This window comes from Pleurodeles waltl, chromosome 11 (assembly GCF_031143425.1).
Source record: "Pleurodeles waltl isolate 20211129_DDA chromosome 11, aPleWal1.hap1.20221129, whole genome shotgun sequence".
Classification (NCBI taxonomy): Eukaryota; Metazoa; Chordata; class Amphibia; order Caudata; family Salamandridae; genus Pleurodeles; species Pleurodeles waltl.
Genome location: NC_090450.1, coordinates 370,323,500 through 370,395,588, shown reverse-complemented (window position 1 = coordinate 370,395,588; position 72,089 = coordinate 370,323,500).

Sequence of the window (72,089 nt, the reverse complement as noted above, 5' to 3'; positions counted from 1 at the left end):
TCTTCACAGCACAAGAAACAGAACCTCTCTTCTCAGGAAGATGTTCTATTCCCTGAGGGAACTGAGTCCATGGAGCTGGCGCCTTATCAGGTAGAGCTCGTGGGCCCAGGGGGACCCTCAAGGGAACAGCTGTGTCAGGGACAAAAGACTTGTCCCACTCTTGAAGGCCTAAGACAGCAAGCGGCTGAGCATGAAAAAGGTAATGTCAGAGAAATCCACAGGGTCTATTGGGAAGATGGACTCCTTTACACTGAGGCAAGAGATCCCAAACCTGGTGCCACTAGGAGAGTGGTAGTGCCTCAGGAGTTTAGGAAGTTAATTCTGACCTTAGCTCATGATATTCCACTTGCTGGGCATTTGGGACAAACCAAGACTTGGGAAAGGTTAGTTAACCATTTCTATTGGCCCAACATGTCCCAGAAGGTAAAGGAGTTTTGTGTCTCCTGTGCCACCTGTCAAGCCAGTGGTAAGACAGGTGGACAGCCAAAGGCCCCTCTCATTCCACTTCCAGTGGTGGGGGTCCCCTTTGAAAGAGTGGGTGTGGACATAGTGGGTCCACTTGAACCTTCCACAGCCTCAGGGAAGCAATACATACTAGTAGTAGTGGATCATGCTACTAGATACCTTGAAGCAATTCCCCTTAGGTCCACTACTGCCCCTGCAGTTGCTAAAGCACTCATTGGTATCTTTACAAGAGTGGGATTTCCTAAGGAGGTGGTGTCTGACAGGGGTACCAACTTCATGTCAGCATACCTGAAGCACATGTGGAATGAGTGTGGGGTGACTTACAAATTCACGACACCATACCATCCACAAACCAATGGTCTTGTTGAGAGATTCAACAAAACATTGGAAGGCATGATCATGGGGCTCCCTGAAAAGCTCAAAAGGAGATGGGATGTCCTCTTGCCATGTCTGCTTTTCGCCTACTGAGAGGTGCCACAGAAGGGAGTAGGGTTTTCCCCCTTTGAGCTTATGTTTGGCCATCCTGTAAGGGGACTACTGGCACTTGTAAAAGAAGGCTGGAAGAGACCTCTCCATGAGCCTATGCAAGATGTAGTGGACTATGTACTAGGCCTCCACTCCAGGATGGCAGAGTACATGGAAAAGGCAAGCAAAAACCTTGAGGCCAGCCAACAACTCCAGAAGCTGTGATATGACCAAAAGTCTGCAATGGTTCAGTTTCAGCCAGGGCAGAAAGTCTGGCTTCTGGAGCATGTGGCTCCCAGGGCACTTCAAGACAGATGGAGTGGCCCTTACCCAGTGCTAGAAAAGAAGAGTCAGGTCACTTACTTGGTGGACCTGGGCACTAGCAGGACACCCAAGAGGGCGATCCATGTTAACCGCCTTAAACTCTATAATGATAGGGCAGACTTAGCCATGCTGATGGTTACTGATGAGGATCAGGAAGCAGAGAGTGAACCTCTCCCTGGCCTCCTCTCAACCTACCCTAAAGATGGCTCAGTAGATGGAGTTGCCTACTCAGACACCATCTCTGGCCAACAGCAAGCTGACTGCAGGCCCGTCCTCTAGCAGTTTGCTGAGCTCTTTTCTTTGACCCCTGGTCAGATACACCTGTGTACCCATGATGTGGACATAGGAGAAAGTTTACCTGTCAACAATAAAATATTCAGATAGTCTGACCAAGTCAAGGAAAGCATCAAAGTGGAAGTCCACAAGATGTTGGAATTGGGAGTAATAGAGCAGTCTGACAGTCCCTGGGCTAGCCCAGTGGTCTTGGTCCCCAAACCTCACACCAAGGATGGAAAGAGAGAGATGAGGTTTTGTGTGGACTACAGAGGGCTCAACTCTGTCACCAAGACAGATGCTCACCCCATACCAATGGCAGATGAGTTGAATGATAAATTAGGTGCTGCCAAATTCTGAAGTACCTTTGACTTGACAGCAGGGTACTGGCAAATAAAAATAGCACCTGGAGCAAAAGAAAAGACAGCATTCTCTACACCTGATGGGCATTATCAGTTTACTGTTATGCCCTTTGACTTGAAGAATGCCCCTGCCACCTTCCAAATGTTGGCAAATCAAGTCCTTCATGGCTTGGAGTCCTTTAGTACAGCATATCTTGAGGATATTACTGTCTTTAGCTCCAACTGGCAGGTTCCCCTGGTCCACCTGAAGAAGGTTTTGCAGGCCCTGCAAGCAGCAGGCCTCTCTATCAAGGGATCCAAATGTCAGATAGGGCAGGGCACAGAGGTATACTTGGGACACCTTGTAGGTGGAGGCCAGGTTCAGCCATTACAACCCAAGATCCAGACTATTCTGGACTGGGAAGCTCCAAACCCCTAGACTCAAGTCAGGGAATTCCTTGACTTGACTGGCTACTATAGGAGGATTGTGAAGGGACATCGCTCACAGAAGTTACCTCCAAGAAAATGGCCAGAAAGGTTAACTGGACCTTGGATTGTGAAAAGGACTTTGACACCCAGAAAGAAGCTATGTGCTCAGCACCAGTTTTGAAAGGTCCAGATTATTCTAAGCAGTTCATTGTGCAGACTGATGCCTCTGAGCATGGGATAGGAGCAGTTCTATCCCAAACCAATGATGATGGCCTTGATCAGCCTGTTGCTTTTATTAGCAGGAGGTTACTCCCCACAGGGAGCAATGTTGAAGTGCCATTGAGAGGGAAGCCTTTGCTGTGGTTTGGTCCCTGAAGAAGTTGAGACCATACCTGCTTGGTACTCATTTCACAGTTCAAACTGACCACAGACCTCTCAGATGGATTATGCAAATGAAAGGAGAGAACCCTAAACTGTTGAGGTGGTCCATATCCCTACAGGGAATTGACTTTTTGGTGGAACACAGACCTGAGACTGCCCATGCCAATGCAGTTGGCCTTTCCAGGTTCTTCCACTTAGAAAATGAAGACTCCCTTTGTCTCCACAATTGGCACAGCCCTGGCAAACAGATATATCCCTTGTAAATGGTACCCCTGGTACCAAGGGCCCTGTGGCCAGGGAAGGTCTCTAAGGGCTGAAGCATGTATTATGCCACCCTGGGGACCCCTCACTCAACACATGCACACTGCCTCACATCTTGTGTGTGCTGGTGGGGAGAAAAAGACTAAGTCGGCATGGCACTCCTCTCAGAGTGCCATGCCGACAACCCACTGCCTGTGGCAAAAGTAAGTCACCTCTCTAGCAGGCCTTACAGCCCTAAGGCAGGGTGCTCTATACCACAGGTGAGGACAGTGTCTAAGCCAATTCTTAGACATTGTAAGTGCAGGGTAGCCATAAAGAGTATATGGTCTGGGAGTTTGTCAAACATGAACTCCACAGTTCCATAATGGCTACACTGAATACTTGGAAGTTTGGTATCAAACTTCTCAGCACAATAAATCCACACTGATGCCAGTGTGGAATTTATTGAGAAATGCATACAGAGGGCATCTTAGATATACCCCCTGTATACTAGTCCATCTACTATTGCTAGGCTGACCAGTTTATGCCAGCCTGCCACATCCAGACGGGTTTCTGGCCACATGGGGTGAGTGCCTTTGTCACTCTGTGGCCAGGAACAAAGCCTGTACTGGGTGGCAGTGCTTAACACCTCCACCTGCAGGAACTGTAACACCTGGCAGTGAGCATCAAAGGCTCAAGCCTGGTGTTACAGCGCCCCAGGGCACTCCAGCTAGTGGAGGTGCCCGCCCCCAGACACAGCCCCCACTTTTGGCGGCAAGTCCGGAGGAGTTATGAGAAAAACAAGGAGTCACCCTCCAGCCAGGACGGCCCCTAAGGTGTCCTGAGCTGAGGTGACCTCTGCCTTAGGAAATCCTTCATCTTGCTTTGGGGGATTCCCCCAATAGGATTAGGGATGTGCCCCCCTGCCCACAGGGAGGAGGCACAAAAGGGTGTTGCCACCCTCAAGGACAGTAGCCTTTAGCTGCTGTCCCCCAGATCTAAACACACCCCTAAATTGAGTATTTAGGGGCGACCCTGAACCCAGGAAATCAGATTCCTGACGACCTGCCACAAGAAGAAGGACTGCTGACCTGAAAGCCCCCAGAGACGAGGGACACGACAGCTGACTTGGCCCCAGCCCTACCGGCCTCTCTCCAGACTCAAAGAACCTGCACAGCCCCGCATGCAGTAGGACCAGCGACCTCTAAGGACTCAGAGGACTGCCCTGCAACCAAAGGACCAAGAAACTCCCATGGACAGCGGCTCTGTTCAAACAACTGCAAAGAAACCGTCTTTAAAGGGACTCCAGCCTCACTGCGGAAGCGTGAGTCGCAGACACTCTGCACCCGACACTCCCAGCTCGTGTCCAGAAGAACCAACACTGCAGAGAGGACCCCCCAGGCAACTCCCACAACGTGGACACCCTGAGACGACCTCCCTGCATCACCACAGCAACGCCTGCAGAGATAATCCAGAGGATTCCCCTGACCGCGACTGCCCGGTAACAAAGATCCCGACACCTGAAAGAAGCACTGCACCCGCAGCCCCCAGGCCCAAGAGAAACCAAATACCGGTGCAGGAGTGACCAACAGGCAGCCCTCATACTTGCCCAGTCGGTGGCTGGCCTGAGAAGCCCCCCTGTGCTCTGCCTGCATCGCCAGAATGACCCCCTGGTCTTCTCCATTGATTTCTACCTAGAACCCGACACCTACTTCACACACTGCACCCAGCCGCCCCTGTGCCATTGAGGATGTATTTTGTGTGCCTATTTGTGATACCCCAGTGCTCTACAAAACTTCCCTGGTCTGCTCCCTGAGGACGCAGGTACTTACCTGCTAGCAGACTGGAACCGGAGCACCCTTAATCTTTTGCCTCTGCACCTGATCGGCCATGTGTTGCAGGTGCTGGGTGTTTGGGGTTGACTTGAACCTCCAATGGTGGGCTGCCTAAGCTCTGGAGACTGAACTTGTAGGTGCTTTACTTACCTGAAAAACTAACCACTACTTTCCTCCCCCAGGAACTGTTGATTTTTGCAGTGTCCGCTTTAAAATAGCTTATTGACGTTTTTGCCAAAACTGTGTACATTACTGTTTTAATTCATTGTTCCATATTTACCTATGCCAAGTACCTTACAATTTATGAATCTTGTATTTTTAAAATAAATTAAGAAAATCATATTTTTCTATATAAAAACCTATTGTCCTGGATTTAAGTCTTTGAGTGTGTGTTCTCATTTATTGCCTGTGTGTGTGTGTACAACAAATGCTTAACACTACTCTCTGATAAGCCTACTGCTCGACCACACTACCACAAAATAGAGCATTAGTATTATCTAATTTTGCCACGATCAACCTCTAAGGGGAACCCTTGGACTCTGTGCACACTATCTCAACTTCCTACAGTTACTTGATATAGTGCATCAATTCATTAAAACATTTAGTTGATGCTTTATTTTTCCTTTTTTATTTTAAATGTATTTACTGTTTCCAGATAGTAATAATATTTTTATTTCAATCGATTAATTGATTTATTTCTGCTATACATTTGAGATTGTTAATTTATAAATTATATATTTGGATTAGTTAAATGAATAGTATCATCGTTTTTTTCTAATTCTAAAGTTATTTTGTTGTTATTTAATGTAATTATCCATAGATTAAACATATTATGGTTATGGATGTGGGTGGTGTTAATATTATTTCAACTCTGCAATAAATTGTTTATTTTGTTGTTGTTTAATAATTGTGTTTAACATTTGTATCTAATTTAAATAATATGAAAATGTTGAATTGTTTCAAGTTATGAAATTGATTATTTTAACATTTTTATATACTTATTGTCTTATCTTTGTTATGGTTTGAATGGTAAAAGTTTACATGTCTTTAAAGTCCAACACTTGCCCAAATGTGGCTAGGTTTTGAGCAGAAATAACAAATGTGCCTCCACTGCCCTGCCCTTTTTGTTTTTTTATACATTGCGGAATTTAAACATCAATATTTTACTTTCAAATAGATGTTAACCTCTTAGCTGCTGGGCTGTTCCCCCCCCCACCACCCACCCCACCCCAGTGCTGAGCCCTTTTTTTTTTTTTTAGCTATTTGGGGTAGTTTGCACTTAGGCCTTCATAACTTTTTGTCCACGTAAGCTATCCATGCCAGATTTGCATCCTTTTTTTTCCAACATCCTAGGGATTCTAAAGGTACCCGGAGTTTGTGGTTTCCCCTGGAGGAGACCAAGAAATTAGCCAAAATAGAGCAAACATTTAGTTTTTTTTAAAAACAATTGAAAAAAAGGGCTGCCGAAGAAGACTTGTGGTTTGTTCCCTGAAAATGGCATCTCACCTCGACTCGTCTCACCTCGACTCGTCTCACCTCTACTCAACAGGTAAGAATCTCAAATCAACTTATCTTGACTCTATTAGACCGATCTCATCTCTACTATTCAACAGGTAAGAATCTCATCTCAACTCGACTCAGCTCATCTTGACTCAGCTCAACTCTACTCAACAGGTAAGAATCTCATCTCAACTTAACTCGAATCAAATCGACAGGTGGGAATTGCAACTCATCTTGATTCTACTGGACAGGTTGGAATCTAATTTCAGCTCAACTCTACTCAACAGGTGAGAATCTCATCTCAACTTATCTTGACTCTACTCGACTGATCTCATCTCTACTATTCGACAGGTAGGAATCTCATCTCGACTCGACTCGACTCATCTCACCTCGACTCATCTCGACTCTACTCAACAGGTAAGAATCTCAACTCAACTTATCTTGACTCTACTCGACTGATCTCATCTCTACTATTCGACAGGTAGGAATCTCGACTCATCTCACCTCGACTCATCTCACCTTGACTCGTCTCGACTCTACTCATCTCACCTCGACTCGTCTCGACTCTACTCAACAGGTAAGAATCATCTCATCTCACCTCGACTCTACTCAACAGGTAGAATCTCATCTCATCTCAACTCATCTCACCTCGACTCGTCTCGACTCTACTCAACAGGTAAGAATCTCAACTCAACTTATCTTGACTCTACTCGACTGATCTCATCTCTACTATTCGACAAGTAGGAATCTCGACTCGACTCATCTCATCTCACCTCGACTCGACTCTACTCAACAGGTAAGAATCTCATCTCATCTCGACTCATCTCACCTCGACTCGTCTCGACTCTACTCAACAGGTAAGAATCTCAACTCAACTCATCTTGACTCTACTCGACTGATCTCATCTCTACTATTCGACAGGTAGGAATCTCGACTCGACTCATCTCACCTCGACTCATCTCACCTCGACTCATCTCACCTCGACTCATCTCACCTCGACTCTACTCAACAGGTAAGAATCTCATCTCGACTCATCTCATCTCATCTCGACTCATCTCATCTTGACTCATCTCACCTCTCCCCGACAGGTAGGAATCTCAACTCCTCTTGACTACTCAACAGGTCGGAATCTCGACTCATCTCATTTCGACTCATCTCGACTCATCTCGACTCTACTCAACAGGTAGGAATTTCATCTCATCTCAACTCATCTCAACTCATCTCATCTCATCTCGACTCTACTGGACAGATAGGAACCTCATCTCGACTCATCTCAACTTGACAGGTAGGAATCTCATCTCATCTCGACTCATCTCATCTCGACTCTACTCAACAAGTAAGAATCTCATCTCATCTAGACTCATCTCATCTCGACCCATCTCATCTCGACTCTACTCAACAGGTAAGAATCTCATCTCATCTAGACTCCTCATCTAGACTCATCTCATCTCGACTCTACTGGACAGGTAGGAATCTCATCTCAACGCTACTCGACAGGAAGGAATCTCATCTCGACTCATCTCGACTCGACTCATCTCACCTCGACTCGACTCTACTCAACAGGTAAGAATCTCAACTCAACTTATCTTGACTCTACTCGACTGATCTCATCTCTACTATTCGACAGGTAGGAATCTCGACTTGACTCGACTCATCTCCTCACCTCGACTCTACTCAACAGGTAAGAATCTCATCTTGACTCATCTCATCTTGACTCATCTCAACTCTACTTGACAGGTAGGAATCTAAACTCCTCTTGACTACTCAACAGGTCGGAATCTCGACTCATCTCATTTCGACTCATCTCAACTCATCTCGACAGGTAGGAATTTCTTCTCATCTCGACTCATCTCAACTACTCAACAGGTAATAATCTCATTTCGACTCATCTTGACTCTACTCGACAGGTAAGAATCTCATCTCAACTCGACTCAGCTCATCTTGACTCAGCTGAACTCTACTCAACAGGTAAGAATCTCATCTCAACTTAACTCGAATCTACTCGACAGGTGGGAATTGCAACTCATCTTGATTCTACTGGACAGGTTGGAATCTCATTTCATCTCAACTCTACTCAACAGGTGAGAACCTCATCTCAACTTATCTTGACTCTACTCGACTGATCTCATCTCTACTATTCGACAGGTAGGAATCTCATCTCGACTCGACTCGACTCATCTCACCTCGACTCATCTCACCTCGACTCGTCTCGACTCTACTCAACAGGTAAGAATCTCAACTCAACTTATCTTGACTCTATTAGACCGATCTCATCTCTACTATTCGACAGGTAAGAATCTCATCTCAACTCGACTCAGCTCATCTTGACTCAGCTCAACTCTACTCAACAGGTAAGAATCTCATCTCAACTTAACTCAAATCTACTCGACAGGTGGGAATTGCAACTCATCTTGATTCTACTGGACAGGTTGGAATCTAATTTCAGCTCAACTCTACTCAACAGGTGAGAATCTCATCTCAACTTATCTTGACTCTACTCGACTGATCTCATCTCTACTATTCGATAGGTAGGAATCTCATCTCGACTCGACTCGACTCATCTCACCTCGACTCGTCTCGACTCTACTCAACAGGTAAGAATCTCAACTCAACTTATCTTGACTCTACTCGACTGATCTCATCTCTACTATTCGACAGGTAGGAATCTCACCTCGACTCATCTCACCTCGACTCATTTCACCTCGACTCTTCTCACCTCGACTCATCTCATCTCGACTCATCTCATCTCACCTCTACTCAACAGGTAAGAATCTCATCTCAACTTATCTTGACTCTAAACGACTGATCTCATCTCTACTATTCGACAGGTAGGAATCTCACCTCGACTCATCTCACCTCGACTCATCTCACCTCGACTCATCTCACCTCGACTCATCTCACCTCGACTCATCTCATCTCACCTCAACTCAACAGGTAAGAATCTCAACTCAACTTATCTTGACTCTACTCGACTGATCTCATCTCTACTATTCGACAGGTAGGAATCTCGACTCAACTCATCTCACCCCGACTCATCTCACCTCGACTCGACTCTACTCAACAGGTAAGAATCTCATCTCGACTCATCTCATCTCGACTCAACTCGACTCAACAGGTAAGAATCTCACCTCGACTCATCTTGACTCTACTCGACTGATCTCATCTCTACTATTCGACGGGTAGGAATCTCGACTCGACTCATCTCATCTCGACTCATCTCATCTCGACTCATCTCATCTTGACTCATCCCAACTCTACCCGACAGGTAGGAATCTCAACTCCTCTTGACTACTCAACAGGTCGGAATCTCGACTCATCTCATTTCGACTCATCTCGACTCTACTCGACAGGTAGGAATTTCATCTCATCTCAACTCATCTCGACTCATCTCATCTCATCTCGACTCTACTGGACAGATAGGAACCTCATCTCGACTCATCTCAACTTGACAGGTAGGAATCTCATCTCATCTCGACTCATCTCATCTCGACTCTACTCAACAAGTAAGAATCTCATCTCATCTAGACTCATCTCATCTCGACTCATCTCATCTCGACTCTACTCAACAGGTAAGAATCTCATCTCATCTAGACTCCTCATCTAGACTCATCTCATCTCGACTCTACTGGACAGGTAGGAATCTCATCTCAACGCTACTCGACAGGAAGGAATCTCATCTTGACTCATCTCGACTCGACTCATCTCACCTCGACTCGACTCTACTCAACAGGTAAGAATCTCAACTCAACTTATCTTGACTCTACTCGACTGATCTCATCTCTACTATTCGACAGGTAGGAATCTCGACTTGACTCGACTCATCTCACCTCACCTCGACTCGTCTCGACTCTACTCAACAGGTAAGAATCTCATCTTGACTCATCTCATCTTGACTCATCTCAACTCTACTTGACAGGTAGGAATCTAAACTCCTCTTGACTACTCAACAGGTCGGAATCTCGACTCATCTCATTTCGACTCATCTCAACTCATCTCGACTCTACTCGACAGGTAGGAATTTCTTCTCATCTCGACTCATCTCAACTACTCAACAGGTAATAATCTCATTTCGACTCATCTTGACTCTACTCGACAGGTAAGAATCTCATCTCAACTCGACTCAGCTCATCTTGACTCAGCTGAACTCTACTCAACAGGTAAGAATCTCATCTCAACTTAACTCGAATCTACTCGACAGGTGGGAATTTCAACTCATCTTGATTCTACTGGACAGGTTGGAATCTCATTTCATCTCAACTCTACTCAACAGGTGAGAATCTCATCTCAACTTATCCTGACTCTACTCGACTGACCTCATCTCTACTATTCGACAGGCAGGAATCTCATCTCGACTCGACTCATCTCACCTCGACTCATCTCACCTCGACTCATCTCACCTCGACTCCTCTCGACTCTACTCAACAGGTAAGAATCTCAACTCAACTTATCTTGACTCTATTAGACCGATCTCATCTCTACTATTCGACAGGTAAGAATCTCATCTCAACTCGACTCAACTCATCTTGACTCAGCTCAACTCTACTCAACAGGTAAGAATCTCATCTCAACTTAACTCGAATCTACTCGACAGGTGGGAATTGCAACTCATCTTGATTCTACTGGACAGGTTGGAATCTAATTTCAGCTCAACTCTACTCAACAGGTGAGAATCTCATCTCAACTTATCTTGACTCTACTCGACTGATCTCATCTCTACTATTCGACAGGTAGGAATCTCATCTCGACTCGACTCATCTCACCTCGACTCGTCTCGACTCTACTCAACAGGTAAGAATCTCAACTCAACTTATCTTGACTCTACTCGACTGATCTCATCTCTACTATTCGACAGGTAGGAATCTCGACTCATCTCACCTCGACTCATCTCACCTTGACTCGTCTCGACTCTACTCATCTCACCTCGACTCGTCTCGACGCTACTCAACAGGTAAGAATCATCTCAACTCATCTCACCTCGACTCATCTCGACTCTACTCAACAGGTAAGAATCTCATCTCATCTCAACTCATCTCACCTCGACTCGTCTCAACAGGTAAGAATCTCAACTCAACTTATCTTGACTCTACTCGACTGATCTCATCTCTACTATTCGACAGGTAGGAATCTCGACTCGACTCATCTCACCTCGACTCGACTCTACTCAACAGGTAAGAATCTCATCTCATCTCGACTCATCTCACCTCGACTCACCTCGACTCTACTCAACAGGTAAGAATCTCAACTCAACTCATCTTGACTCTACTCGACTGATCTCATCTCTACTATTCGACAGGTAGGAATCTCGACTCGACTCATCTCACCTCGACTCATCTCACCTCGACTCTACTCAACAGGTAAGAATCTCATCTCGACTCATCTCATCTCATCTCGACTCATCTCATCTTGACTCATCTCACCTCTCCCCGACAGGTAGGAATCTCAACTCCTCTTGACTACTCAACAGGTCGGAATCTCGACTCATCTCATTTCGACTCATCTCGACTCATCTCGACTCTACTCAACAGGTAGGAATTTCATCTCATCTCAACTCATCTCAACTCATCTCATCTCATCTCGACTCTACTGGACAGATAGGAACCTCATCTCGACTCATCTCAACTTGACAGGTAGGAATCTCATCTCATCTCGACTCATCTCATCTCGACTCTACTCAACAAGTAAGAATCTCATCTCATCTAGACTCATCTCATCTCGACCCATCTCATCTCGACTCTACTCAACAGGTAAGAATCTCATCTCATCTAGACTCCTCATCTAGACTCATCTCATCTCGACTCTACTGGACAGGTAGGAATCTCATCTCAACGCTACTCGACAGGAAGGAATCTCATCTCGACTCATCTCGACTCGACTCATCTCACCTCGACTCGACTCTACTCAACAGGTAAGAATCTCAACTCAACTTATCTTGACTCTACTCGACTGATCTCATCTCTACTATTCGACAGGTAGGAATCTCGACTTGACTCGACTCATCTCCTCACCTCGACTCTACTCAACAGGTAAGAATCTCATCTTGACTCATCTCATCTTGACTCATCTCAACTCTACTTGACAGGTAGGAATCTAAACTCCTCTTGACTACTCAACAGGTCGGAATCTCGACTCATCTCATTTCGACTCATCTCAACTCATCTCGACAGGTAGGAATTTCTTCTCATCTCGACTCATCTCAACTACTCAACAGGTAATAATCTCATTTCGACTCATCTTGACTCTACTCGACAGGTAAGAATCTCATCTCAACTCGACTCAGCTCATCTTGACTCAGCTGAACTCTACTCAACAGGTAAGAATCTCATCTCAACTTAACTCGAATCTACTCGACAGGTGGGAATTGCAACTCATCTTGATTCTACTGGACAGGTTGGAATCTCATTTCATCTCAACTCTACTCAACAGGTGAGAACCTCATCTCAACTTATCTTGACTCTACTCGACTGATCTCATCTCTACTATTCGACAGGTAGGAATCTCATCTCGACTCGACTCGACTCATCTCACCTCGACTCATCTCACCTCGACTCGTCTCGACTCTACTCAACAGGTAAGAATCTCAACTCAACTTATCTTGACTCTATTAGACCGATCTCATCTCTACTATTCGACAGGTAAGAATCTCATCTCAACTCGACTCAGCTCATCTTGACTCAGCTCAACTCTACTCAACAGGTAAGAATCTCATCTCAACTTAACTCAAATCTACTCGACAGGTGGGAATTGCAACTCATCTTGATTCTACTGGACAGGTTGGAATCTAATTTCAGCTCAACTCTACTCAACAGGTGAGAATCTCATCTCAACTTATCTTGACTCTACTCGACTGATCTCATCTCTACTATTCGATAGGTAGGAATCTCATCTCGACTCGACTCGACTCATCTCACCTCGACTCGTCTCGACTCTACTCAACAGGTAAGAATCTCAACTCAACTTATCTTGACTCTACTCGACTGATCTCATCTCTACTATTCGACAGGTAGGAATCTCACCTCGACTCATCTCACCTCGACTCATTTCACCTCGACTCTTCTCACCTCGACTCATCTCATCTCGACTCATCTCATCTCACCTCTACTCAACAGGTAAGAATCTCATCTCAACTTATCTTGACTCTAAACGACTGATCTCATCTCTACTATTCGACAGGTAGGAATCTCACCTCGACTCATCTCACCTCGACTCATCTCACCTCGACTCATCTCACCTCGACTCATCTCACCTCGACTCATCTCATCTCACCTCAACTCAACAGGTAAGAATCTCAACTCAACTTATCTTGACTCTACTCGACTGATCTCATCTCTACTATTCGACAGGTAGGAATCTCGACTCAACTCATCTCACCCCGACTCATCTCACCTCGACTCGACTCTACTCAACAGGTAAGAATCTCATCTCGACTCATCTCATCTCGACTCAACTCGACTCAACAGGTAAGAATCTCACCTCGACTCATCTTGACTCTACTCGACTGATCTCATCTCTACTATTCGACGGGTAGGAATCTCGACTCGACTCATCTCATCTCGACTCATCTCATCTCGACTCATCTCATCTTGACTCATCCCAACTCTACCCGACAGGTAGGAATCTCAACTCCTCTTGACTACTCAACAGGTCGGAATCTCGACTCATCTCATTTCGACTCATCTCGACTCTACTCGACAGGTAGGAATTTCATCTCATCTCAACTCATCTCGACTCATCTCATCTCATCTCGACTCTACTGGACAGATAGGAACCTCATCTCGACTCATCTCAACTTGACAGGTAGGAATCTCATCTCATCTCGACTCATCTCATCTCGACTCTACTCAACAAGTAAGAATCTCATCTCATCTAGACTCATCTCATCTCGACTCATCTCATCTCGACTCTACTCAACAGGTAAGAATCTCATCTCATCTAGACTCCTCATCTAGACTCATCTCATCTCGACTCTACTGGACAGGTAGGAATCTCATCTCAACGCTACTCGACAGGAAGGAATCTCATCTTGACTCATCTCGACTCGACTCATCTCACCTCGACTCGACTCTACTCAACAGGTAAGAATCTCAACTCAACTTATCTTGACTCTACTCGACTGATCTCATCTCTACTATTCGACAGGTAGGAATCTCGACTTGACTCGACTCATCTCACCTCACCTCGACTCGTCTCGACTCTACTCAACAGGTAAGAATCTCATCTTGACTCATCTCATCTTGACTCATCTCAACTCTACTTGACAGGTAGGAATCTAAACTCCTCTTGACTACTCAACAGGTCGGAATCTCGACTCATCTCATTTCGACTCATCTCAACTCATCTCGACTCTACTCGACAGGTAGGAATTTCTTCTCATCTCGACTCATCTCAACTACTCAACAGGTAATAATCTCATTTCGACTCATCTTGACTCTACTCGACAGGTAAGAATCTCATCTCAACTCGACTCAGCTCATCTTGACTCAGCTGAACTCTACTCAACAGGTAAGAATCTCATCTCAACTTAACTCGAATCTACTCGACAGGTGGGAATTTCAACTCATCTTGATTCTACTGGACAGGTTGGAATCTCATTTCATCTCAACTCTACTCAACAGGTGAGAATCTCATCTCAACTTATCCTGACTCTACTCGACTGACCTCATCTCTACTATTCGACAGGCAGGAATCTCATCTCGACTCGACTCATCTCACCTCGACTCATCTCACCTCGACTCATCTCACCTCGACTCCTCTCGACTCTACTCAACAGGTAAGAATCTCAACTCAACTTATCTTGACTCTATTAGACCGATCTCATCTCTACTATTCGACAGGTAAGAATCTCATCTCAACTCGACTCAACTCATCTTGACTCAGCTCAACTCTACTCAACAGGTAAGAATCTCATCTCAACTTAACTCGAATCTACTCGACAGGTGGGAATTGCAACTCATCTTGATTCTACTGGACAGGTTGGAATCTAATTTCAGCTCAACTCTACTCAACAGGTGAGAATCTCATCTCAACTTATCTTGACTCTACTCGACTGATCTCATCTCTACTATTCGACAGGTAGGAATCTCATCTCGACTCGACTCATCTCACCTCGACTCGTCTCGACTCTACTCAACAGGTAAGAATCTCAACTCAACTTATCTTGACTCTACTCGACTGATCTCATCTCTACTATTCGACAGGTAGGAATCTCGACTCATCTCACCTCGACTCATCTCACCTTGACTCGTCTCGACTCTACTCATCTCACCTCGACTCGTCTCGACGCTACTCAACAGGTAAGAATCATCTCAACTCATCTCACCTCGACTCATCTCGACTCTACTCAACAGGTAAGAATCTCATCTCATCTCAACTCATCTCACCTCGACTCGTCTCAACAGGTAAGAATCTCAACTCAACTTATCTTGACTCTACTCGACTGATCTCATCTCTACTATTCGACAGGTAGGAATCTCGACTCGACTCATCTCACCTCGACTCGACTCTACTCAACAGGTAAGAATCTCATCTCATCTCGACTCATCTCACCTCGACTCACCTCGACTCTACTCAACAGGTAAGAATCTCAACTCAACTCATCTTGACTCTACTCGACTGATCTCATCTCTACTATTCGACAGGTAGGAATCTCGACTCGACTCATCTCACCTCGACTCATCTCACCTCGACTCTACTCAACAGGTAAGAATCTCATCTCGACTCATCTCATCTCATCTCGACTCATCTCATCTTGACTCATCTCACCTCTCCCCGACAGGTAGGAATCTCAACTCCTCTTGACTACTCAACAGGTCGGAATCTCGACTCATCTCATTTCGACTCATCTCGACTCATCTCGACTCTACTCAACAGGTAGGAATTTCATCTCATCTCAACTCATCTCAACTCATCTCATCTCATCTCGACTCTACTGGACAGATAGGAACCTCATCTCGACTCATCTCAACTTGACAGGTAGGAATCTCATCTCATCTCGACTCATCTCATCTCGACTCTACTCAACAAGTAAGAATCTCATCTCATCTAGACTCATCTCATCTCGACCCATCTCATCTCGACTCTACTCAACAGGTAAGAATCTCATCTCATCTAGACTCCTCATCTAGACTCATCTCATCTCGACTCTACTGGACAGGTAGGAATCTCATCTCAACGCTACTCGACAGGAAGGAATCTCATCTCGACTCATCTCGACTCGACTCATCTCACCTCGACTCGACTCTACTCAACAGGTAAGAATCTCAACTCAACTTATCTTGACTCTACTCGACTGATCTCATCTCTACTATTCGACAGGTAGGAATCTCGACTTGACTCGACTCATCTCCTCACCTCGACTCTACTCAACAGGTAAGAATCTCATCTTGACTCATCTCATCTTGACTCATCTCAACTCTACTTGACAGGTAGGAATCTAAACTCCTCTTGACTACTCAACAGGTCGGAATCTCGACTCATCTCATTTCGACTCATCTCAACTCATCTCGACAGGTAGGAATTTCTTCTCATCTCGACTCATCTCAACTACTCAACAGGTAATAATCTCATTTCGACTCATCTTGACTCTACTCGACAGGTAAGAATCTCATCTCAACTCGACTCAGCTCATCTTGACTCAGCTGAACTCTACTCAACAGGTAAGAATCTCATCTCAACTTAACTCGAATCTACTCGACAGGTGGGAATTGCAACTCATCTTGATTCTACTGGACAGGTTGGAATCTCATTTCATCTCAACTCTACTCAACAGGTGAGAACCTCATCTCAACTTATCTTGACTCTACTCGACTGATCTCATCTCTACTATTCGACAGGTAGGAATCTCATCTCGACTCGACTCGACTCATCTCACCTCGACTCATCTCACCTCGACTCGTCTCGACTCTACTCAACAGGTAAGAATCTCAACTCAACTTATCTTGACTCTATTAGACCGATCTCATCTCTACTATTCGACAGGTAAGAATCTCATCTCAACTCGACTCAGCTCATCTTGACTCAGCTCAACTCTACTCAACAGGTAAGAATCTCATCTCAACTTAACTCAAATCTACTCGACAGGTGGGAATTGCAACTCATCTTGATTCTACTGGACAGGTTGGAATCTAATTTCAGCTCAACTCTACTCAACAGGTGAGAATCTCATCTCAACTTATCTTGACTCTACTCGACTGATCTCATCTCTACTATTCGATAGGTAGGAATCTCATCTCGACTCGACTCGACTCATCTCACCTCGACTCGTCTCGACTCTACTCAACAGGTAAGAATCTCAACTCAACTTATCTTGACTCTACTCGACTGATCTCATCTCTACTATTCGACAGGTAGGAATCTCACCTCGACTCATCTCACCTCGACTCATTTCACCTCGACTCTTCTCACCTCGACTCATCTCATCTCGACTCATCTCATCTCACCTCTACTCAACAGGTAAGAATCTCATCTCAACTTATCTTGACTCTAAACGACTGATCTCATCTCTACTATTCGACAGGTAGGAATCTCACCTCGACTCATCTCACCTCGACTCATCTCACCTCGACTCATCTCACCTCGACTCATCTCACCTCGACTCATCTCATCTCACCTCAACTCAACAGGTAAGAATCTCAACTCAACTTATCTTGACTCTACTCGACTGATCTCATCTCTACTATTCGACAGGTAGGAATCTCGACTCAACTCATCTCACCCCGACTCATCTCACCTCGACTCGACTCTACTCAACAGGTAAGAATCTCATCTCGACTCATCTCATCTCGACTCAACTCGACTCAACAGGTAAGAATCTCACCTCGACTCATCTTGACTCTACTCGACTGATCTCATCTCTACTATTCGACGGGTAGGAATCTCGACTCGACTCATCTCATCTCGACTCATCTCATCTCGACTCATCTCATCTTGACTCATCCCAACTCTACCCGACAGGTAGGAATCTCAACTCCTCTTGACTACTCAACAGGTCGGAATCTCGACTCATCTCATTTCGACTCATCTCGACTCTACTCGACAGGTAGGAATTTCATCTCATCTCAACTCATCTCGACTCATCTCATCTCATCTCGACTCTACTGGACAGATAGGAACCTCATCTCGACTCATCTCAACTTGACAGGTAGGAATCTCATCTCATCTCGACTCATCTCATCTCGACTCTACTCAACAAGTAAGAATCTCATCTCATCTAGACTCATCTCATCTCGACTCATCTCATCTCGACTCTACTCAACAGGTAAGAATCTCATCTCATCTAGACTCCTCATCTAGACTCATCTCATCTCGACTCTACTGGACAGGTAGGAATCTCATCTCAACGCTACTCGACAGGAAGGAATCTCATCTTGACTCATCTCGACTCGACTCATCTCACCTCGACTCGACTCTACTCAACAGGTAAGAATCTCAACTCAACTTATCTTGACTCTACTCGACTGATCTCATCTCTACTATTCGACAGGTAGGAATCTCGACTTGACTCGACTCATCTCACCTCACCTCGACTCGTCTCGACTCTACTCAACAGGTAAGAATCTCATCTTGACTCATCTCATCTTGACTCATCTCAACTCTACTTGACAGGTAGGAATCTAAACTCCTCTTGACTACTCAACAGGTCGGAATCTCGACTCATCTCATTTCGACTCATCTCAACTCATCTCGACTCTACTCGACAGGTAGGAATTTCTTCTCATCTCGACTCATCTCAACTACTCAACAGGTAATAATCTCATTTCGACTCATCTTGACTCTACTCGACAGGTAAGAATCTCATCTCAACTCGACTCAGCTCATCTTGACTCAGCTGAACTCTACTCAACAGGTAAGAATCTCATCTCAACTTAACTCGAATCTACTCGACAGGTGGGAATTTCAACTCATCTTGATTCTACTGGACAGGTTGGAATCTCATTTCATCTCAACTCTACTCAACAGGTGAGAATCTCATCTCAACTTATCCTGACTCTACTCGACTGACCTCATCTCTACTATTCGACAGGCAGGAATCTCATCTCGACTCGACTCATCTCACCTCGACTCATCTCACCTCGACTCATCTCACCTCGACTCCTCTCGACTCTACTCAACAGGTAAGAATCTCAACTCAACTTATCTTGACTCTATTAGACCGATCTCATCTCTACTATTCGACAGGTAAGAATCTCATCTCAACTCGACTCAACTCATCTTGACTCAGCTCAACTCTACTCAACAGGTAAGAATCTCATCTCAACTTAACTCGAATCTACTCGACAGGTGGGAATTGCAACTCATCTTGATTCTACTGGACAGGTTGGAATCTAATTTCAGCTCAACTCTACTCAACAGGTGAGAATCTCATCTCAACTTATCTTGACTCTACTCGACTGATCTCATCTCTACTATTCGACAGGTAGGAATCTCATCTCGACTCGACTCATCTCACCTCGACTCGTCTCGACTCTACTCAACAGGTAAGAATCTCAACTCAACTTATCTTGACTCTACTCGACTGATCTCATCTCTACTATTCGACAGGTAGGAATCTCGACTCATCTCACCTCGACTCATCTCACCTTGACTCGTCTCGACTCTACTCATCTCACCTCGACTCGTCTCGACGCTACTCAACAGGTAAGAATCATCTCAACTCATCTCACCTCGACTCATCTCGACTCTACTCAACAGGTAAGAATCTCATCTCATCTCAACTCATCTCACCTCGACTCGTCTCAACAGGTAAGAATCTCAACTCAACTTATCTTGACTCTACTCGACTGATCTCATCTCTACTATTTGACAGGTAGGAATCTCGACTCGACTCATCTCACCTCGACTCGACTCTACTCAACAGGTAAGAATCTCATCTCATCTCGACTCATCTCACCTCGACTCACCTCGACTCTACTCAACAGGTAAGAATCTCAACTCAACTCATCTTGACTCTACTCGACTGATCTCATCTCTACTATTCGACAGGTAGGAATCTCGACTCGACTCATCTCACCTCGACTCATCTCACCTCGACTCTACTCAACAGGTAAGAATCTCATCTCGACTCATCTCATCTCATCTCGACTCATCTCATCTTGACTCATCTCACCTCTCCCCGACAGGTAGGAATCTCAACTCCTCTTGACTACTCAACAGGTCGGAATCTCGACTCATCTCATTTCGACTCATCTCGACTCATCTCGACTCTACTCAACAGGTAGGAATTTCATCTCATCTCAACTCATCTCAACTCATCTCATCTCATCTCGACTCTACTGGACAGATAGGAACCTCATCTCGACTCATCTCAACTTGACAGGTAGGAATCTCATCTCATCTCGACTCATCTCATCTCGACTCTACTCAACAAGTAAGAATCTCATCTCATCTAGACTCATCTCATCTCGACTCATCTCATCTCGACTCTACTCAACAGGTAAGAATCTCATCTCATCTAGACTCCTCATCTAGACTCATCTCATCTCGACTCTACTGGACAGGTAGGAATCTCATCTCAACGCTACTCGACAGGAAGGAATCTCATCTCGACTCATCTCGACTCGACTCATCTCATCTCACCTCGACTCGACTCGACAGGTAAGAATCTCAACTCAACTTATCTTGACTCTACTCGACTGATCTCATCTCTACTATTCGACAGGTAGGAATCTCGACTTGACTCGACTCATCTCACCTCACCTCGACTCGACTCTACTCAACAGGTAAGAATCTCATCTTGACTCATCTCATCTTGACTCATCTCAACTCTACTTGACAGGTAGGAATCTAAACTCCTCTTGACTACTCAACAGGTCGGAATCTCGACTCATCTCATTTCGACTCATCTCAACTCATCTCGACTCTACTCGACAGGTAGGAATTTCTTCTCATCTCGACTCATCTCAACTACTCAACAGGTAATAATCTCATTTCGACTCATCTTGACTCTACTCGACAGGTAAGAATCTCATCTCAACTCGACTCAGCTCATCTTGACTCAGCTGAACTCTACTCAACAGGTAAGAATCTCATCTCAACTTAACTCGAATCTACTCGACAGGTGGGAATTGCAACTCATCTTGATTCTATTGGACAGGTTGGAATCTCATTTCATCTCAACTCTACTCAACAGGTGAGAATCTCATCTCAACTTATCTTGACTGTACTCGACTGATCTCATCTCTACTATTCGACAGGTAGGAATCTCATCTCGACTCGACTCGACTCATCTCACCTCGACTCGTCTCGACTCTACTCAACAGGTAAGAATCTCAACTCAACTTATCTTGACTCTACTCGACTGATCTCATCTCTACTATTCGACAGGTAGGAATCTCACCTCGACTCATCTCACCTCGACTCATCTCACCTCGACTCATCTCACCTCGACTCATCTCACCTCAACTCATCTCACCTCGACTCATCTCATCTCACCTCAACTCAACAGGTAAGAATCTCATCTCAACTTATCTTGACTCTACACAACTGATCTCATCTCTACTATTCGACAGGTAGGAATCTCATCTCGACTCATCTCACCTCGACTCATCTCACCTTGACTCATCTCATCTCGACTCATCTCATCTCACCTCAACTCAACTCAACAGGTAAGAATCTCAACTCAACTTATCTTGACTCTACTCGACTGATCTCATCTCTACTATTCGACAGGTAGGAATCTCGACTCGACTCATCTCACCTTGACTCATCTCAACTCTACTCAACAGGTAAGAATCTCACCTCGACTCATCTTGACTCTACTCAACTGATCTCATCTCTACTATTCGACGGGTAGGAATCTCGACTCGACTCATCTCACCTCGACTCATCTCACCTCGACTCATCTCACCTTGACTCTACTCAACAGGTAAGAATCTCATCTCGACTCATCTCATCTCATCTCGACTCAACTCTAGTCAACAGGTAAGAATCTCACCTCGACTCATCTTGACTCTACTCGACTGATCTCATCTCTACTATTCGACGGGTAGGAATCTCGACTCGACTCATCTCACCTCGACTCATCTCACCTCGACTCATCTCACCTTGACTCTACTCAACAGGTAAGAATCTCATCTCGACTCATCTCATGTTGACTCATCTCATCTTGACTCATCCCAACTCTACCCGACAGGTAGGAATCTCAACTCCTCTTGACTACTCAACAGGTCGGAATCTCGACTCATCTCATTTCGACTTATCTCGACTCTACTCGACAGGTAGGAATTTCATCTCATCTCGACTCATCTCGACTCATCTCATCTCATCTCGACTCTACTGGACAGATAGGAACCTCATCTCGACTCATCTCAACTTGACAGGTAGGAATCTCATCTCATCTCGACTCATCTCATCTCGACTCTACTCAACAAGTAAGAATCTCATCTCATCTAGACTCATCTCATCTCGACTCATCTCATCTCGAGTCTACTCAACAGGTAAGAATCTCATCTCATCTAGACTCCTCATCTAGACTCATCTCATCTCGACTCTACTGGACAGGTAGGAATCTCATCTCAACGCTACTCGACAGGAAGGAATCTCATCTCGACTCATCTCGACTCGACTCATCTCACCTCGACTCGACTCTACTCAACAGGTAAGAATCTCAACTCAACTTATCTTGACTCTACTCGACTGATCTCATCTCTACTATTCGACAGGTAGGAATCTCGACTTGACTCGACTCATCTCACCTCATCTCACCTCGACTCGTCTCGACTCTACTCAACAGGTAAGAATCTAATCTTGACTCATCTCATCTTGACTCATCTCAACTCTACTTGACAGGTAGGAATCTAAACTCCTCTTGACTACTCAACAGGTCGGAATCTCGACTCATCTCATTTCGACTCATCTCAACTCATCTCGACTCTACTCGACAGGTAGGAATTTCTTCTCATCTCGACTCATCTCAACTACTCAACAGATAATAATCTCATTTCGACTCCTCTTGACTCTACTCGACAGGTAAGAATCTCATCTCAACTCGACTCAGCTCAACTTGACTCAGCTGAACTCTACTCAACAGGTAAGAATCTCATCTCAACTTAACTCGAATCTACTCGACAGGTGGGAATTGCAACTCATCTTGATTCTACTGGACAGGTTGGAATCTCATTTCATCTCAACTCTACTCAACAGGTGAGAATCTCATCTCAACTTATCTTGACTCTACTCGACTGATCTCATCTCTACTATTCGACAGGTAGGAATCTCATCTCGACTCGACTCATCTCACCTCGACTCGTGTCACCTCGACTCGTCTCACCTCGACTCGTCTCACCTCTACTCAACAGGTAAGAATCTCAAATCAACTTATCTTGACTCTATTAGACCGATCTCATCTCTACTATTCGACAGGTAAGAATCTCATCTCAACTCGACTCAGCTCATCTTCACTCAGCTCAACTCTACTCAACAGGTAAGAATCTCATCTCAACTTAACTCGAATCTACTCGACAGGTGGGAATTGCAACTCATCTTGATTCTACTGGACAGGTTGGAATCTAATTTCAGCTCAACTCTACTCAACAGGTGAGAATCTCATCTCAACTTATCTTGACTCTACTCGACTGATCTCATCTCTACTATTCGACAGGTAGGAATCTCATCTCGACTCGACTCGACTCATCTCACCTCGACTCATCTCGACTCTACTCAACAGGTAAGAATCTCAACTCAACTTATCTTGACTCTACTCGACTGATCTCATCTCTACTATTCGACAGGTAGGAATCTCAACTCATCTCACCTCGACTCATCTCACCTTGACTCGTCTCGACTCTACTCATCTCACCTCGACTCGTCTTGACTCTACTCAATAGGTAAGAATCATCTCATCTCACCTCGACTCTACTCAACAGGTAAGAATCTCATCTCATCTCAACTCATCTCACCTCGACTCGTCTCGACTCTACTCAACAGGTAAGAATCTCAACTCAACTTATCTTGATTCTACTCGACTGATCTCATCTCTACTATTCGACAAGTAGGAATCTCGACTCGACTCATCTCATCTCACCTCGACTCGACTCTACTCAACAGGTAAGAATCTCATCTCATCTCGACTCATCTCACCTCGACTCGTCTCGACTCTACTCAACAGGTAAGAATCTCAACTCAACTTATCTTGACTCTACTCGACTGATCTCATCTCTACTATTCGACAGGTAGGAATCTCGACTCAACTCATCTCACCCCGACTCATCTCACCTCGACTCGACTCTACTCAACAGGTAAGAATCTCATCTCGACTCATCTCATCTCGACTCAACTCGACTCAACAGGTAAGAATCTCACCTCGACTCATCTTGACTCTACTCGACTGATCTCATCTCTACTATTCGACGGGTAGGAATCTCGACTCGACTCATCTCATCTCGACTCATCTCATCTCGACTCATCTCATCTTGACTCATCCCAACTCTACCCGACAGGTAGGAATCTCAACTCCTCTTGACTACTCAACAGGTCGGAATCTCGACTCATCTCATTTCGACTCATCTCGACTCTACTCGACAGGTAGGAATTTCATCTCATCTCAACTCATCTCGACTCATCTCATCTCATCTCGACTCTACTGGACAGATAGGAACCTCATCTCGACTCATCTCAACTTGACAGGTAGGAATCTCATCTCATCTCGACTCATCTCATCTCGACTCTACTCAACAAGTAAGAATCTCATCTCATCTAGACTCATCTCATCTCGACTCATCTCATCTCGACTCTACTCAACAGGTAAGAATCTCATCTCATCTAGACTCCTCATCTAGACTCATCTCATCTCGACTCTACTGGACAGGTAGGAATCTCATCTCAACGCTACTCGACAGGAAGGAATCTCATCTCGACTCATCTCGACTCGACTCATCTCACCTCGACTCGACTCTACTCAACAGGTAATAATCTCAACTCAACTTATCTTGACTCTACTCGACTGATCTCATCTCTACTATTCGACAGGTAGGAATCTCGACTTGACTCGACTCATCTCACCTCACCTCGACTCGTCTCGACTCTACTCAACAGGTAAGAATCTCATCTTGACTCATCTCATCTTGACTCATCTCAACTCTACTTGACAGGTAGGAATCTAAACTCCTCTTGACTACTCAACAGGTCGGAATCTCGACTCATCTCATTTCGACTCATCTCAACTCATCTCGACTCTACTCGACAGGTAGGAATTTCTTCTCATCTCGACTCATCTCAACTACTCAACAGGCAATAATCTCATTTCGACTCATCTTGACTCTACTCGACAGGTAAGAATCTCATCTCAACTCGACTCAGCTCATCTTGACTCAGCTGAACTCTACTCAACAGGTAAGAATCTCATCTCAACTTAACTCGAATCTACTCGACAGGTGGGAATTTCAACTCATCTTGATTCTACTGGACAGGTTGGAATCTCATTTCATCTCAACTCTACTCAACAGGTGAGAATCTCATCTCAACTTATCCTGACTCTACTCGACTGACCTCATCTCTACTATTCGACAGGCAGGAATCTCATCTCGACTCGACTCATCTCACCTCGACTCATCTCACCTCGACTCCTCTCGACTCTACTCAACAGGTAAGAATCTCAACTCAACTTATCTTGACTCTATTAGACCGATCTCATCTCTACTATTCGACAGGTAAGAATCTCATCTCAACTCGACTCAACTCATCTTGACTCAGCTCAACTCTACTCAACAGGTAAGAATCTCATCTCAACTTAACTCGAATCTACTCGACAGGTGGGAATTGCAACTCATCTTGATTCTACTGGACAGGTTGGAATCTAATTTCAGCTCAACCCTACTCAACAGGTGAGAATCTCATCTCAACTTATCTTGACTCTACTCGACTGATCTCATCTCTACTATTCGACAGGTAGGAATCTCATCTCGACTCGACTCATCTCACCTCGACTCGTCTCGACTCTACTCAACAGGTAAGAATCTCAACTCAACTTATCTTGACTCTACTCGACTGATCTCATCTCTACTATTCGACAGGTAGGAATCTCGACTCATCTCACCTCGACTCATCTCACCTTGACTCGTCTCGACTCTACTCATCTCACCTCGACTCGTCTCGACGCTACTCAACAGGTAAGAATCATCTCAACTCATCTCACCTCGACTCATCTCGACTCTACTCAACAGGTAAGAATCTCATCTCATCTCAACTCATCTCACCTCGACTCGTCTCAACAGGTAAGAATCTCAACTCAACTTATCTTGACTCTACTCGACTGATCTCATCTCTACTATTCGACAGGTAGGAATCTCGACTCGACTCATCTCACCTCGACTCGACTCTACTCAACAGGTAAGAATCTCATCTCATCTCGACTCATCTCACCTCGACTCGCCTCGACTCTACTCAACAGGTAAGAATCTCAACTCAACTCATCTTGACTCTACTCGACTGATCTCATCTCTACTATTCGACAGGTAGGAATCTCGACTCGACTCATCTCACCTCGACTCATCTCACCTCGACTCTACTCAACAGGTAAGAATCTCATCTCGACTCATCTCATCTCATCTCGACTCATCTCATCTTGACTCATCTCACCTCTCCCCGACAGGTAGGAATCTCAACTCCTCTTGACTACTCAACAGGTCGGAATCTCGACTCATCTCATTTCGACTCATCTCGACTCATCTCGACTCTACTCAACAGGTAGGAATTTCATCTCATCTCAACTCATCTCAACTCATCTCATCTCATCTCGACTCTACTGGACAGATAGGAACCTCATCTCGACTCATCTCAACTTGACAGGTAGGAATCTCATCTCATCTCGACTCATCTCATCTCGACTCTACTCAACAAGTAAGAATCTCATCTCATCTAGACTCATCTCATCTCGACTCATCTCATCTCGACTCTACTCAACAGGTAAGAATCTCATCTCATCTAGACTCCTCATCTAGACTCATCTCATCTCGACTCTACTGGACAGGTAGGAATCTCATCTCAACGCTACTCGACAGGAAGGAATCTCATCTCGACTCATCTCGACTCGACTCATCTCATCTCACCTCGACTCGACTCTACTCGACAGGTAAGAATCTCAACTCAACTTATCTTGACTCTACTCGACTGATCTCATCTCTACTATTCGACAGGTAGGAATCTCGACTTGACTCGACTCATCTCACCTCACCTCGACTCGACTCTACTCAACAGGTAAGAATCTCATCTTGACTCATCTCATCTTGACTCATCTCAACTCTACTTGACAGGTAGGAATCTAAACTCCTCTTGACTACTCAACAGGTCGGAATCTCGACTCATCTCATTTCGACTCATCTCAACTCATCTCGACTCTACTCGACAGGTAGGAATTTCTTCTCATCTCGACTCATCTCAACTACTCAACAGGTAATAATCTCATTTCGACTCATCTTGACTCTACTCGACAGGTAAGAATCTCATCTCAACTCGACTCAGCTCATCTTGACTCAGCTGAACTCTACTCAACAGGTAAGAATCTCATCTCAACTTAACTCGAATCTACTCGACAGGTGGGAATTGCAACTCATCTTGATTCTATTGGACAGGTTGGAATCTCATTTCATCTCAACTCTACTCAACAGGTGAGAATCTCATCTCAACTTATCTTGACTCTACTCGACTGATCTCATCTCTACTATTCGACAGGTAGGAATCTCATCTCGACTCGACTCGACTCATCTCACCTCGACTCGTCTCGACTCTACTCAACAGGTAAGAATCTCAACTCAACTTATCTTGACTCTACTCGACTGATCTCATCTCTACTATTCGACAGGTAGGAATCTCACCTCGACTCATCTCACCTCGACTCATCTCACCTCGACTCATCTCACCTCGACTCATCTCACCTCAACTCATCTCACCTCGACTCATCTCATCTCACCTCAACTCAACAGGTAAGAATCTCATCTCAACTTATCTTGACTCTACACGACTGATCTCATCTCTACTATTCGACAGGTAGGAATCTCATCTCGACTCATCTCACCTCGACTCATCTCACCTTGACTCATCTCATCTCGACTCATCTCATCTCACCTCAACTCAACTCAACAGGTAAGAATCTCAACTCAACTTATCTTGACTCTACTCGACTGATCTCATCTCTACTATTCGACAGGTAGGAATCTCGACTCGACTCATCTCACCTTGACTCATCTCAACTCTACTCAACAGGTAAGAATCTCACCTCGACTCATCTTGACTCTACTCGACTGATCTCATCTCTACTATTCGACGGGTAGGAATCTCGACTCGACTCATCTCACCTCGACTCATCTCACCTCGACTCATCTCACCTTGACTCTACTCAACAGGTAAGAATCTCATCTCGACTCATCTCATCTCATCTCGACTCAACTCTAGTCAACAGGTAAGAATCTCACCTCGACTCATCTTGACTCTACTCGACTGATCTCATCTCTACTATTCGACGGGTAGGAATCTCGACTCGACTCATCTCACCTCGACTCATCTCACCTCGACTCATCTCACCTTGACTCTACTCAACAGGTAAGAATCTCATCTCGACTCATCTCATGTTGACTCATCTCATCTTGACTCATCCCAACTCTACCCGACAGGTAGGAATCTCAACTCCTCTTGACTACTCAACAGGTCGGAATCTCGACTCATCTCATTTCGACTTATCTCGACTCTACTCGACAGGTAGGAATTTCATCTCATCTCGACTCATCTCGACTCATCTCATCTCATCTCGACTCTACTGGACAGATAGGAACCTCATCTCGACTCATCTCAACTTGACAGGTAGGAATCTCATCTCATCTCGACTCATCTCATCTCGACTCTACTCAACAAGTAAGAATCTCATCTCATCTAGACTCATCTCATCTCGACTCATCTCATCTCGAGTCTACTCAACAGGTAAGAATCTCATCTCATCTAGACTCCTCATCTAGACTCATCTCATCTCGACTCTACTGGACAGGTAGGAATCTCATCTCAACGCTACTCGACAGGAAGGAATCTCATCTCGACTCATCTCGACTCGACTCATCTCACCTCGACTCGACTCTACTCAACAGGTAAGAATCTCAACTCAACTTATCTTGACTCTACTCGACTGATCTCATCTCTACTATTCGACAGGTAGGAATCTCGACTTGACTCGACTCATCTCACCTCATCTCACCTCGACTCGTCTCGACTCTACTCAACAGGTAAGAATCTAATCTTGACTCATCTCATCTTGACTCATCTCAACTCTACTTGACAGGTAGGAATCTAAACTCCTCTTGACTACTCAACAGGTCGGAATCTCGACTCATCTCATTTCGACTCATCTCAACTCATCTCGACTCTACTCGACAGGTAGGAATTTCTTCTCATCTCGACTCATCTCAACTACTCAACAGATAATAATCTCATTTCGACTCCTCTTGACTCTACTCGACAGGTAAGAATCTCATCTCAACTCGACTCAGCTCATCTTGACTCAGCTGAACTCTACTCAACAGGTAAGAATCTCATCTCAACTTAACTCGAATCTACTCGACAGGTGGGAATTGCAACTCATCTTGATTCTACTGGACAGGTTGGAATCTCATTTCATCTCAACTCTACTCAACAGGTGAGAATCTCATCTCAACTTATCTTGACTCTACTCGACTGATCTCATCTCTATTATTCGACAGGTAGGAATCTCATCTCGACTCGACTCATCTCACCTCGACTCGTCTCACCTCGACTCGTCTCACCTCGACTCAACAGGTAAGAATCTCAAATCAACTTATCTTGACTCTATTAGACCGATCTCATCTCTACTATTCGACAGGTAAGAATCTCATTTCGACTCCTCTTGACTCTACTCGACAGGTAAGAATCTCATCTCAACTCGACTCAGCTCATCTTGACTCAGCTGAACTCTACTCAACAGGTAAGAATCTCATCTCAACTTAACTCGAATCTACTCGACAGGTGGGAATTGCAACTCATCTTGATTCTACTGGACAGGTTGGAATCTAATTTCAGCTCAACTCTACTCAGCAGGTGAGAATCTCATCTCAACTTATCTTGACTCTACTCGACTGATCTCATCTCTACTATTCGACAGGTAGGAATCTCATCTCGACTCGACTCGACTCATCTCACCTCGACTCATCTCGACTCTACTCAACAGGTAAGAATCTCAACTCAACTTATCTTGACTCTACTCGACTGATCTCATCTCTACTATTCGACAGGTAGGAATCTCAACTCATCTCACCTCGACTCATCTCACCCTGACTCGTCTCGACTCTACTCATCTCACCTCGACTCGTCTTGACTCTACTCAATAGGTAAGAATCATCTCATCTCACCTCGACTCTACTCAACAGGTAAGAATCTCATCTCATCTCAACTCATCTCACCTCGACTCGTCTCGACTCTACTCAACAGGTAAGAATCTCAACTCAACTTATCTTGATTCTACTCGACTGATCTCATCTCTACTATTCAACAAGTAGGAATCTCGACTCGACTCATCTCATCTCACCTCGACTCGACTCTACTCAACAGGTAAGAATCTCATCTCATCTCGACTCATCTCACCTCGACTCGTCTCGACTCTACTCAACAGGTAAGAATCTCAACTCAACTCATCTTGACTCTACTCGACTGATCTCATCTCTACTATTCGACAGGTAGGAATCTCGACTCGACTCATCTCACCTCGACTCATCTCACCTCGACTCATCTCACCTCGACTCTACTCAACAGGTAAGAATCTCATCTCGACTCATCTCATCTCATCTCGACTCATCTCATCTTGACTCATCTCACCTCTCCCCGACAGGTAGGAATCTCAACTCCTCTTGACTACTCAACAGGTCAGAATCTCGACTCATCTCATTTCGACTCATCTCGACTCATCTCGACTCTACTCAACAGGTAGGAATTTCATCTCATCTCGACTCATCTCGACTCATCTCATCTCATCTCATCTCGACTCTACTGGACAGATAGGAACCTCATCTCGACTCATCTCAACTTGACAGGTAGGAATCTCATCTCATCTCGACTCATCTCATCTCGACTCTACTCAACAAGTAAGAATCTCATCTCATCTAGACTCATCTCATCTCGACCCATCTCATCTCGACTATACTCAACAGGTAAGAATCTCATCTCATCTAGACTCCTCATCTAGACTCATCTCATCTCGACTCTACTGGACAGGTAGGAATCTCATCTCAACGCTACTCGACAGGAAGGAATCTCATCTCGACTCATCTCGACTCGACTCATCTCACCTCGACTCGACTCGACTCTACTCAACAGGTAAGAATCTCAACTCAACTTATCTTGACTCTACTCGACTGATCTCATCTCTACTATTCGACAGGTAGGAATCTCGACTTGACTCGACTCATCTCACCTCATCTCACCTCGACTCGTCTCAACTCTACTCAACAGGTAAGAATCTCATCTTGACTCATCTCATCTTGACTCATCTCAACTCTACTTGACAGGTAGGAATCTAAACTCCTCTTGACTACTCAACAGGTCGGATTCTCGACTGATCTCATTTCGACTCATCTCAACTCATCTCGACTCTACTCGACAGGTAGGAATTTCTTCTCATCTCGACTCATCTCAACTACTCAACAGGTAATAATCTCATTTCGACTCATCTTGACTCTACTCGACAGGTAAGAATCTCATCTCAACTCGACTCAGCTCATCTTGACTCAGCTGAACTCTACTCAACAGGTAAGAATCTCATCTCAACTTAACTCGAATCTACTCGACAGGTGGGAATTGCAACTCATCTTGATTCTACTGGACAGGTTGGAATCTCATTTCATCTCAACTCTACTCAACAGGTGAGAATCTCATCTCAACTTATCCTGACTCTACTCGACTGATCTCATCTCTACTATTCGACAGGTAGGAATCTCATCTCGACTCGACTCATCTCACCTCGACTCATCTCACCTCGACTCATCTCGTCTCGACTCTACTCAACAGGTAAGAATCTCAACTCAACTTATCTTGACTCTATTAGACCGATCTCATCTCTACTATTCGACAGGTAAGAATCTCATCTCAACTCGACTCAACTCATCTTGACTCAGCTCAACTCTACTCAACAGGTAAGAATCTCATCTCAACTTAACTCGAATCTACTCGACAGGTGGGAATTGCAACTCATCTTGATTCTACTGGACAGGTTGGAATCTAATTTCAGCTCAACTCTACTCAACAGGTGAGAATCTCATCTCAACTTATCTTGACTCTACTCGACTGATCTCATCTCTACTATTCGACAGGTAGGAATCTCATCTCGACTCGACTCATCTCACCTCGACTCGTCTCGACTCTACTCAACAGGTAAGAATCTCAACTCAACTTATCTTGACTCTACTCGACTGATCTCATCTCTACTATTCGACAGGTAGGAATCTCGACTCATCTCACCTCGACTCAACTCACCTCGACTAATCTCACCTCGACACAACTCTACTCAACAGGTAAGAATCTCAACTCAACTTATCTTGACTCTACTCGAGTGATCTCATCTCTACTATTCGACAGGTAGGAATCTCACCTCGACTCATCTCACCTCGACTCCTCTCACCTCGACTTGTCTCAACTCTGCTCAACAGGTAAGAATCTCAACTCAGCTTATCTTGACTCTACTCGACTGATCTCATTTCTACTATTCGACAGGTAGGAATCTCATCTCGACTCATCTCACCTCGACTCATCTCACGTCGACTCATCTCACCTCGACTCTACTCAACAGGTAAGAATCTCAACTCAACTTATCTTGACTCTACTCAACTGATCTCATCTCTACTATTCGACAGGTAGGAATCTCACCTCGACTCATCTCACCTCGACCCATCTCACCTCATCTCATCTCGACTCATCTCATCTCATCTCGACTCATCTCATCTCACCTCGACTCAACTCTACTCAACAGGTAAGAATCTCATCTCAACTTATCTTGACTCTACACGACTGATCTCATCTCTACTATTCGACAGGTAGGAATCTCATCTCGACTCATCTCACCTCGACTCATCTCACCTCGACTCATCTCATCTCGACTCATCTCATCTCACCTCAACTCAAATCAACAGGTAAGAATCTCAACTCAACTTATCTTGACTCAACTCGACTGATCTCATCTCTACTATTCGACAGGTAGGAATCTCGACTCGACTCATCTCACCTCGACTCATCTCACCTCGACTCATCTCACCTCGACTCATCTCACCTTGACTCGACTCTACTCAACAGGTAAGAATCTCATCTCGACTCATCTCATCTCATCTCGACTCAACTCTACTCACAGGTAAGAATCTCACCTCGACTAATCTTGACTCTTCTCGACTGATCTCATCTCTACTATTCGACGGGTAGGAATCTCGACTCGACTCATCTCACCTCGACTCATCTCACCTCGACTCATCTCACCTCGACTCCACTCTACTCAACAGGTAAGAATCTCATCTCGACTCATCTCATCTTGACTCATCCCAACTCTACCCGACAGGTAGGAATCTCAACTCCTCTTGACTACTCAACAGGTCGGAATCTCGACTCATCTCATTTCGACTCATCTCGACTCTACTCGACAGGTAGGAATTTCATCTCATCTCGACTCATCTCGACTCATCTCATCTCATCTCATCTCATCTCGACTCTACTGGACAGATAGGAACCTCATCTCGACTCATCTCAACTTGACAGGTAGGAATCTCATCTCATCTCGACTCATCTCATCTCGACTCTACTCAACAAGTAAGAATCTCATCTCATCTAGACTCATCTCATCTCGACTCATCTCATCTCGACTCTACTCAACAGGTAAGAATCTCATCTCATCTAGACTCCTCATCTAGACTCATCTCATCTCGACTCTACTGGACAGGTAGGAATCTCATCTCAACGCTACTCGACAGGAAGGAATCTACTCTCGACTCATCTCGACTCGACTCATCTCCCCTCGACTCGACTCTACTCAACAGGTAAGAATCTCAACTCAACTTATCTTGACTCTACTCGACTGATCTCATCTCTACTATTCGACAGGTAGGAATCTCGACTTGACTCGACTCATCTCACCTCGACTCGTCTCGACTCTACTCAACAGGTAAGAATCTCATCTCAACTCATCTCATCTTGACTCATCTCAACTCTACTCGACTGGTAGGAATCTAAACTCCTCTTGACTACTCAACAGGTCGGAATCTCGACTCATCTCATTTCGACTCATCTCAACTCATCTCGACTCTACTCGACAGGTAGGAATTTCTTCTCATCTCGACTCATCTCAACTACTCAACAGGTAATAATCTCATTTCGACTCATCTTGACTCTACTCAACAGGTAAGAATCTCATCTCAACTCATCTCATCTTGACTCATCTCAACTCTACTCGACAGGTATGAATCTAAACTCCTCTTGACTACTCAACAGGTCGGAATCTCGACTCATCTCAACTCATCTCGACTCTACTCGACAGGTAGGAATTTCTTCTCATCTCGACTCATCTCAACTACTCAACAGGTAATAATCTCATTTCGACTCATCTTGACTCTACTCGACAGGTAAGAATCTCTTCTCAACTCGACTCAGCTCATCTTGACTCAGCTCAACTCTACTCAACAGGTAAGAATCTCATCTCAACTTAACTCGAATCCACTCGACAGGTGGGAATTGCAACTCATCTTGATTCTACTGGACAGGTTGGAATCTCATTTCATCTCAACTCCACTCAACAGGTGAGAATCTCATCTCAACTTATCTTGACTCTACTCGACTGATCTCATCTCTACTATTCGACATGTAGGAATCTCATCTCGACTCATCTCACCTCGACTCATCTCACCTCGACTCGTCTCGACTCTACTCACAGGTAAGAATCTCAACTCAACTTATCTTGACTCTACTCGACTGTTCTCATCTCTACTATTCGACTGGTAGGAATCTCGACTCATCTCACCTCGACTCATCTCACCTCGACTCATCTCACCTCGACTCATCTCACCTCGACTCGTCTCACCTTGACTCGTCTCGACTCTACTCATCTCACCTCGACTCGTCTCGACTCTACTCAACAGGTAAGAATCTCAACTCAACATATCTTGACTCTACTCGACTGATCTCATCTCTACTATTCGACAGGTAGGAATCTCGACTCGACTCTACTCAACAAGTAAGAATCTCATCTCATCTTGACTCATCTCACCTCGACTCGTCTCGACTCTACTCAACAGGTAAGAATCTCAACTCAACTCATCTTGACTCTACTCGACTGATCTCATCTCTACTATTCGACAGGTAGGAATCTCGACTCGACTCATCTTACCTCGACTCATCTCACCTCGACTCTACTCAACAGGTAAGAATCTCATCTCGACTCATCTCATCTCATCTTGACTCATCTCACCTCTACCCGACAGGTAGGAATCTCAACTCCTCTTGACTACTCAACAGGTCGGAATCTCGACTAATCTAATTTCGACTCATCTCGATTCATCTCGACTCTACTCGACAGGTAGGAATTTCATCTCATCTCGACTCATCTCGACTCATCTCATCTCATCTCGACTCTACTGGACAGATAGGAACCTCATCTCGATTCATCTCAACTTGACAGGTAGGAATCTCATCTCATCTCGACTCATCTCATCTCGACTCTACTCAACAAGTAAGAATCTCATCTCATCTAGACTCATCTCATCTCAACTCATCTCATCTCGACTCTACTCAACAGGTAAGAATCTCATGTCATCTAGACTCCTCATCTAGACTCATCTCATCTCAACTCTACTGGACAGGTAGGAATCTCATCTCAACGCTACTCGACAGGAAGGAATCTCATCTCGACTCATCTCGACTCGACTCATCTCACCTCGACTCGACTCTACTCAACAGGTAAGAATATCCACTCAACTTATCTTGACTCTACTCGACTGATCTCATCTCTACTATTCGACAGGTAGGAATCTCGACTTGACTCGACTCATCTCACCTCATCTCACCTCGACTCGTCTCGACTCTACTCAACAGGTAAGAATCTCATCTTGACTCATCTCATCTTGACTCATCTCAACTCTACTTGACAGGTAGGAATCTAAACTCCTCTTGACTACTCAAAAGGTCGGAATCTCGACTCATCTCATTTCGACTCATCTCAACTCATCTCGACTCTACTCGACAGGTAGGAATTTCTTATCATCTCGACTCATCTCAACTACTCAACAGGTAATAATCTCATTTCGACTCATCTTGACTCTACTCGACAGGTAAGAATCTCATCTCAACTCGACTCAGCTCATCTTGACTCAGCTCAACTCTCCTCAACAGGTAAGAATCTTATCTCAACTTAACTCGAATCTACTCGACAGGTGGGAATTGCAACTCATCTTGATTCTACTGGAGAGGTTGGAATCTCATTTCATCTCAACTCTACTCAACAGGTGAGCATCTCATCTCAACTTATCTTGACTCTACTCGACTGATCTCATCTCTACTATTCGACAGGTAGGAATCTCATCTCGACTCGACTCATCTCACCTCGATTCGTCTCGACTCTACTCAAGAGGTAAGAATCTCAACTCAACTTATCTTGACTCTACTCGACTGATCTCATCTCTACTATTCGACAGGTAGGAATCTCAACTCATCTCACCTCGACTCATCTCACCTCGACTCATCTCACCTTGACTCGTCTCGACTCTACTCATCTCACCTCGACTCGACTCTACTCAACAGGTAAGAATCTCATCTCATCTCATCTCGACTAGTCTCACCTCGACTCGTCTCGACTCTACTCAACAGGTAAGAATCTCAACTCAACTTATCTTGACTCTACTCTACTGATCTCATCTCTACTATTCGACAAGTAGGAATCTCGACTCGACTCGACTCATCTCACCTCGACTCGACTCGACTCGAGTCGACTCTACTCAACAGGTAAGAATCTCATCTCGACTCATCTCATCTTGACTCATCTCAACTCTACTCGACAGGTAGGAATCTCAACTCCTCTTGACTACTCAACAGGTCGGAATCTCGACTCATCTCACCTCGACTCATCTCACCTCGACTCCTCTCACCTCGACTCCTCTCACCTCGACTCGTCTCAACTCTACAGGTAAGAATCTCAACTCAGCTTACCTTGACTCTACTCGACTGATCTCATCTCTACTATTCGACAGGTAGGAATCTCGACTCATCTCACCTCGACTCATCTCACTTCGACTCTACTCAACAGGTAAGAATCTCAACTCAATTTATCTTGACTCTACTCGACTGATCTCATCTCTACTATTCGACAGGTAGGAATCTCATCTCGACTCATCTCACCTCGACTCATCTCACCTCATCTCACCTCGACTCATCTCATCTCACCTCGACTCAACTCTACTCAACAGGTAAGAATTTCATCTCAACTTATCTTGACTCTACTCGACTGATCTCATCTCTACTATTCGACAGGAAGGAATCTCATCTCGACTCATCTCACCTCGACTCATCTCACCTCGACTCATCTCATCTCACCTCGACACAACTCTACTCAACAGGTAAGAATCTCAACTCAATTTATCTTGACTCTACTTGACTGATCTCATCTCTACCATTCGACAGGTAGGAATCTCATCTCAACTCGACTCATCTCACCTCGACTCATGTCACCTCGACTCCTCTCACCTCGACTCGTCTCAACTCTGCTCAACAGGTAAGAATCTCAACTCAGCTGATCTTGACTCTACTCGACTGATCTCATCTCTACTATTCGACAGGTAGGAATCTCGACTCATCTCACCTCGACTCATCTCACCTCGACTCATCTCACCTCGACTCATCTCATCTCACCTCGACTCAACTCTACTCAACAGGTAAGAATCTCATCTCAACTTATCTTGACTCTACTCGACTGATCTCATCTCTACTATTCGACAGGTAGGAATCTCATCTCGACTCACCTCACCTCGACTCATCTCACCTCGACTCATCTCACCTCATCTCACCTCGACTCATCTCATCTCGACTCATCTCATCTCATCTCACCTCAACTCAACTCAACAGGTAAGGATCTCAACTCAACTTATCTTGACTCTACTCGACTGATCTCATCTCTACTATTCGACAGGTAGGAATCTCGACTCGACTCATCTCACCTCGACTCATCTCACCTCGACTAAACTCTACTCAACAGGTAAGAATCTCATCTCAACTCATCTCATCTCGACTCATCTCATCTCGACTCATCTCATCTCATCTCACCTCAACTCAACTCAACAGGTAAGGATCTCAACTCAACTTATCTTGACTCTACTCGACTGATCTCATCTCTACTATTCGACAGGTAGGAATCTCGACTCGACTCATCTCACCTCGACTCATCTCACCTCGACTCGACTCTACTCAACAGGTAAGAATCTCATCTCGACTCATCTCATCTCGACTCATCTCATCTCGAGTCATCTCATCTTGAGTCATCTCAACTCTACCCGACAGGTAGGAATCTCAACTCCTCTTGACTACTCAACAGGTCGGAATCTCGACTCATCTCATTTCAACTCATCTCGACTCTACTCAACAGGTAGGAATTTCACCTCATCTCGACTCATCTCATCTCATCTCAACTCTACTGGACAGATAGGAACCTCATCTCGACTCATCTCAACTTGACAGGTAGGAATCTCATCTCATCTCAACTCATCTCATCTCGACTCTACTCAACAGGTAAGAATCTCATATCATCTAGACTCCTCATCTAGACTCATCTCATCTCGACTCTACTGGACAGGTAGGAATCTCATCTCAACGCTACTCGACAGGAAGGAATCTCATCTCGACTCATCTCGACTCGACTCATCTCACCTCGACTCGACTCTACTCAACAGGTAAGAATCTCAACTCAACTTATCTTGACTCTACTTGACTGATCTCATCTCTACTATTCGACAGGTAGGAATCTCGACTTGACTCGACTCATCTCACCTCATCTCACCTTGACTCGTCTCGACTCTACTCAACAGGTAAGAATCTCATCTCGACTCATCTCATCTTGACTCATCTCAACTCTACTCGACAGGTAGGAATCTAAACTCCTCTTGACTACTCAACAGGTCGGAATCTCGACTCATCTCATTTCGACTCATCTCAACTCATCTCGACTCTACTCGACAGGTAGGAATTTCTTCTCATCTCGACTCATCTCAACTACTCAACAGGTAATAATCTCATTTCGACTCATCTTGACTCTACCCGACAGGTAAGAATCTCATCTCAACTCGACTCAGCTCATCTTGACTCAGCTCAACTCTACTCAACAGGTAAGAATCTCATCTCAACTTAACTCGAATCTACTCGACAGGTGGGAATTGCAACTCATCTTGATTCTACTGGACAGGTTGGAATCTCATCTCATCTCAACTCTACTCAACAGGTGAGAATCTCATCTCAACTTATCTTGTCTCTACTCGACTGATCTCATCTCTACTATTCGACAGGTAGGAATCTCATCTCGACTCGACTCATCTCACCTCGACTCATCTCACCTCGACTCGTCTCGACTCTACTCAACAGGTAAGAATCTCAACTCAACTTATCTTGACTCTACTCGACTGATCTCATCTCTACTATTCGACAGGTAGGAATCTCGACTCATCTCACCTCGACTCATGTCACCTCGACTCATATCACCTCGACTCATCTCACCTTGACTCGTCTCGACTCTACTCTACTCATCTCACCTCGACTCGTCTCGACTCTACTCAACAGGTAAGAATCTCATCTCATCTCGACTCATCTCACCTCGACTCTTCTCGACTCTACTCAACAGGTAAGAATCTCAACTCAACTTATCTTGACTCTACTCGACTGATCTCATCTCTACTATTCGACAGGTAGGAATCTCGACTCGACTCATCTCACCACGACTCGACTCGACTCTACTCAACAGGTAAGAATCTCATCTCGACTCATCTCATCTTGACTCATCTCAACTCTACTCGAGAGGTAGGAATCTCAACTCCTCTTGACTACTCAACAGGTCGGAATCTCGACTCATCTCATTTCGACTCATCTCAACTCATCTCAACTCATTTCAACTGTACTCAATAGGTAAGAATCTCAACTCAACTTATCTTGACTCTACTCGACTGATCTCATCTCTACTATTCGACAGGTAGGAATCTCAACTCATCTCACCTCGACTCATCTCACCTCGACTCATCTCACCTTGACTCGTCTCGACTCTACTCATCTCACCTCGACTCGTCTCGACTCTACTCAACAGGTAAGAATCTCATCTCATCTCATCTCGACTAGTCTCACCTCGACTCGTCTCGACTCTACTCAACAGGTAGGAATCTCAACTCCTCTTGACTACTCAACAGGTCGGAATCTCGACTCATCTCATTTTGACTCATCTCAACTCATCTCAACTCATCTCGACTGTACTCAATAGGTAAGAATCTCATCTTATCTCATCTCGACTCATCTCATCTCGACTCATCTCATCTCGACTCTACTCGACAGGTAGGAATCTTTTCTCATCTCGAATCTAGTGGACAGGTAGAAATATCGTCTCGACTCATCTCATCTAATCTCTACTCAACAGGTGAGAATCTCATCTTATTTTATCTCAACTCATCTCATCTAGACTCATCTCATCTCCACATCGGCCATATCACAGCATGCTTCCAGTCCTCACTGATGAACACCAACGGACCCTTCTCCTGCTGCGCCTGCAAATTCACCTGCGACAGAACAAGGAAACCTACAAAGACAGGAACAAACCACCTCCACTGCATACTCAACACCCACTCCGCACGGAAGCACGCCATCAAGCTCTGGGACCTACTCGACTCCACCGCCCCAGACGTAGCCTTCCTGACCGAGACCTGGTGGAACGACTTCTCGGCACCCGACATCGCAATAGCCATCCCAAACGGCTACAAGATCATCCAAAGGGACCGCACCAACTGAATCGGAGGAGGAATAGCCATCGCCCACAAATCCACCCTCAAGGTCCACAGCCACACTGACAACACCCTCAAGACCGGCGAACACCTACACTTCCGCAGCCACACCGACCCCAACACCACTCTCAGAGGAACGCTCATCTACACACCTCCCGGACCACGAGCACCCTTCAGCGAATCCATCGCCGACCTCACCAGCGCCCACACACTCAAATCAACGGATTACATCCTCCGCGGGGACCTAAATTTCCAGCTGGAGAACGACGACACCAACTCCACTACTCTGATCGACAACCTCACAAACCACGGACTCAGACAACTCGTAAACACACCAACCCACATCGCCGGCCACACGCTTGCTCCCATCTTCTCCTCAAGCGCCCACGTCACCTTCAACCACACCACCGTACTCCAATTGACCGACCACCACCACATCCACTTCACCTACAAGAAACACACCGAGCACCATCGCACCCAACAACCACCCCGCTGATGCTGGAGCAAGATTACAGAAGACCAGCTTACCAACACCCTCGCCGAGAACCCATCCTCCGACCCAGACACCGCTGCCCACAACCTCACTCTGTGGATCAACGATTGCGCCAACATCCTCGCGCCACTCAAGAAACCCACCAACAACCAAGCCAGAAGAAAAACCGCCTGGTTCACTGACGAGCTCCTAAACTCCAAGCGCGACTGTCAAACTAAAAAAGGAATGGCTCCTCAAACGCACACCTGACAGCCTCACAGCCCACAAGGACGCCACCCGCAAACACCACCAACTCATCAGACAAGCCAAACGATCCCACTTCAAAGACCGCCTGGACAACGCACATGACAGCAAAGAGCTCTTCAGCATCGTAAAAGAACTCTCCAACCCCAGCGCCAACGTCAACGACATCCCTCCATTCCAAGAACTCTGCAACGCACTGTCCACCTTCTTCCACCGAAAGATCACCGACATCCAAGACAATTCAACGCCACTCCGACGCCAGACCCCACCCCTGAAAGCTCCACCTGTGCAAACCGTCTGACCTCCTGGACCAACGTCAACGACACAGACACGCAAGATCATGAACTCCATCCACTCAGGATCTCAGTCAGACCCCTGCCCCCACCACGTATACAAGGCCGATTCCACCATCGTCCCCCCCCCCAACTACGGAAGGTCATCAACATCTCCTTCGAAACAGTGACCTTCCCGTAAAGTTGGAAGCACGCCGAAATCCGAGCCCTCCTCAGGAAGCCCAAAACAGACCCCAATGACCTCAAAAACTTCTGACCGATCTCCCTACTCCCCTTCCCAGCGAAGGTGATTGAAGAAATAGTCAGCACACAACTAACCAGCTACCTCGAAGACAACAACATCCTGGCTCCCTCCCAATCTGGCTTCAGGCGAAACCACAGCACTGAAATCGCCCTTCTCGCAGCCACAGACGACATCAGACGTCAAATGGACAACGGCGAAACATCAGCCCTCATCCTCCTGGACCTATCTGCCGCCTTCGACAGTCTGCCACCGCACCCTAAAAACACGCCTCCACGAAATCGGAATCCAAGGAAAAGCCCTCAACTGGATCATCTCATTCCTCTCCGGCAGAACCCAGAGAGTCCACCCCCCCCTTTCGCTTGGAAGGCACCGACATCATGTGCGGCGTCCCCCAAGGCTCATCCCTCAGCCCGACGCTGTTCAACATCTACATGGCCCCCCTCGCACAAGTAGCCCATCAACACAACCTCAACATTCTTACCTACGCCGACGACACCCAGCTCATCCTCTCGCTCACCAAAGACCACTGTAGGAAGTTGGCTCTGTATGTACTATTTCAAAGTAAGAAATAGCATGCACAGAGTCCAAGGGTTCCCCTTAGAGGTAAGATAGTGGCAAAAAGAGATAATTCTAATGCTCTATTTTGTGGTAGTGTGGTCGAGCAGTAGGCTTATCAGAGGGTAGTGTTAAGTATTTGTTGTACACACACAGGCAATAAATGAGGAACACACACTCAAAGACAATTCCAGGCCAATAGGTTTTTATATAGAAAAATATCTTTTCTTAGTTTATTTTAAGAACCACACGTTCAAGATTTACAAACAATACTTTAAATGAAAGGTATTTCACTTAGGAACTTTAGGAACTTTGAATTAGCAAAATAGCATATACAGTTGTCACACAAATGGCAATAAGCTATTTTAAAACTGGACCCAGTACAATTTTCAACTGTTTCTGGGGTAGGTAAGTGTTTGTTAGTTTTGCAGCTAAGTCAACCACTTAAAGGGTTCAAAGTTGGGTCCAAGGTAGCCCACCATTGGGGGTTCAGGGCAACCCCAAAGTTACCACACCAGCAGCTCAGGGCCGGTCAGGTGCAGAGGTCAAAGTGGTGCCCAAAACGCATAGGCTTTAATGGAGAATGGGGTGCCCCGGTTCCAGTCTGCCAGCAGGTAAGTACCCGCGTCTTCGGAGAGTAGACCATGGGGGTTTTGTAGGGCACTGGGGGGGGGGGAGACACAAGTCAGCACAAAAAGTACACCCTCAGCGGCACGGGGGCGGCCAGGTGCAGTATGCAAACAGGCGTCGGGTTGCAATGTAGTCCAATCGGAGACCTAGGGGTCTCTTCAGCGATGCAGGCAAGTAGGGGGCTCCTCGGGGTAGCCACCACCTGGGCAAGGGAGAGGGCCACCTGGGGGTCGCTCCTGCACTGGAGGGCGGATCCTTCAGGTCCTGGGGGCTGCGGAAGCAGTGTCCTTACCAGGCGTCGGGTCTTTGAAGGAGGCAGTCGCGGTCAGGGGGAGCCTCTGGATTCCCTCTGCAGGCGTCGCTGTTGGGGCTCAGGGGGGTCAACTCTGGCTACTCACGTGCTCGCAGTCGCTGGGGTGTCCTACCTGTAGCGTTGGTTCTCCACAAGTCGAGCCAGGGGCGTCGGGGGCAGAGTGCAAATTCTCACGCTTCCGGCGGGAAAGGTGTGTTCTTTCAAAGTAGCTTCTTTGTTGCAAAGATGTTTCTTCTTTGCAGCAGAGCCACTGTCCTCAGGAGTTCTTGGTCCTTTTAGATGCAGGGTAGTCCTCTGAGGCTTCAGAGGTCGCTGGACCCTGTGGAACGCATCGCTGGAGCAGTTCTTGTGAAGTGGGGAGACAGGCCGGTAGAGCTGGGGCCAAAGCAGTTGGTGTCTCCATCTTCTCTGCAGGGCTTCAGGCCAGCAGTCCTTCGTCTTCAGGTTGCAGGAATCTAGTTACCTAGGTTCTGGGAGTCACTAAATACTCTATTTAGGGGTGTGTTTAGGTCTGGGGGTTAGTAGCCAATGGCTACTAGCCCTGAGGATGGCTACACCCTCTTTGTGCCTCCTCCCTGAGGGGAGGGGGGTACATCCCTAATCCTATTGGGGGAATCCTCCATCTGCAAGATGGAGGATTTCTTAAAGTCAGTCACCTCAGCTCAGGACACCTTAGGGGATGTCCTGACTGGCCAGTGACTCCTCCTTGCTTTTCTCATTATCTCCTCCGGCCTTGCCGCCAAAAGTGGCGCCGTGGCCGGAGGGGGCGGGCAACTCCACTAGCTGGAGTGCCCTGGGGTGCTGTAACAAAGGGGGTGAGCCTTTGAGGCTCACTGCCAGGTGTTACAGTTCCTGCAAGGGGAGGTGAGAAGCACCTCCACCCAGTACAGGCTTTGTTACTAGCCACAGAGTGACCAAGGCACTCTCTGCATGTGGCCAGCAACATGTCTGGTGTGTGGCAGGCTGCTAAAACTAGTCAGCCCACACTGGTAGTCGGGTATGGTTTCAGGGGGCATCTCTAAGATGTCCTCTGGGGTGTATTTTAGAATAAAATGTACACTGGCATCAGTGTGCATTTATTGTGCTGAGAAGTTTGATACCAAACTTCCCAGTTTTCAGTGTAGCCATTATGGTGCTGTGGGGTTCGTGTATGACAGACTACCAGACCATATACTCTTATGGCTACCCTGCACTCACAATGTCTAAGGTTTTGCTTAGACACTGTAGGGGCATAGTGCTCATGCACCTATGCCCTCACCTATGGTATAGTGCACCCTGCCTTAGGGCTGTAAGGCCTGCTAGAGGGGTGACTTAACTATACCTATAGGCAGTGTGAGGTTTGCATGGCACCCTGAGGGGAGTGCCATGTCGACTTAGTCATTTTATCCCCACCAGCACACCCAAGCTGGTAAGCAGTGTGTCTGTGCTGAGTGTGGGGTCTCCAGGGTAGCATAAGCATCCCTAAGAGACCTTCCCTGGCATCAGGGCCCTTGGTACCAGGGGTGCCAGTTATAAGGGTCTTAATTGGATGCCAGGGTGTGCCAATTGTGGAAACAAAGGTACAGGTTAGGGAAAGAACACTGGTGCTGGGGCCTGGTTAGCAGGCCTCAGCACACTTTCAAATCATAACTTGGCATCAGCAAAGGCAAAAAGTCAGGGGGTAACCATGCCAAGGAGGCATTTCCTTACACCCACGCACAGCCAAAACCAACCTCCATGAGGGAATGGAATCCATTGCCGAATGGCTGAATAGCAGCCGTCTGAAACTCAATTCGGACAAGACGGAGGTCCTCATCCTAGTACCCACCCCATCTGCCTTGGACGACTCCTGGTGGCCTACCGCACTAGGAACCCCACCGACACCAACCAACCACGCACGCAACCTGGGCTTCATCCTTGACTCCTCCCTCACCATGTCTAAACAGGTCAACGCAGTCTCCTCCTCTTGCTACAACACACTCCGCATGCTCTGTAGGATCTTCACGTGGATCCAGACAGAAACAAGAACGGTGACACAGGCCCTAGTCAGTAGCAGGCTAGACTACGGCAACGCACTCTACACAGGCATCCCAGCAAAAGACCTACTACACCTCCAACGCATCCAAAACACCTCCGCTCGGCTGATCCTTGACGTACCCCGCTGCAGCCACATCTCCCACCACCTGAGAAACCTTCACTGGCTCCCCGTGGACAAGAGGATAACTTTCAAGCTTCTTACCCACGCTCACAAAGCACTCCACGACACCGGACCAACCTACCTGAACAACAGACACAGCTTCTACACCCCCACCCGTCAGTTCCACTCCGCAAACCTCGCCCTCGCCGTCGTCCCCCCGCATCCAACTGAAAACCTCCGGCGGCAGATCCTTCTCATACCTCGCCCCCAAAACCTGGAACACGCTCCCTACCAACCTACGACAGACCCAAGACCTACTCACCTTCAGAAGACTCCTCTAGACCTGGCTCTTCGATCAGTACCGTCAGGTCACCCCTCTGCGCCTTGAAACCCTCACTGGTAGGTAGCGCTCTTTACAAATCCAATAGTTGATCTCGACTCATCTCGACTCCTCTCATCTCGACTCATCTCATCTTGACTCTACTCAACAGGTAAGAATCTCATATTATCTCATCTCATCTCATCTAGACTCATCTCATCTAGACTCTTCTCATCTCGACTCATCTCATCTCGACTCATCTCAACTGTAAGGAAATGCCTCCTTGGCATGGTTACCCCCTGACTTTTTGCCTTTGCTGATGTCAAGTTATGATTTGAAAGTGTGCTGAGGCCCTCTAACTAGGCCCCATCACCAGTGTTCTTTCCCTAAACTGTACCATTGTCTCCACAATTGGCACACCCTGACTTCCAGGTAAGTCCCTTTTAACATGTACCCCTGGTACCAAGGGCCATGATGCCAGGGAAGGTCTCTAAGGGCTGCAGCATGTCTTATGGGGACGCCTCACTCAGCACAGACACACTGCTTGCCAGCTTGTGTGTGCTGGTGGGGAGAAAATGACTAAGTCGACATGGCACTCCCCTCAGGGTGCCTTGCCAACCTCACACTGCCTATGGCATAGGTAAGTCACCCCTCTAGCAGGCCTTACAGCCCTAAGGCAGGGTGCACTATGCCACAGGTGAGGGCATAGGTGCATGAGCACTATGCTCCTACAGTGTCTAAGCAAAACCTTAGACATTGTAAGTGCAGAGTAGCCATAAGAGTATATGGTCTGGGAGTCTGTCATACACGAACTCCACAGCACCATAATGGCTACACTGAAAACTGGGAAGTTTGGTATCTAACTTCTCAGCACAATAAATACACTGATGCCAGTGTACATTTTATTGTGAAATACACCCAGAGGGCGTCTTAGAGATGCCCCCTGAAAACATACCCGACTTCCAGGGTGGGCTGACTAGTTTTGCCAGCCTGTCACACACCAGACATGTTGCTGGCCACATGGGGAGCGTGCCTTTGTCACTCTGTGGTTAGTAACAAAGCCTGTATTGGGTGGAGGTGTTTCTCACCTCCCCCAGCAGGAACTGTAACACCTGGCGGTGAGCCTCAAAGGCTCACCCCCTTTGTTACAGCGCCACAGGACATTCCAGCTAGTGGAGATGCCTGCCCCCTCCAGCCACGGCCCCACTTTTGGCGGCAAGACCGGAGGAGATAATGAGAAAAACAAGGAGGAGTCATTGGCCAGTCAGGACAACCCCTAAGGTGTCCTGAGCTGAGATGACTCTGAGTTTTAGAAATCCTCCATCTTGCAGATGGAGGATTCCCCCAATAGGATTAGGGATGTGCCCCCCTCCCCTCAGGGAGGAGGCACAAAGAGGGTATAGCCACCATCAGGGCTAGTAGCCATTGGCTACTCACCCCCCAGACCTAAACACACCCCTAAATTGAGTATTTAGGGGCTCCCCAGAACCTAGTAAGATAGATTCCTGCAACCTAAGACGAAGAAGGACTGCTGATCCGAAAGCCCTGCAGAGAAGACGGAGACACCAACTGCTTCGGCCCCAGCCCTACCAGCCTATCTCCCCACTTCAAGAAAAACTGCAACAACGACGCGTCCCCCAGGGTCCAGCGACCTCTGATGCCTCAGAGGACTACCCTGCATCTAAAAGGACCAAGAACTCCTGAGGACAGCGGCCCTGTTCCAAAGAAACTACAACTTGCAACAAAGCAACAACTTTAAAAGGACTCTACGTTTCCCGCCGGAAGCGTGAGACTTTCCACTCTGCACCCGACGCCCCCGGCTCGACCTGCGGAGAAACAACACTACAGGGAGGACTCCCTGGCAACTGCGACCCTGTGAGTAGCCAGAGTTGAACCCATGAGCCCCCCCCCAGCGATGCCTGCAGAGGGAATCCAGAGGCTCCCCCTGACCGCGACTGCCTGCTTCTAAGAACCCAATGCCTGGTAAAGACACTGCACCAGCAGCCCCCAGGACCTGAAGGATCTGACCTCCAGTGCAGAAGCGACCCCCAGGTGGCCCTCTCCCTTGCCCAGGTGGTAGCTGCTCCAAGGAGCCCCCCCCCTTGCCTGCCTGCTTTGTTGAAGAGACTTCTGGGTCTCCCATTGAACTCCAGTGCAAACCCGACACCTGTTTGCATGCTGCACCCGCCGCCCCGTGCCGCTGAGGGTGTACTTTTTGTGCTGACTTGTGTCCCCCCTGGTGCCCTACAAAACCCCCCTGGTCTGCCCTCCGAAGTAGCAGGTACTTCCCTGCTGGCAGACTGGAACCGGGGCACCCCCTTCTCCATTGAAGCCTATGCGTTTTGGGCACCACTTTGACCTCTGCACCTGACCGTCCCTGAGCTGCTGGTGTGGTAACTTTGGGGTTGCCCTGAACCCCTAACGGCGGGCTACCTTGGACCCAACTTTGAGCCCTGTAGGTGGTTTACTTACCTGAAAAATTAACAAATACTTAGATCCCCCAGGAACTGTTGAAATTTTGCACTGTCTAGTTTTAAAATAGCTTATTGCCATTTTTGTGAAAACTGTACATGCTATTTTGCTGATTCAAAGTTCCTCTGATACCTGAGTGAAATACCTTTCATTTAAAGTATTGATTGTAAATCTTGAACCTGTGGTTCTTAAAATAAACTAAGAAAATATGGGCCTGATTCTAACTTTGGAGGACGGTGTTAAACCGTCCCAAAAGTGGCGGATATACCACCTACCGTATTACGAGTCCATTATATCCTATGGAACTTGTAATACGGTAGGTGGTATATCCGCCACTTTTGGGACGGTTTAACACCGTCCTCCAAAGTTAGAATCAGGCCCTATATTTTTCTATATAAAAACCTATTGGCCTGGAATTGTCTTTGAGTGTGTGTTCCCCATTTATTGCCTGTGTGTGTACAACACATGCTTAACACTACCCTCTGATAAGCCTACTGCTCGATCACCCTACTACAAAATAGTGCATTAGAATTATCTCTTTTTGCCACTATCTTACCTCTAAGGGAAACCCTTGGACTCTGTGCATGCTATTTCTTACTTTGAAATAGTACATACAGAGCCAACTTCCTACAAATCTCATCTCGACTCAACTCGACTCGACTCATCTCAACTCAACTCATCTCGACTACTCGACAGGTAGGAATCTCATCTCGACTCATCTCGACTCTACTGGACATGTAGGAATCTCATCTCGACTCATGTCATCTCGACTGATCTCATCTCATCTGGACTCATCTCGGCTCTACTCGACAGGTAGGAATCTCATCTCATCGAGTCTCATCTCATCTTGATTCTTCTACTGGACAGGTAGGAATCTTATCTCAACTCGTCTCGACTCATCTCACCTCGACTCTACTCGACAGGTAGGACTCTCACCTCATCTCGACTCATCTCGACAAGTAGGAATCTCATCTCAACTCATCTCATCTCGACTCTTCCCGACTGGTAGGAATCTCATTGTAGGAAGTTGCCTCTGTATGTACTATTTCAAAGTAAGAAATAGCATGCACAGAGTCCAAGGGTTCCCCTTAGAAGTAAGATAGTGGCAAAAAGAGATAATTCTAATGGTCTATTTTGTGGTAGTGTGATCGAGCAGTAGGCTTATGAGAGGGTAGTGTTAAGCATTTGTTGTACACACACAGGCAATAAATGAGGAATACACACTCAAAGACAATTCCAGGCCAATAGGTTTTTATATAGAAAAATATATTTTCTTAGTTTATTTTAAGAACCACAGGTTCAAAATTTACAAACAATATTTTAAATGAAAGGTATTTCACTCAGGTATCTTAGGAACTTTGAATCATCACAATAGCATGTACAGTTTTGGCAAAAATGGCAATAAGCTATTTTAAAATTGGATACTGCACAATTCAACAATTCCTGGGGGAGGTAAGTATTTGTTAGTTTTTCAGGTAAGTAAAGCACTTATAGGGTTCAAGTTGGGTCTAAGGTAGCCCACTGTTGGGGGTTAAGGGCAACCCCAAAGTTACCACACCAGCAGCTCAGGGCTGGTCAGGTGCAGAGGTCAAAGTGGCACCCAAAACGCATAGGCTTCAATGGAGATGGGGGTGCCCCGGTTCCAGTCTGCCACCAGGTAAGTACCTGCTACTAAGGAGGGCAGACCAGGGGGGTTTGTATGGCACCAGGGGGGACACAAGTCAGCACAAAAAGTACACTCTCAGCGGCACAGGGGCGGCCGGGTGCAGAGTGCAAACAGGCGTTGGGTTTGCAATAGGTTTCAATGGGAGACCCAGGGGTCTTTTCAGTGATGCAGGCAAGGGGGGGGGGCTCCTCGGGGTAGCCACCACCTGGGCAAGGGAGAGGGCCACCTGGGGGTCGCTCCTGCACTGGAGGTCGGATCCTTCAGGTCCTGGGGGCTGCGGGTGCAGTGTGTTTCCCAGGTGTCGGGTTCTTAGAAGCAGGCAGTTGCGGTCAGGGGGAGCCTCTGGATTCCCTCTGCAGGCATCGCTGGGGTGGTCAGGGGGGTCAACTCTGGCTACTCACAGGGTCACAGTCGCCGGGGAGTCCTCCTTGTAGTGTTGGTTCTCTGCAGGTCGAGCCGGGGGTGTCTGGTGTAGAGTGGAAAGTCTCACGCTTCCGGCGGGAAACGTGTGGTCTTTAAAAGTTGCTTCTTTGTTGCAAAGTTGCAGTCTTTTTGGAACTGGGCCTCTGTCCTCTGGAGTTCTTGGTCCTTTTAGATGCAGGATAGTCCTCTGAGGCTTCAGAGGTCGCTGGACCCAGGGGACGTGTCGCTGTTGCAGTTTTTCTTTAAGTGGGGAGACAGGCCGGTAGGGCTGGCTCCAAAGCAGTTGGTGTCTCCGTCTTCTCTGCAGGGCTTCAGGTCAACAGTCCTTCTTCGTCTTCAGGTTGCAGGAATCTATCTTCCTAGGTTCTGGGTGCAGCTAAATACTCAATTTAGGGGTGTGTTTAGGTCTGGAGGATTAGTAGCCAATGGCTACTAGCCCTGAGGGTGGCTACACCCTCTTTGTGCCTCCTCCCTGAGGGGAGGGGGGCACATCGCTAATCCTATTGGGGGAATACTCCATCTGCAAGATGGAGGATTTATAAAAGTCAGTCACCTCAGCTCAGGACACTTTACAGGCTGTCCTGACTGGCCAGTGACTCCTCCTTGTTTTTCGCATTATCTCCTCCGGCCTTGCTGCCAAAAGTGGGGCCATGGCCGGAAGAGACGGGCATCTCCACTAGCTGGGATGCCCTGTGGCGCTGTAACAAAGGGGGTGAGCCTTTGAGGCTCACCGCCAGGCGTTACAGTTCCTGCAGGGGGAGGTGAGAAGCACCTCCACCCAGTACAGGCTTTGTGAGTAGCCACAGAGTGACAAAGGCACTCTCCCCATGTGGCCAGCAACATGTCTGGTGTGTGGCAGGCTGGCAAAACTAGTCAGCCCACACTGGAAGTCGGATATGTTTTTTCAGGTGACATCTCTAAGATGCCCTCTGGGTGTATTTCACAATAAAATGTACACTGGCATCAGTGTGCATTTATTGTGCTGAGAAGTTTGATACCAAACTTCCCATTTTTCAGTGTAGCCATTATGGTGCTGTGGAGTTCGTGTATGACAGACTCCCAGACGATATACTCTTATGGCTACCCTGCACTCACAATGTCTAAGATTTTGCTTAGACACTGTAGGGGCATAGTGCTCATGCACCTATGCCCTCGCCTGTGGTATAGTGCACCCTGCCTTACGACTGTAAGGCCTGCTTGAGGGGTGACTTGTCTATGCCATAGGCAGTGTGAGGTTGGCATGGCACCCTGAGGGGAGTGCCATGTCGACTTAGTCATTTTCTCCCCACCTGCACACTTAAGCTGGCACGCAGTGTGTCTGTGCTGAGTGAGTGGTCCCCAGGGTGGCATAAGACATGCTGCAGCCCTTAGAGACCTTCCCTGGCATCAGGGCCCTTGGTACCAGGGGTATCAGTTACAAGGGACTTACCTGGATGCAAGGGTGGGCCAATTGTGGAGACAAAGGTACAGGTTAGGGAAAGAACACTGGTACTGGGGCCTGGTCAGCAGGCCTCAGCACACTTTCAAATCATAACTTGGCATCAGCAAAGGCAAAAAGTCAGGGAGTAACCATGCCAAGGAGGCATTTCCTTACACAACCCCCCCCCCACCCAAACGAAAGAGGATGAGACTAACCTTTCCCAAGAGATTCTTCATTTTCTAAGTGGAAGAACCTGGAAAGGCCATCTGCATTTGCATGGGCAGTCCCAGGTCTGTGTTCCACTATAAAGTCCATTCCCTGTAGGGAGATGGACCCCCTCAACAGTTTTAGATTTTCATCTATCATTTGCATTAGCCATCTGAGAGGTCTGTGGTCAGTTTGAACTACAAAGTGAGTACCAAAGAGGTATAGTCTCAGCTTCTTCAGGGACCAAACCACAGCAAAGGCCTCCCTCTCAATGGCACTCCAACGCTGTTCCCTGGGGTGTAACCTCCTGCTAATGAAAGCAATAGGCTGGTCAAGGCCATCATCATTTGTTTGGGACAAAACTGCCCCTATCCCATGTTCAGAGGCATCTGTCTGCACAATGAACTGCTTGGAGTAATCTGGAACTTTTAGAACTGGTGCTGTGCACATAGCTTGTTTCAGGGTGTCAAAGGCCTGTTGGCCTTCTATAGTCCAGTTTACCTTCTTAGGCATTTTCTTGGAGGTAAGTTTTGTGAGGGGTGTCATTATTGATCCATATCCCTTCACAAACCTCCTGCAGTACCCAGTCAAGCCAAGGAATGCCCTGACTTGAGTCTGGGTTTTTGGAGCTACCCAGTCCAGAATAGTCTGGATCTTGGGTTGGAGTGGCTTAAGTTGGCCTTCACGTACAAGGTTTCCCAAGTAAACCACAGTTCCCTGCCCTATCTGACAATTGGATGCCTTGATAGAGAGGCCTGCTGCTTACAGGGCCTTCAAAACCTTCTTCAGGTGGACCAGGTGATTCTGCCAGCTGGAGCTAAAGACCGCAATATTGTCAAGATAAGCTGCACTAAAGGACTCCAAGCCAGCAAGGACTTGATTCACCAACCTTTGGAAGGTGGCAGGGGCATTCTTTAAGCCAAAGGGCATAACCGTAAACTCATAATGCCCATCAGGTGTAGAGAATGCTGTCTTTTCTTTTGTTCCTGGTGCCATTTTGATTTGCCAGTACCCTGCTGTCAAGTCAAAGGTACTTAAGAATCTGGCAGCACCTAGTTTGTCAATTAATTCATCTGCCCTTGGAATGGGATGGGCATCTGTCTTAGGGACAGAATTAAGTCCTCTGTAATCCACACAAAACCTCATCCCTCTCTTTCCATCTTTGGTGTGAGGTTTGGGGACTAAGACCACTGGGCTAGCCCAGGGGCTGTCAGAGTGCTCAATGACTCCCAATTCCAGCATCTTGTGGACTTCTACTTTGATGCTTTCCTTTACTTGGTCAGACTGTCTGAATATTTAGTTTTTGACAGGCATGCTGTCTCCTGTGTCCACATCATGGGTCCACAGGTGTGCCTAACTAGGGGTTAAGGAAAAGAGCTCAGCAAACTGTTGTAGGACTTTCCTACAGTCAGATTGCTGTTGGCCAGAGAGGGTGTCTGAATAGATCACTCCATCAACTGAGCCATCTTTAGGGTCTGTGGAGAGGAGATCAGGGAGAGGTTCACTCTCAGCTTCCTGGTCCTCATCTGTCACCATCAAGAGGTTCACATCTGCCCTGTCATGAAAGAGTTTGAGGCGGTTCACATGGATCACCCTTTTGGGGGTCCTGCTAGTGCCCAGGACTGCCAGGTAGGTGACCTGACTCTTTCTCTCTAGCAGTGGGTAAGGGCCACTCCATCTGTCCTGAAGTGCCCTGGGAGCCACAGGCTCCAGAACCCAGACTTTCTGCCCTGGCTGAAATTCAGCCATAGCAGCCTTTTGGTCATACCACATCTTCTGGAGCTGTTGGCTGGCCTCAAGGTTTTTACTTGCCTTTTCCATGTACTCTGCCATCCTGGAACGTCGGTCTAGTACATAGTCCACTATATCTTGTTTAGGCTCATGAAGAGGTCTCTCCCAGCTTTCTTTTACAAGAGCTAGTGGTCCCCTGACAGGATGGCCAAACAGAAGTTCAAAGGGGGAAACCCTACTCCCTTCTGAGGCACCTCTCTAGGAGAAAAGCAGACATGGCAAGAGGACATCCCATCTCCTTTTGAGCTTTTCAGGGAGCCCCATGATCATGCCTTTCAATGTCATGTTAAATCTTTCTACAAGACCATTGGTTTATGGAAGGTATGGTGTGATGAATTTGTAAGTCACCCCACACTCATTCCACATATGCTTCAGGTATGCTGACATAAAGTTGATACCCCTGTCAGACACCACCTCCTTAGGAAATCCCACTCTGGTAAAGATACCAATGAGTGCTTTAGCTACTGCAGGGTCAGTAGTGGACCTAAGGGGAATTGCTTCAGGGTACCTAGTGGCATGATCCACTAGGATATACTGGTTCCCTGAGGCTGTGGGAGGTTCAAGTGGAACCAGTATGTCCACACCCACTCTTTCAAAGGGGACCCCTACCACTGTAAGTGGAATGAAGGGGGCCTTTGGGTGTCCAACTGTCTTACCACTGGCTTGACAGGTGGCACAGGAGACACAAAACTCCTTTACTTTCTGGGACATGTTGGGCCAATAGAAATGGTTGACTAACTTCTCCCAAGTCTTGGTCTGTCCCAAATTCCCTGTAAGTGGAATATTATGAGCTAAGGTCAGAATGAACTTCCTAAACTCCTGAGGCACTACCACTCTCCTAGTGGCACCAGGTTTGGGATCTCTTGCCTCAGTGTAGAGGAGTCCATCTTCCCAATAGACTCTATTTGTTCCAGTGATTTTTCCTTTGGTCTCTTCAGCAGCTTGCTGCCTAAGGCCTTCAAAAGAGGGACATGTTTCTTGCCCCTTACACAGCTGTTCCCTTGTGGGTCCCCCTGGGCCTAAAAGTTGAACCTGATAAGGTTCCAACTCCATGGGCTCAGTTCTCTCAGAGGGCAGAACTTCTTCCTGGGAAGAGAGGTTCCCTTTCTTTTGTTGTGTTGAAGCTGGTTCCCCAGTCTTCTTTCTTTTCCTCTTGGAGGGTTGGGCTATTATTCCAGGCTCCAACACCACTTTTTCACCCTGAGCTTTGCGCTGTGCCCTTGTCTTGACACACACCAGTTCAGGGATACCCAGCATGGCTGCATGGGTTTTGAGTTCTACCTCAGCCCATGCTGAGGACTCCAGGTTATTTCCAAGCAAACAGTCTACAGGGATATTTGAGGAGACCACCACCTGTTTCAGGCCATTGACCCCTCCCCACTCTAAAGTTACCATAGCCATGGGATGTACTTTAGTCTGATTGTCAGCGTTGGTGACTGGATAAGTTTGTCCAGCCAGGTATTGACCAGGGGAAACCAGTTTCTCTGTCACCATGGTGACACTCGCACCTGTATCCCTCAGGCCTTCTACACTAGTCCCATTAAATAAGAGCTGCTGCCTATATTTTTGCATATTAGGCGGCCAGGCAGCCAGTGTGGCTATGTCCACCCCACCCTCAGAAACTAATGTAGCTTCAGTGTGAACCCTGAATTTGCTCTGGGCACACTGTTGATCCCACCTGGAGACTGGCTATTCCAGTGCTAACTGGAGTAGTAGTAGAAGTGGAACCTTTCTTGGGACAGGCCTTGTGTCCAGTTTGGTGTCTGCTGATTACAGCTACAAACCAGGCCTTTTTGGGATCAAAGTCTTTACCCTTGTACCCAAAATTGGATTGTGAAGAGGCTTTGGACCCTCCCTCCTGAGCAGATTTTTGGGACCCTGTAGAAGACTCTTTACTTTTACCCTTGGATGTCTCAACATTCTTCCCCTGGGGAGTCTTTGTGACCCCTTTCCTTTGGTCACTCCCTGTGGAAGTCTTGGTCAACCTAGTCTTGACCCAATGGTCCGCCTTCTTTCCCAATTCTTGGGGAGAAATTGGACCTAGGTCTACTAGATGCTGATGCAGTTTATCAAAGAAACAATTACTTAAAAGGTGTTCTTTCATAAACAGATTGTACAGTCCATCATAATCATTTACACCACTGCCATTAATCCAACCATCCAGTGTTTTGACTGAGAAGTCAACAAAATCAACCCAGATCTGGCTCGAGGATTTTTGAGCCCCCCTAAACCTAATCCTGTACTCCTCAGTTCTCCTCAGCCCTCAATCATGGTAGCCTTCATGAGGTAATAGGATTCTGCATCTTTTCCAGAGAGTGTGAGGAGTCTATTCCTACACTTTCCAGTGAACATTTCCCAAAGGAGAGCACCCCAGTGAGATCTGTTTACTTTTCTGGTTGCACAAGCCCTCTCAAAAGCTGTGAACCATTTGGTGATGTCATCACCGTCTTCATATTTAGTTACAATCCCTTTGGGGATTTTTAGCATGTCAGGAGAATCTCTGACACTATTATAATTGCTGCCACCATTGATGGGACCTAAACCCATCTCTTGTCTTTCCCTTTCTATGGCTAGGATCTGTCTGTCCAAAGCCAATCTTTTGGCCATCCTGGCTAGCAGGAGGTCATCTTCATTGAGACTGCACTCAATGCTTCCAGAGTTGCTGGACTCTCCTGTGAGATAAGGAGCATCTCTGACTATCACTTGTGGAGTCAGGGTTGGAGAATCCCTGGTCGCCCTATCTAGGACTGGAGGTGGGAGTTCCACCAAGTCACTAGTGTCCCCCTCTGTGAGGGCATCATCAGAGGGGTTGTTTTTAGCAAACTCTGCCAAGAGCTCCTGGAGCTGTACTTTGGTAGGGTTTGAACCAGTCTTTATCTTTTTGATTTTGCAGGGAGACCTTAACTCTGACATCCTAAGATGCAGGTAAGGGGTGAGGTCGAGTTCCATCACTATCTCTTCTGTAGTAGACATTTTGTTTCTAAAAGTTGGAATACTTTTTAAGAATCTAAAACTATCTCTAGAACTTAATTCAAACTCTTACAAAAAGCTTGAACTCTAAAAGACATGCTAATAGGGACTAACCAAAGGCCCTAGCAGGACTATTAAAAATGTAGAAAAATAGCTCAAATTTCAAAAATCAGTTTCTAATGGCAATTTTTGGAATTTAGTTGTGTGATCAGGTATTGGTTGAGTAGTCCAGCAAATGCAAAGTCTTGTACCCCACCGCTGATCCACCAATGTAGGATGTTGGCTCTGTATGTACTATTTCAAAGTAAGAAATAGCATGCACAGAGTCCAAGGGTTCCCCTTAGAGGTAAGATAGTGGCAAAAAAAATAATTCTAATGCTCTATTTTGTGGTAGTGTGGTCGAGCAGTAGGCTTGTCAGAGGGTAGTGTTAAGCATTTGTTGTACACACACAGGCAATAAATGGGGAACACACACTCAAAGACAATTCCAGGCCAATAGGTTTTTATATAGAAAAATATCTTTTCTTAGTTTATTTTAAGAACCACAGGTTCAAGATTTACAAACAATACTTCAAATGAAAGGTATTTCACTCAGGTATCTTAGGAACTTTGAATCATCACAATAGCATGTACAGTTTTGGCAAAAATGGCAATAAGCTATTTTAAAATTGGACACAGTGCAACATTCAACAGTTCCTGGGGGAGGTAAATATTTGTTAGTTTTTCAGGTAAGTAAAGCACGTACAGGGTTCAAAGTTGGGTCCAAGGTAGCCCACCGGTAGGGGTTCAGGGCAACCCCAAAGTTACCACACCAGCAGCTCAGGGCTGGTCAGTTGCAGAGGTCAAAGTGGAGCACAAAACGCATAGGCATCAATGGAGAAGGGGGTGTCCCAGTTCCAGTCTGCCTGCAGGTAAGTACCCGCTACTTCGGACGGCAGACCAGGGGCGTTTTGTAGGGCACCGGGGGGGACACAAGTCAGCACAAAAAGTACACCCTCAGCGGCACAGGAGGGGCTGGGTGCAGAGTGCAAACACGCATCAGGTTTGCGTAGGTTTCAATGGGATACCCAGGGGTCTCTTCAGCGAAGCGGGCAGGCAAAGAGGGAGGGCCTCCTCGGGGTAGCCACCACCTGGGCAAGGGAGAGGGCCACCTTGGGGTCGCTCCTGCACTGCAGGTCGGATCCTTCAGGTCCTGGGGGCTGCGGGTGCAGTGTGTTTCCCAGGCGTCGGGTTCTTAGAAGCAGGCAGTCGCGGTCAGGGGGAGCCTCTAGATTCCCTCTGCAGGCATCGCTGGGGGAGCTAAGGGGGGTCAACTCTCACCCCCTTTGTTACAGCGCCACATGGCATCCCAGCTAGTGGGGATGCCTGCCCCCTCCGACCACGGCCCCACTTTTGGCGGCAAGGCCGGATGAGATAATGGGATAAACAAGGAGTAGTCACTCCAGAGTCAGGACAGCCCCTAAGGTGTCCTGAACTGAGGTGACTCTGACTTTTAGAAATCTTCCATCTTGCAGATGGAGGATTCCCCCCAATAGGATTAGGGATGTGACCCCCTCCCCACCGGGAGGAGGCACAAAGAGGGTGTAACCACCCTCAGAACTAGTAGCCATTGGCTACTAACTCTCCAGACCTAAACACACACCTAAATCGAGTATTTAGGGGCTCCCAGAACCTAGGTAACTAGATTCCTGAAACCTAAAACGAAGAAGGACTGCTGAGCTGAAAATCCTGCAGAGAAGACGGAGACATCAACTGCATTGGCCCCAGCCCTACCGGCCCATCTCCCCACTTCAAGAAAAACTGCAACAGCAACGCGTTCCACAGGGTCCAGCGACCTCTGAAGCCTCAGGACTACCTTGCATCTATAAGGACCAAGAACTCCAGAGGACAGCGGCTCTGCTCCAAAGAAGAAACATCTATACAACAAAGAAGCAACTTTTAAAGAACACATGTTTCCCGCCGGAAGCGTGATACTTTGCACTCTGCACCCGACGCCCCCGACTCGACTTGTGGAGAACCAACACTACAGGGAGGACTCCCCAGCGACTGCGAGCCAGTGAGTAGCCTGAGTTGACCCCCCTGATCCCCCACAGCGACACCTGCAGAGGGAATCCAGAGGCTCCCCCTGACCACGACTGCCTGCTTCCAAGAACCGGAACGCCTGGTAAGGACACTGCACCCGCAGCCCCCAGGACCTGAAGGATCCAACCTCCAGTGCAGGAGCGACCCCCCAGGTGGTCCTCTACCTTGCCCAGGTGGTGGCTACCCTGAGGAGCCCCCCCTTGCCTGCCTGCATCGCTGAAGAGACCCCTAGGTCTCCCTTTGAACTCCATTGCAAACCCGACGCCTGTTTGCACACTGCACCTGACCGCCCCGTGCCGTTGAGGGTGTACTTTTTGTGCTGACTTGTGTCCCCCACCCCAGTGCCCTACAAAACCCCACTGGTCTGCTCTCCGAAGATTCAGGTAATTACCTGCTGGTAGGCTGGAACCGGGGCACCCCCTTCGCAATTAAAGCCTATTACTTTTGGGCACAACTTTGACCTCTGCACCTGACCGGCCCTGAGCTGCTGGTGTGGTAACTTTGGGGTTGCCCTGAACCCCCAATGGTGGGCTACCTTGGACTCAACTTTGAGCCCTGTAGGTGGTTCACTTACCTGCAAAACTAACAAACACTTACCTCCCCCAGGAACAGTTGAAAATTGCGGTGTCTAGTTTTAAAATAGCTTATTGCCATGTGTGTGAAGATTGTATATGCTATTATTTAACTGGTGTGTGTCAAGACAAGGGCACAGTGCAAAGCTCAGTGTGAAAAAGTGGTGTTGGAGCCTGGAAAAAGGGCCCAACCCTCCAAGAGAAAAAGAAAGAAGACTGGGGAACCAGCTTCAACACAACAAGAGAAAGAGAACCTCTCTTCCCAGGAAGAAGTTCTGCCCTCTGAGGGAAATGAGCCCATGGAGTTAGAACCTGATCAGGTTGAGCTCCTAGGCCCAGGGGGACCCTCAAGGGAACGGTTGTGTAAGGGGCAAGAAATCTGTCCCTCTCTTGAAGGCCTTAGGCAGCAAGCTGCTGAAGAGTCCAAAGGAAAAATAACAGGAACACATAGGGGGTCATTCCTACCCTGGCGGTCCGAGACCGCCAGGGTAGGGGACCGCGGATGCACCGCCAACAGGCTGGCGGTGCATCCCAGGGCATTCTGAACGCGGCGGTACAGCCGCGGTCAGAAACGGAAAACCGTCTGTGTCCCGCCGGTTTCCCGCTGCCCTGAGGAATCCTCCGTGGCGGCGCTGCAGGCAGCGCCGCCATAGGGATTCCGACCCCCTTACCGCCAGCCTGGTTCTGGCGGTTTTGACCGCCAGAACCTGGCTGGCGGTAACGGGAGTGGGGCCCCTGGGGGCCCCTGCAGTGCCCATGCCAATGGCATGGGCACTGCAGGGGCCCCCTAACAGGGCCCCACTAAGATTTTCAGTGTCTGCATAGCAGACACTGAAAATCGCGACGGGTGCAAATGCACCCGTCGCACCCTTCCCACTCCGCCGGCTCCATCCGGAGCCGGCATCCTCGTGGGAAGGGGTTTCCCGCTGGGCGGGCGGGCGGCATTCTGGCGGTCGCCCGCCCGCCCAGCGGGAAACTCAGAATAACCGCAGCGGTCTTTTGACCGCGCAGCGGTATTCTGGCGGTTCCCGTTTGGCTGGCGGCGCCCGCCGCCAGCCAAACTTGGAATCACCCCCCTAGTCTATTGGGAAGAAGGACTCCTTTACACGGAGGCAAGAGATCCCAAAGCTGGTGCCACTAGGGGAGTGGTAGTGCCTCAGCAGTTTAGGGAGTTCATTCTGACCTTATGATATTCCTCTTGCTGGGCATTTGGGACAGACCAAGACGTGGGAGAGATTAGTCAACCACTTCTATTGGCCCAACATGTCCCAGAAGGTTAAGTAGTTTTGTGCTTCCTGTGCCACCTGTCAAGCCAGTGGTAAGACAGGTGGACACCCAAAGGCCCCCTCATTCCACTTCCAGTGGTGGGGGTCCCCTTTGAAAGAGTGGGTGTGGACATAGTGAGTCCACTTGAACCTCTCACAGCCTCAGGGAACCAATACATACTAGTAGTAGTGGATCATGCTACTAGATACCCTGAAGCAATTCCCCTTAGGTCGACTACTGCCCCTGCAGTAGTCAAAGCACTCATTGGTATTTTTACCAGAGTGGGATTTCCTAAGGATGTGGTGTCTGACAGAGGTACCAATTTCATGTCAGCATACCTGAAACATATGTGGAATGAGTGTGGGGTGACTTACATATTCACCACACCATACCATCCACAAACCAATGGTCTTGTAGAAAGATTTAACAAGACATTTAAAGGCATGATCATGGGGCTCCCTGAAAAACTCAAAAGGAGATGGGATGTCCTTTTGCCATGTCTGCTTTTCGCCTACAGAGAGGTGCCTCAGAAGGGAGTAGGGTTTTCCCCCTGGAACTTCTGTTTGGCCATCCTGTAAGGGGACCACTAACTCTTGTAAAAGAAGGCTGGCAGAGACCTCTTCATGCGCCTAAAGAAGATATAGTGGACTATGTACTAGGCCTACGTTCAAGGGTGGCAGAGTATATGGAACAGGCAAGTAAAAACCTTGAGGCCAGCCAACAACTCCAGAAGATGTGGTATGACCAAAAGGCTGCTATGGTTGAGTTTCAGCCAGGGCAGAAAGTCTGGGTTCTGGAACCTGTGGCTCCCAGGGCACTTCAGGACAGATGGAGTGGCCCTTACCCAGTGCTAGAGAAGAAGAGTCAGGTCACCTACCTGGTTGACCTAGGCACTAGCAGGACCCCCAAAAGGGTGATCCATGTGAACCGCCTCAAACTCTTCCATGACAGGGCAAATGTGAATCTGTTGATGGTAACAGAAGAGGATCGGGAAGCTGAGAGTGAACCTCTCCCTGATCTCCTCTCCACAGACCCTAAAGATGGCTCAGTTGATGGAGTGATCTATTCAGACACCCTCTCTGGCTAACAGCAAGGTGACTGTGGGAAACTCTTACAACAGTTTGCTGAGCTCTTTACCCTAACCCCTGGTCAGACACACCTGTCTACCCATGATGTGAACACAGGAGACAGCATGCCTATCAAGAACAACATTTTCAGACAGTCTAACCAAGTTAAGGAAAGCATCAAAGTGGAAGTCCACAAGATGCTGGAATTTGTAGTCATTGAGCACTCTCACAGACCCTGGGCAAGCCCAGTGGTCTTAGTCCCCAAACCTCACACCAAAGATGGTAAGAGAGAGATGAGGTTTTGTGTGGACTATAGAGGACGTAATTCTGTCACCAAGACAGATACCCATCCATATTCCAAGGGCAGATGAATTGATTGACAAACTAGGTGCTGACAAATACTTAATTACCTTTGACTTGACAGCAGGGTACTGACAAATCACAATGGCACCAGGAGCAAAAGAAAAGACAGCATTCTGCACACCTGATGGGCACTATCAGTTCACTGTGATGCCCTTTGGTTTAAAGAATGCCCCTGCCACCTTCCAAAGGTTGGTGAATCAAGTCCTCGCTGGCTTGGAGTCCTTTAGTGCAGCTTATCTTGACGATATTGCTGTCTTTAGCTCCAGCTGGCAGGATCACCTGGTCCACCTGAAGAAGGTTTTGAAGGCCCTGCAAGCAGCAGGCCTCTCTATCAAGGCATCCAAATGTCAGATAGGGCAGGGAACTGTGGTTTACTTGGGACACCTTGTAGGTGGAGGCCAAGTTCAGCCACTCCAGCCCAAGATCCAGACTATTCTGGACTGGGCAGCTCCAAAAACCCAGACTCAATTCAGGGCATTCCTTGGCTTGACTGGGTACTACAGGAGGTTTGTGAAGGGGTATGGATCTATAGTGACAGCCCTCACAGAACTTACCTCCAAGAAAATGCCCAAGAAGGTAAACAGGCCTTCGACACCCTGAAACAAGCAATGCGCACAGTACCAGTTCTCAAAGCTCCAGATTACTCCAAGCAGTTCATTGTGCTGACTGATGCCTCTGAACATGGGATAGGGGCAGTTTTGTCCCAAACAAATTATTGTGGCCTTGACCAGCCTGTTGCTTTCATTAGCAGGAGGTTACTCCCCAGGGAGCAGCGTTGGAGTGCCATTGAGAGGGAGGCCTTTGCTGTGGTTTGGTCCCTGAAGAAGCTGAGACCATACCTCTTTGGTACTCACTTTGTAGTTCAGACTGACCACAGACCTCTCAGATGGATAGTGCAAATGAAAGGTGAAAATCCAAAACTGTTGAGGTGGTCCATCTCCCTACAGGGAATGGACTTTATAGTGGAACACAGACCTGGGACTGCCCATGCCAATGCAGTTGGCCTTTCCAGGTTCTTCCACTAAGAAAATGAAGACTCTCTTGGGAAAGGTTAGTCTCATCCTCTTTCGTTTGGGGGGGGTGGGGGTTGTGTAAGGAAATTCCTCCTTGGCATGGTTACCCCCTGATTTTTGCCTTTGCTGATGCCAAGTTTTGATTTGAAAGTGTGCTGAGGCCTGCTAACCAGGCCCCAGCACCAGTTTTCTTTCCCTAACCTGTACCTTTGTTTCCACAATTGGCACACCCTGGCATCCAGGTAAGCCCCTTGTAACTGGTACCCCTGGTACCAAGGGCCCTGATGCCAGGGAAGGTCTCTAAGGGCTGCAGCATATCTTATGCCACCCTGGAGACATCTCACTCAGCACAGACACACTGCTTGCCAGCTTGTGTGTGCTGGTGGGGACAAGATGACTAAGTCGACATGGCACTCCCCTCAGGGTGCCATGCCAACCTCACACTGCCTATGGCATAGATAAGTCACCCCTCTAGTAGGGCTTACAGCCCTAAGGCAGGGTGCACTATACCATAGGTGAGGGCATAAGTGCATGAGCACTATGCCCCTACAGTGTATAAGCAAAACCTTAGACATTGTAAGTGCAGGGTAGCCATAAGAGTATATGGTCTGGGAGTCTGTCATACACGAACTCCACAGCACCATAATGGCTACACTGAAAACTGTGAAGTTTGGCATCAAACTTTTCAGCACAATAAATGCACAGTGATGCCAGTGTGCACTTTACTGTAAAAATACACCCAGAGGGCATCTTAGAGATGCTCCCTGAAAACATACCCGACGTCCAGTGTGGGCTAACTAGATTTGCCAGCCTGCCACACACCAGACATGTTGCTGGCCACATGGGGAGAGTGCCTTTGTCACTCTGTGGCCAGGAACAAAGGCTGTACTGGGTGGAGGTGCTTCTCACCTCCCCCTGCAGGAACTGTAACACCTGGTGGTGAGACTCAAAGGCTCACCCCCTTTGTTACAGCACCACAGGGCATCCCAGCTAGTGGAGATGCCCACCCCTCCGGCCACTGCCCCCACTTTTGGCAGCAAGGCTTTAGGAGATAATGAGAAAAACAAGGAGGAGTCACTCCCCAGTCAGGACAGCCCCTAAGGTGTTCTGAGCTGAGGTGACTCTGGCTTATAGAAATCCTCCATCTTGAAGATGGAGGATTCCCCCAATAGGATTAGGGATGTGACCCCCTCCCCACTGGGAGGTGGCACAAAGAGGCTGTAGCCACCCTCAGGCTGGTAGCCATTTGCTAATATCTCCCCGGATCTAAACACACCCCTAAATTGAGTATTTAGGGGGCCCCAGAACCTAGGAAGATAGATTCCTGCAACCTGAAGATGAAGAAGTACTGCTGACCTGAAGCCCTGCAGAGAAGACGGAGACCCCAACTGCTTTGGCCCCAGCCCTACCGGCCTGTCTCCCCACTTCAAGAAAAACTGCAACAGCGATGCGTCCCCCAGGGTCCAGCAACCTCTGAAACCTAAGGACTACCCTGCGTCTAAAAGGACCAAGAAGATCCCGAGGACAGCGGCCTTGTTAACCAGAAACCGCAACTTTGCAACAAAGAAGCAACCTTTAAAGACCACATGTTTCCCGCCGGAAGCGTGAGACTTTCCACTCTGCACCCAACGCCCCGGCTCGACCTGCGGAAAAGTAACTCTACAGGAAGGACTCCCCGGCGACTGCGAGCCAGTGAGTAGCCAGAGTTGACCCCCCTGAGCCCCACAGCGACGCCTGCAGAGGGAATCCGTAGGCTCCCCCTGACCGTGACTGCCTGCTTCAAGGAACCTGACGCCTGGAAAACACACTGCACCCGCAGCCCCTAGGACCTGAAGGAACGAACTCCAGTGCAGGAGCGACCCCCAGGTAGCCCTCTTCGTAGCCCATGTGATGGCTATCTGAGGAGCCCCCCCCTTGCCTTCCTGCATCGCTGAAGAGACCCCCGGGTCTCCCCATTGAATCCTATTGGAAACCCAACGCCTGTTTGCACTCTGCACCCAGCCGCCCCTGTGCCGCTGAGGGTGTACTTTCTGTGCCTGCTTGTGTCCCCCCTGGTGCCCTACAAAACCCCCCTGGTCTGCCCTCCGAAGTCGCAGGTACTTACCTGCTGGCAGACTGGAACCGGGGCACCCCTATTTCCATTGAAGCCTATGTGTTTTGGGCACCACTTTGACCTCTGCACCTCACCAGCCTTGAGCTGCTGGTGTGGTAACTTTGGGGTTGCCTTTAACCCCCAACGGTGGGCTACCTTGGACCCAACTTTGAACCCTGTAAGTGCTTTACTTACCTGTGAAACTAACAAATACTTACCTCCCCCAGGAACTGTTAATTTTTGCAGTATCCATTTTTAATATAGCTTATTGCCATTGTTTCCAAAACCGTACATGCTATTGTGATAATTCAAAGTTCATAAGATACCTGAGGGAACTACCTTTCATTTAAAGTATTGTTTGTAAATCTTGAACCTGTGGTTCTTAAAATAAACTAATAAAATATATTTTTCTATATAAAAACCTATTGTCCTGGAATTGTCTTTGAGTGTGTGTTCCTCATTTATTGCCTGTGTGTGTACAACAAATGCTTAACACTACCCTCTGATAAGCCTACTGCTTGACCACACTACAACAAAATAGAGTATTAGAATTATCTCTTTTTGCCACTATCTTTCCTCTAAGGGGAACCCTTGGACTCTGTGCATGCTATTTCTTACTTTGAAATAGTACATACAGAGCCAACTTCCTACATTGGTGGATCAGCGATGGGGTACAAGACTTTGCATTTGCTGGACTACTCAGCCAATACCTGATCACACGACTAAAATTCTAAAAGTTGTCATTAGAAACTGATTTATGAAATTTGAGCTATTTTTCAAAAATTTTAAAAGTCCTGCTAGGGCCTTGTGTTAGTCCCTGTTAGCATTTGTGGACTTCCACTTTGATGCTTTCCTTAACTTGGTCAGACTGTCTGAAAATTTTGTTTTTGACAGGCATGCTGTCTCCTCTGTCTACATCATGGGTACACAGGTGTGTCTGACCAGGGGTTAGGGAAAAGAGCTCAGCAAACTGTTGTAGGACTTTCCTACAGTCAGCTTTCTGTTGGCCAGAGAGGGTGTCTGAATACATCACTCAATCTACTGAGCCATCTTTAGGGTCAGTGGAGAGGAGATCAGGGAGAGATTCACTCTCAGCTTCCTGGTCCTCATCTGTCACCATCAACAGATTCACATCTGCCCTGTCATGAAAGAGTTTGATGCGGTTCACATGGATCACCCTTTTGGTGGTCCTGCTAGTGCCTAGGTCTACCAGGTAGGTGACCTGACTCTTTCTCTCTAGCACTGGGTAAGGGCCACTCCATCCGTCCTGAAGTGCCCTGGGAGCCACAGGCTCCAGAACCCAGATTTTCTGCCATGGCTGAAATTCAACCATAGCAGCCTTTTGGTCATACAACATCTTCTTGAGTTGTTGGCTGGCCTCAAGGTTTTTATTTGCCTTTTCTGTGTACTCTGGCATCCTGGAATGTAGGCCTAGTACATACTCAACTATATCTTGCTTAGGCTCATAAAGAGGTCTCTCCCAGCCTTATTTTACAAGAACTAGTGGTCCCCTGACAGGATGGCCAAACAGAAGTTCGAAGGGGGAAAACCCTACTCCCTTCTGCAGCACCTCTCTGTAGGCGAAAAGCAGATATGGCAAGACGACATCTCATCTCCTTTTGAGCTTTTCAGGGGGCCCCATGATCATGCCTTTCAATGTCTTGTTAAATTTTTCTACAAGACCATTGGGTTGTGGATGGTATGGTGTGGTAATTTTGTAAGTCACCCCACACTCATTCCACATATGTTTTTCAGGTATGCTGACATGAAGTCGGTGCCCCTGTCAGACACCACCTCCTTAGGAAATCCCACTCAGGTAAAAATACCTACGAGTGCTCTAGCTACTGCAGGGGCAATAGTTGACCTAAGGGGAATTGCTTCAGGGTACCTAGTGGCATGATCCACTACCACTAGGATATAATGGTTCCCTAAGGCTGTGGGAGGTTTAAGTGGACCCACTATGTCCACACCCACTCTGTCAAAGGGGACCCCCCCACCACTGGAAGTGGAATGAGGGGGGCCTTTGGGTGTCCACCTGTCTTACCACTGGCTTGACAGGTGGCACAGGAGACACAAAACCCCTTTACTTTCTGGGACATGTTAGGCCAATAGAAATGGTTGACTAACCTCTCCCAAGTCTTGGTTTGTCCCAAATGCCCAGCAAGTGGAATGTCATGGGCTAAGATCAGAATGAACTTCCTAAACTCCTGAGGCACTACCACTCTCCTAGACGAGTCCATCTTCCCAATAGACCCTATGGGGCATATTTATACTCCGTCTGCGCCGATTGTGCATCAAAATGTTTTACGTGCAAACGTTGCCCTGTATTTAAACTTTGCCCGAGCCCGCGGACGACAAAATCCCGCCGTGTGCATTATTTTTTGGATGCGGCAACCCGCCTTGCCTTAATTATATGCCAGGTAGGCGTTCCCGTCCAAAAAATGGCTTAAACGGCCGTGCGTCGTATTTATGCTTTCGGGCAAAAATGACGCACGGCCGGGAGGCGGAGCCAGAAAATGACGCACAGCCCGATTTGCATCAAAATGATAGCCTGGGTCAGGGCAGGCGTTAAAATGGGGCAAACACACCTGTATTTAATCAGAACACAGAGAACAAGCAGCAGAGTAGCAACAGGGAGCCATGGAGGTGATTCTAATCCAGCGTGCATGCAGACGCAGAGCCCAGCAGCAACAACAGCAGCTACAACAACACCAGCAGGGACCCCAAAGGTAGCGCAGAAGGCAGGAGAGGATATTCCGCCCGAGAACCACCCTTTAGGGCCTCAGGGAACACATCATCATCCAGAGGTACCGGTTGAACTGGCAGGCCATTCAGCAGCTGCTGCGCTACATTGAACCGCTGCTGGCCCCCACTTTGGTGACAACCCGCACCATCCCAACAGAAACCAATCTGCTTTCCGTACTTCATATGCTGGCAAGTGGCTCTTTCCAAACAACTGTTGCCCTGGTTGCCGGAATATCACAACCATCATTCTCCGCCTTTTTGCCCAAAGTACTGGATGCCATCATTGGACTGACACCCTGCCACATCTGCTTCCCTACCACACTGCAGAAGCAACAGGAAACAAAACAGGGGTTCTACCTCATCAGTGGCTTCTCACACGTCCTTGGTGCAATCGACTGCACACATGTACGCCTTGTGCCACCTGCTGCAACTGAACACCTCTACCGCAAAAGGAAGCACACACATTCCATCAACGTGCAGGCCATAGTCGATCACCAGGGATTTATCACCAACATCGTGGCTAAATATCCTGGGAGTGTACATGACTCATTCATCTTCCGTCACTGCACCATCAATGAACACTTCCAGGATGGATCGTATGGCAATGGACTACTTGTTGGTAAGTACAAGAACCTACTTATATACACACTGCACAGCAACCCTCTAGGACATACACCACAACAGCAACATGTGAACAGGAACATACTGAGGTCGTGACATCGCTAGCCATGTTTCTTAGGTCACCATTGAACCTGTCACACATCGGAAATTACTGTACAGCCTAATGTTAAGACGTCAAAGATCACAACGTGTGGAGTGGGTTGCCCAAATGTCACCTTGCAAAATGTAAGTGTCCCAATGACCTTTACATTAATCCATTGCCTAAGTGTAAAGGTATGGGATGTCCAGGGTACATTGATATGAACGTGTTAACAACACTGTCAATTATAACTGTGTATGGAACTATCATCTCACTCCCAGTGAAGACACACGGACACCTGTATCACAAGTCACAATGCTAGGGAGGGCACACTGTACTGCAAATCCCAAAACATACTGCTGACAAACGGTTAGCAGACACACTCGTTCAGCCAAGGAAACAACACAATGCAGATGGTACATCCTACAGGCATAGGATGCTACATTATTACACAAAAGAGTCACAGACAACACAAGACAACTACTGCCATGAAAGGTCATTTCAATAGTGCCACCTACAGCAACATGATCCCAATCATTATATCTTGCAGCTGATCAGGGGTATGGCATCCAGCCATGGATTATGACACCATTTGGCAACCCAAGTACTGCTGCAGAGCGTGCCTACAACGATGCACATAGGACACGCAGCATTGTCGAGAGGACCTTTGGCATCCTCAAGTCAAGGTTCCGGTGCCTCGACATCACTGGTGGTAGCCTCCTATATTCCCCGGAGATGGTCTGTAAGATCATCCTAACATGTGCAATATTGCACAACATTTGCATCAAAAGGAACATTCCCCTCCTGGAACCAGAGCCACACATGCCTGAAGAGGAGGAAGAAGAGGATGCTGGCCTGCAACATGAGGGGGGAACTACAGAACACGGCCGCTGGTATACGCAGGTGGCAACGGATCGTCAACAATTTCTTTTGAATATGATCACCTTCACCACTTTAGTTAACAAATTTAAATAAACACCTATTCTAATCACCATATAATGGTCTGGCTATTCCTTTTTGCACACCTTCATCTCTACTTATCAGAATAAGAGTGTTGCCTCATGGAGCATTGCTGATATACTGAGAGGGACACAGAACATCACCGAGCTAATGTGATGCCTAACATACAATGGTCACATACACACACACTCTTAACCGGTTCTGTGCCGCGGACGTAATGGTTACGTCCTGTGGCACAGTGTTGCTGTGCAGAGGACGTAACCATTATGTCCTCGGCACACAGCCCAGAGGGAGCGCTCTCGCTCCCTCTGTGTGCTTCCACCCACCCCCCCAAAGGCAGGGTTGGAAGGGGAAGCCCTTCCCCTTCCACCCCCAACCCCCCCCACACCCCATAATGACGTCAGCGCGCAATCCCGCGCTGACTTCATTACAGGGTGCCCGTCGCACAGGAAGTCATTTGCTTCCTGTGCGGCGAGGGAGGAAGAGGTGAGTTTCTCTTCCCGATGGGTGGGGGGGTTTGCAAAAAGAGGCACCAGAGGAAAGGAAAGGGTTTTAGGCTGATCTGCCCCCAAGGGGAGTAAAAACCACTGGAACACCAGGGATGTTTTTATTTTTGTGTATTTATATGGGGGGGTGCCCCCTTGGGCAAGGGGCGCCCCCCCCAAGGGGGCATAGAACTGTTGGCCTTTTCTGCCCCCCCTTGGGGGAAGATCGGCCTATTTTTTTATAGGTCCATCTGCCCCCAAGGGGAGTAGAAGCCACTTAGGCACCAGGGATAGTGTTGTGTGTGTTTTGTTTTTCTTGTTTGGGGGCTGTCCCCTTGGGCAAGGGTCGCTCTCCATGGAGACACACTACTAAAGGTATTTTCTGCCCTCCTTGGGGCAGATAGGCCTATTTTGTTTGTAGGCCCATCGGCCCCTATGACAGAATCCACTTTGGCACCAATTTCTAAATGTTTGATGGTGGGGTGTTTGTCAACTGATGAAGTATTTGCATTTGTGATAAAAAATGTTTTCCTCCTTTTTGTTCTAGTGCAAAGCTTTTGCTTATTTGCTTTGGCTCCTTGCGGTTTTGGCGGTGGTTGACTTGCGGTTTGCACAGTTGCATGTTTTAGGTAAGTAAAAACAATTTACTCCAAAGGAGTATTGTTGCCATGCATGAATGACATGTTTGTAGGGGGTGTACTAAATGCAGGATTGTGTGTGAAATTGTCCTTAGATTTGTGCACAATTATATTTACTTTGTCTTATTTCTAATTTGCCTTTCTTTCTTTCTTTTTAGTGGGATATCTTTGGTGATTGCTGTGTCTGTGCAGAGTAGTTGCTGGTGAATTAAGCTTTTTCAGGCAAGTGAGCGGTTTAGTTTTTGAGTTTATAACTCTTACTAACAAAGCTACATTTTGTTACTTATCTTATACAGTGCTGGTTGTTGGTGGTGAATTTGTCCAGTTAATTTTAGTAGAAAAGATCATGGCTAGCCGCAGGATGACCGCTCAGCAGGTGGTTGGTATGCTTTTTGAGTCATTGTCTGATCATGATTATGAGACGGCCTCTGCATCTGAGGCAGAGGAGGAAGTGAGAGATTCTGGCAGTGATGTTTCTGTTGGAGGAGAATCTTTTGATGAGGAAGCCACACTCAGTGCAGATGAAGGGCCTGTTTTAGAGGACACTGATGTGCCATTAGTGCAGCAACCTGGGGCTGAAAGGTTTCCCGCCATAAGACCTGATCTCTGGGTTGCCCCAAACATGGAGCAGCCAGAGTTGCCTGCCTTTACTGGTCTCCCGGGGTGTAGCGCCAATACAGAGAACTTTTTGCCTGTCAATTTCTTTGAGTTATTCATGGATGATGTGT